This window comes from Convolutriloba macropyga, chromosome 9, assembly GCF_964194025.1.
Source record: "Convolutriloba macropyga chromosome 9, txConMacr16.3, whole genome shotgun sequence".
Classification (NCBI taxonomy): Eukaryota; Metazoa; Xenacoelomorpha; order Acoela; family Convolutidae; genus Convolutriloba; species Convolutriloba macropyga.
The window spans coordinates 12,872,459-12,944,307 of record NC_134476.1 but is presented as its reverse complement, the minus strand read 5'-3'; the positions used below and the strand labels follow the sequence as shown (position 1 = coordinate 12,944,307).

General features: G+C 35.5%; 6 protein-coding genes across 6 annotated transcripts in view; 4 read left to right on the top strand and 2 right to left on the bottom strand.

Moving 5' to 3' along the window:
• The window catches only part of LOC142345620 (uncharacterized), a 149,260-nt gene extending 130,559 nt beyond the window's left edge, over positions 1-18,701 (bottom strand). The window contains exon 1 of the mRNA XM_075397763.1: positions 18,680-18,701. The gene's annotated coding sequence lies outside the window, so the exon portion shown is untranslated. The remainder of the gene's footprint in view (positions 1-18,679) is intronic.
• LOC142345619 (uncharacterized) lies at positions 556-1,260 on the top strand. Its single transcript, XM_075397761.1, has one exon. The coding sequence runs from the start codon at positions 642-644 to the stop codon at positions 1,143-1,145; it is 504 nt and encodes a 167-aa protein (XP_075253876.1). The 5' UTR covers positions 556-641; the 3' UTR covers positions 1,146-1,260.
• Positions 1,315-5,974, top strand: LOC142345618 (VWFA and cache domain-containing protein 1-like). The gene has a single exon (XM_075397760.1). It carries the CDS (start codon positions 1,361-1,363, stop codon positions 5,363-5,365), a length of 4,005 nt encoding a protein of 1,334 aa, XP_075253875.1. The 5' UTR covers positions 1,315-1,360; the 3' UTR covers positions 5,366-5,974.
• A 1,078-nt stretch (positions 18,702-19,779) lies between the features above and the next one.
• Positions 19,780-28,165, top strand: LOC142346048 (nicotinamide/nicotinic acid mononucleotide adenylyltransferase 3-like). Its single transcript, XM_075398534.1, has 4 exons — positions 19,780-20,121; positions 20,330-20,521; positions 21,102-21,289; positions 27,705-28,165. The coding sequence occupies exons 2-4, from the start codon at positions 20,376-20,378 to the stop codon at positions 28,034-28,036; spliced, it is 666 nt and encodes a 221-aa protein (XP_075254649.1). The 5' UTR covers positions 19,780-20,121; positions 20,330-20,375; the 3' UTR covers positions 28,037-28,165.
• Positions 28,166-30,258: 2,093 nt separating this feature from the next.
• Positions 30,259-31,813, top strand: LOC142346047 (rRNA-processing protein UTP23 homolog). The gene is made up of 2 exons (XM_075398533.1): positions 30,259-30,658; positions 31,206-31,813. Exons 1-2 carry the CDS (start codon positions 30,263-30,265, stop codon positions 31,644-31,646), a joined length of 837 nt encoding a protein of 278 aa, XP_075254648.1. The 5' UTR covers positions 30,259-30,262; the 3' UTR covers positions 31,647-31,813.
• Positions 31,814-47,056: 15,243 nt separating this feature from the next.
• Positions 47,057-62,315, bottom strand: LOC142345617 (uncharacterized). The gene is made up of 6 exons (XM_075397758.1): positions 62,097-62,315; positions 58,363-58,425; positions 54,493-54,705; positions 49,482-49,629; positions 47,932-48,049; positions 47,057-47,303 (listed from the first exon to the last, which is right to left on the bottom strand). Exons 1-6 carry the CDS (start codon positions 62,218-62,220, stop codon positions 47,190-47,192), a joined length of 780 nt encoding a protein of 259 aa, XP_075253873.1. The 5' UTR covers positions 62,221-62,315; the 3' UTR covers positions 47,057-47,189.
• Positions 62,316-71,849: the final 9,534 nt, after the last annotated feature.

Genomic DNA, 71,849 nt, shown 5'->3' with positions numbered 1-71,849 from the left:
AAAAGAAGGCGAAACATATTTTTTCCTTTGGTGAAATGTGCATGATCAGATAGTTGTCCTTTTTCCAAATGATTTATTACCTTTTTTTGTGTTTCTCCTTGATTTCAGATGATTTGAACCCTTAAAGAAACATCGCATGGTCAATTAGTATAATTAAGTTCATAGAGTCATAATGGGATTTAAAAAAATTGACTAGTTGGGAAAGATAGCTCAATATTTGTGAACTCTTGAGTTTACAACATCTTTTCTCCTGGCTAGAGTGATTTTTTTGCATACCCTAATTCAAAATTTCCTAATCTAAAGAACATACAACGAAGAAAACAAATGCACATGGAGAATACTCTGCAGATGTTGACATTGCAATATACTGAGCAAAGTTAGACTGATATAAACTTTATTGACTGTGTATAACGGTTGAAAACCCTTGAGCCTAGCCCTAAAGACTTAACTACTACTACTAATCGGAATCTTCTTTGTCAAAGCGATCCATTTAGTTTTTGTCAGCTACGGAGCTTTTCAAATTACTTTTTCTGTTTATAACAAAGAGAAAGGTTTTACATTTTTGGTGGGTATAATAGATAAATCTGACGACTTAAGGTTTTATCATATTTTAAAGGTTTATCGTATCTACTTACAGATAGATGTCCACTTACAAAGTTTACGTCGGCAATTTAACACCAGATGTGAGAGAGCAAGATATACACGATGCTTTTATGAAGTATGGAGACGTTGACAAAATTTTTATGAAGGACAAGTTTGCATTTGTGCATATGCTCGACTCACGAGATGCCGAGGATGCGATAAGAGGCTTAGACGGACGAACAATTGCAGGATGTGATAAGATAAGGGTTGAGAAGCCGCGCGACTCTAGGCGACCGGACACTTCTGGCGTTGCAGCTTGTTATTCCTGCGGTCAACCTGGTCACATTGCACGAGACTGTAGGTCTGCAGGGTCTAGTCGAGATGGAGGTCGACGAAATGACGGGCGCTGCTTCAGCTGTGGAGGTACAGGCCACATTGCACGTGACTGCCCGGATGATCAAAAACAAAATAACCGAAATGGTAGTGAATCTCGAGATCGTAGGTCAGACAATAGATCGAGATCTCGTAATTCAAGGTCACGATCAAGAAGTCCCAGATATTGAAGTTTGATTGTTGCTATAAACAAAAATTTTGTTTTCTTCCGTGATTAGTTTTATTTAATCCGCAACTTATGCTCGTTTTTGTAATATGTTCTTTTTAATTAAAAACAAAAGACTATTTTCAGGTTATCAAATATTTGCCATTAGCTTCAAGCTACTTGTGATAGGTTTTCAACTTGTTTATTTTTTTCAGGCTTGCTTATGAACAATCTTCAAAGATGTTAATATCTTATTTCCTGTGCTTTCTGTATCTCTCTTCCGAATATCAGGCGGAACCGACTTCGCAATTGGAGCTAAAGCTCAAAATTTTTACTAATGAAGCACTCACATTGAAACAGCCGGAGTACAATAGCTCCAATTGGACCAGGACTGACAAACGAATCTCGTTAATTAACGAAACGAGACAGAGCCTGGAAAAGTTATTCCTGTCAATTGAAGACACTATCAATCAGTCGAAGACTCTTATCTCGAGCACACTCAGGAATGGTCTCACTAACGAATCACTTCAACATACGAACCGAGATTGTTGTGATGACTCGCTTTATGCTACTCAAAAATCCCAAGGAGTCTGGATTAACAAGGCTTTAGCATGCCAGAGAACGTTTCCCGTAGAGTACATTCAGTGCAATTCCACAACTCATCTGTCAGAAGATGTCGTGAAAATGTGGAAACGTCACGATATCTGGCATAAAAGTGTGAACGAACAGTGGTATGTGTCGATTCGGAGTAAGTGTGTCAGTTCTTTTGTCTACCCCGCCAAGAAGGATAGCTCGATGTGCGGAGCTGAATTTTCACCAGTGTTGCATAATTTCAAGAAGGAAGCAATCGCCAGTGCAATAGTTCCATCCAAACGTCACTGGGCTTTTCTCTTCGATTCGCAAACTATCTCTGGTAATAGCACTGGAACACTGTTTCTTACCACGGCTGCAAACTTTGCCTTTTCCATCGCGCAGTTCGCTGGACCCGCAGATCGGTTCACCATTTCTGGCTGGCCAGAAAATGTAAGTAGTTCCCAGAAGTTTGTGAATTGTGGAAGTAGAAAAAATGTGCTCGGATTCTTCAGCACTCACAGCCTCTCAGATAATGTGGACAAGTATCTCGATGCTAATAAAACTGAGAATTACCGAAGCCTTGCGGAGGAAATGGAGTCTGTTCTGAAAGTACTTAACAGCTCGGATGCTGATACAGAAAAGGTTCTGGTCGTTTTCAGCGGCATGAAGCCGAGTAACTTTAAAAGTCAGCATGAACAGATAATGAAGTTGAAGCCACTAATGAAGAATTTAAACCTGGCTGTTTTCCGCGTAGGCAATATCATGATGTATTCCAGTTTACTCAGTGACGAATTTTGGTCAACTTCCAAACTCGCCGATTGGCGAGAGGTTGACGCACTTCTGAAAAGCAAAAGCGTGAAAGTGATCACACCAATGTGGCGACCAGACTTGCTCTCGATAGCCCAAGTTTTCCCCAAGAATTCTACCCATTTTGTCAATGCCCGAAATTACAACCTTACCTATTCGTACCCGAAGAACGAAAAGGGAGAAATGGTCATGACAATTTCGGCTCCTGTCAAAAATGCCGAGAATGGCGATGTTGACGGCGTAGTGGGTGTCGATATTAATTTGGAATCAATACTGAACGAGTTGAATTACCATACAGATGAGAATAAAACGCTGTTTATTGTTGATGAAAAGGGATCCGTAATCTATCACAGAGTGACAAATTATAATCGTGATAAAGGTTTTGTCTCAATTACTCTTTGCGAACCTCCTCTTCACTACTACTTCTCGACTGTGCTCAAAAAAGATGCCTCAACATTTTTCCAGAAAATTATCAGGACCAAAAAGACAGCAGAAATTGATGTACAGCTTGATAAGTTGTACCGTTATTCGTGTAGTCGCCTTGCTAACAGTCCATTCGTAGTTTGTACAGTGCTTATTGGAGACCAGTACGAGTATGATGTGAAGTTAGAACTGGCGTTGAAAAACGTTCCCGTAGGCGAAAAAAGTGGACGCGAGGGGGATTCGAACGTCGTTTCGAATGAGTCTGGTCTTAAATTCAAGCCTAACATTATGTACCACGATTCAGTAGATAATCAAGAGCGTGTGTGTAAATATTTCACCACTCTGTCCCTTCCTTATAAGGGCATTATTGGACTGTTCGTATCAAAGCGCGCTCTTCATTTACATTATCGAGGTCTGGAATTAATTGAAAACGAAAGGTTTGAGCAGTTCTTCCTCAATTTGCACGATGTTCGACACAATCCGAGGGAACCCTTGTTCAGAAATCATTCTGTCGTGAGCTTGAAGTATATTTGGTCGTTGGCATTCAAGTGGAGCCCAGAAAGTATAATTAACACTTCATTTATTCGCAGGTATGCGGCTACTAGTGACGGGTTTATGATAATTCAGCCAGCTATTAAGCTGGACAAAAATATGGATATAAATCAGCTGAACTGGTTCAAACAAGCCGCAGAAGGTGGTTTTCACCAGCATTTTTCTTCACCGTGGCTGGACGAATCTCAAGCTGGCTATGTCGTGTCTGTGTCATGGAAGGTTCCGCTAACTAACACGACCTTCGTAGTTGTTGGATTTGACGTCACTGTTGAAAGTTTGTACTCGCATACGTTGTACAATACACAGAAATTCCAAAATCCAGATTGCCAGCCAGAAAATGGGAAGGATTGTTTCCTGTTTAACGAGGAAGGTAACATTGTTGCCTATTCACGAATGTGGAATTCGAGCTTAGACTCAAAGAACAGTGTCGGATACAAATGGCGAGACATAAATATGTTCAGTGTTGCCTATAGAGAATCGGACTTTTTTCTGTATATCAGTCAACTCGACGGTTTCTACAGCAAGGAAGAATGTTATGATTACAGACAAGACAATTTCAGGTTCTCTCAAAAATTTTCTCTTGACTATTCGGGCAAGCGCCAATCCTACCTGTTAAACAACGGAACCGCGTTTAGTGTTCGACGTCTGGCTGGAACCAATCTTTTCCATGGAATCCGGGGAGTAATGGACGAAACAGTAAACTTCCAGTTGTGTTTCTGTCCGCGAACTCATAAGGATCGATGTTATTTGAGACGGCCTTTTGACAATCGTTGCTGGTGTCCCTGTGTTTACCTGGACAGTGCTGACGATAATTGCAGGGCTGAAGAACCGCATTCTGTTGACAATTGGGTTGCTTGCGAACCTCAACCCGAGGTGTTGAAAATCGGAGCTTTGGACAAGCATAAGTTCCACGATGCCAGTAATTGCATTGGGTTCCGATGCTCGTCGCTAACTGAGCAAAGTAAATGTGATCAGAATCGAGAATGTCGCTGGTGCGAGTTCGAACAGGTCTATTTCCGTTCGAACAATTCCAGGGTCATATTTCCAATGCAAAATCACCAGTGTGATCAATTGACGAATTGTTACATGCGAGTTCGGGGATTTTCCCCTTACGCGAAACCAAGATACTACGATAGCCAGAACCAGCGTTTAGCTCATCATAGTGGTGGTTCCTCGACTACTACCCCTATAGGTCCTGTAGCCGGAGGCGTGCTGGCCAGCTCAATAGTTATCGCGCTGGCTGTGTTCTTAATTCGGCACGAACGACAACGTCGACAAATGATTGCAATGTACAATGCCAACTACACGTCTGATGTTAACGTACAAATGGGAGCACATGAAGTTGATGACTACTCCTTAGAGCAGGAAGAGGATGATATAGGGTACATGAACCCGATGCTGCACCCATTGCCTATTATCGCAATTCGGAATGATCGGAGACATCACCACCATACGAGGAGTTACGCTACAGACAGTGACCACGGATATAGCACTATGAGCCCCCACGAGGATAGCGAACCCAATCCAGGCGCCTATTCTGATGCTACGTCAGTTGACCGAAGTGTCATTGAACATAACTCACCAACAGACGAGGAATCTGAAAGATCCTCGACATGCACAGGTGTTTCCGCCTCAACTATTGCCAAAGCTAAAAAGCGGATACAACATCAGCAGCAGAAACAACTACCGCAGAGTTCAAGTACCACTGCTTCTGTAGCTAAGCCCAAAATTACGGGCACGGCAAAAGATCATATTGCCGAAGGATCGTCGTCAAGTCCTGCTAAGAACACAGCAAGTGATTCAAACGTCACTGATGTCGGCAGCGGATCCGAAATTGAGGCAGAAGTTCACGCGATGCCTGCTAATACAGTCGCGCTTGCTTATTGCTAGTCCCCCTCCCTTTAAAATTTCCCCCCTCTGTCATTGGGGAGATAGCAATTGAGCCCGAATATAGCAAGTATAACTTGAATTCTTTGTTGCCAACTATTAACTGCAAACTTCTTACCATTGTGAACTTATTATACATAACTAAGTTATGATTTCACGAATTTGTATTAATCACTATTTTCTTACATTCTTTTCATCTTTATTTTTGTTTTATTTTATAATGTAACTTTTTGATTGTTTTCATCATCTTTTTGTATCGCTGTTTCTCTTTATCTTGCTATGATTGCTGTGTCATTTTAACAGCGTAGTTACATTTGACCTTTAGTGTGTGATCGAGTTTAGTTGTAGCATGACACAATTTGACTTTAAAAGTAGAAATTTCAAGTAAAGCTTTAAAAATTCCTCGTTTAGAAATTTTAAGATTGCATTTCTCATATATAAAGTGAAGTTTTTGAACCGACAACTTTGGGCTGTAATTAGCTGAATTTTGAATTAATGTACTAAAGAGTTGTTTCTTATGATGATTTAACGAAATTAATATTAATCAACGTACTTTACAATAGTAGTAGTAAAATTAGATGCTAAAAGCTTTGTTGCAAACAGTCTTGACTATCGTGCAAAAAAATTAATGACAAATTTGCAAGATCTTAACCCAAACTGTGGAAAAAACCCAAAAATTTTAAATTAATAATGATCTGATTCATAATAGAGGCTGTGCCAGTTCATTGCCGAAGCAACGTTTCCATTTCTATTATTGAATGAGCTGGAGGGGGGGGGGGGGGTGGTGTTGGGAAAATTTCAGGTAAAAAGGAAGAAAGCTGTTTGGATCAAAGTTAATTTTGACTTAAAACCAAATGTTAGTTTTCTAATCATGCTTGCTTTCGTTTCTATTCCATAAATTAATTTGTCGGATTTAACAATAAGTAATAAAACGGTAGTAACTAACGCTAAACTGCAGTTTGATTGATTCGTGTGTGTCTATCTTATCCCACGACCTTGTTTATGTCCTTGTTACGCTCTTTCTTTCTCTCTCTGTATTTCACAGTGGAAGCGAATAAAGCAACAACAACAAAGAGATTACTACTATTACAACTCAAACGGGGAAGATTTGACCCTATTTCTTCTTCTTACGGTACAAGCTTTATGATATCTTCAGGTAGTTTTATTAGAGCATTACTATTAAACACAACAATCGAATTGAGTTGACTTGTTCTGTCTCCTTGATATAATATACTATAATTCAGATTACTACAAACTTCTTTTCTTTTTCCTGCATAAACTTAGTATGAAGTCAGGTGTTAGGAGCGAAATCTCCAAAGAAATAAAGCATTAGATCCGTCGCGTTTTGACTGTCGCTCGAACAAAATTGGTGACAATTTTTTTGATGTTTTATGCGTTGGTTGTGTTGCTGATTTGACCGCTTTTGATAGTTTTGGTCTCGAATTTTTCGCATGATCTCAATTGCTCTTACTCTGAATATCTGATCCTTCATTTCCAAATGAACTACGACTTATGGTACAATAACAGCTGCATAACATAGCGATGGAATGTCATGTAAATGACCAATACACACCAAAAGATCTCGAAAGATGAAATTACACATTTTTAATTAGAATATTAGTTTGTTATTGTTCCAAAAATTTTTTTTTAAAATGCAGGAATATATATGCGAGGCCGGCTTTTTTTCTTCAGTCAAATTTTCAATTTTTGTTTGCGCGTCGTAGTGAAAAAAGAAAGAAACCATTTTATATCCCTCAGGATCTAGTTTCCTTTTTCATAAAAATTATCAAATTTGAAAAAAAGGGGGAACAGTGATCTGATATTTTCGAAGGAAAAATAATAGGAAAAGTAGCGATCGCTCGAGGGTGGGTGGGGGTTAAAGATATCATTGAAATTTAAGATAGAAACAATCAAGAAATATTGTAAGTTTAAGTTGGTTAAATGGGGATTTTTCAATAATTCATTACAGTTTCAAGCCTAAAAATAAACAAATTAAACTATATGACCGAAAGTTTACAAAAAAATGATTTTCGTTTTTTTTTCAAATTTTGTTTTAAAATTATTTTTAACCGTCACTCTGTTTTCTGTTGGTAAATCTATTGTACGAACCCATTTTCGCTGTATCAAAAAAGTTTAGAGAAATTTAAGATTTCAAGCAATTTAGAGCTCTCAACATAGCAAAAGTCAACTTTGAAACTCTAAAACTAAAGCAGAAAAATGTATTTTTTTCTAAATTCTAGAGTTGTGTTTGCCAAAAATTATCTTATTAATCAGAACTAAACATTTTGAAGATTTTCAAAACCATGGAAACTTAAAAAACAGTGTCATGAAATCAACATCAAATCAACCAAATTCATAGTTGAAAAAGAAGGTAATCTTCTTCATTTGTTTTCCTTATGTCCGAGCAGATAGTTCGAACTAAACTTCTCTGGTATAAATAAATACCAACGAAAGTGAAAGTTAAAGGGTTTATTTATTGTCAGATTGAAAAATTTAATACCTGTTCATATTTTTTTTTCGAGAATCAGAAACTTTTTCTCTTTTGTATTTTGAAATTGCTTTTCGAACTGAATTTCAGTTTTTGGGCGTTTTTGTAAATTGAAAAACAATCCTCCATTGATTGCAAATTTCTCTTACAAAAAATAAAAGAAAATTGAGAAATTTTCTTTTTCAGTTATCAATTATGAAATTTTCCCGTTTATTTGAAAATACTCTTTACAGAGTCAAAAGACCAAAACATTAAATTTATTGATAACCAATGGTCCTCAAAGCTACTAAATAAAAAATTTTACGAACGGCTTTCAACATTTTTTTACGTGTTGAAAACACATTTAGGCAGAGTGCAACAATTCTCAGAAGATTGGAATTAATAAAGTTAGAATGTTAAGTTAATACGTACGTATATATTTAGAACCAGAACTGTGATTATTAAATAGATTTTTTAACACGTCTGGGTAACTCTGAAACGAACGAATGGGTGGAAAGAATGGGGGATTAAGCTCATGAAACATCGAAATTTATAAAAAATTTTCTAACTCATCAAAATTTTTTTTACGATTTTAGATTAAGTTAGATTATCAAAATACAAATGCGTCAAGAAGTCCACACCTAGTTTTCCAGAAAATAAAGCCAAGCCATATATAAATTGCGACGAAATTTTGAAAATTTGTGTTGGTGATGTTTTGTGTGTTTGTGTGTGCGCGCTTGTGTGGGTATATTCATGTGTTTTTTTTTATGTGACTTGTATGTGTGTATTGAGAGGGAGAAAGGGATAGTTAGTACGAGAGAGATTGTTTCTTCAAATGTTGGATACAAAGAGAAAAAATGTTGGATACAAAGAGAGTGCAAAAACTCAGAAAAAGTTAGAAAAACTATTTAATGTTTGACCCTATTTGCGGATTTAAATATGTCCAATGCCAAGGCTATGTGTTGTTAAATCTCGCTGATAACACATCTCTGAGATGTAAAAAATTTAATTGTCCGAAAAATTATAATGATTACTTATTGTTTGCCCCACACTGCGGATATAAATATGTCTAATGCCAAAATTATGTGATTTTTATTCTCGCTGATAACACATCTGAGATGTAAAAAATTTAATTGTCCGTCGTGCTCATAAAATATCACAATTGAAACTTTGAAAGGTTATGTTTCAAAGTTTAGTGTCAAAAATTTTGTTACCGATACAATAGCCTCAAAAAGTCCACACCTAGTTTCTGAAAGAAAACAAAGAAGAGGTAAATAAACAGTGACGAACCTTGAATAGTGACCAATTGACCAATAGAAATATAAAAATATCATCTGGTTTTGGGCTTTGTATTTGCGTGCTGCTATATGTTTGTGTAATGTGTGTTTTGGAGCGAAAGTGGAAATAATTTTCTCCAACATATATAAGCTGCTTTCGGAAACTCCCAACAGTTTCTCTTGCTGAATTGGATAATTGTTTTTGCAACCTTCAAAGGTATGCTGGAACATTCTGTGCTAGGCACCGACTCGCGCGAGCCGTCCTGTTAGGTTAAGCCACTGTTTCAGCGCCATTATGGTGATAAAAGTTGGGCATGAAGCCGTACTCTATTCAACAAAACTTCCAATGAGTTGTGTAAATTTGAAATTGTAAAAGTGGGTTGAAAAAATTACCACGTGGGGGTTATCGCCCTCTCAAACCTTTGACGACCCTGCTTTGTCCATGATTTTGAAGTTTCTTGATTAGTGAAAAGTCGTATGGTACTTTCGATATGATCAAGTAGGTCAATAGGCAACCCAAAATACTGTTCTTTTTGGGGTTCTTCATCATCAAAGCTATGATTATTTAATATTTGTCTGAATCCCCGCCTTCGTCTAATTAAATCAATTTTGTCAACGTCACTTTTTTGTACGTGAAGTGTGAGGTTTTGCAGCTGTTTGGTTTATAAGGAAAGTTTTTTTTAATTGCTCTCGAACAAACATGAGTGATTCTCTGTTTCTATCTTAATTACTATAATTCAGATTACTACAAACTTTTTTCCTGCATAAACTTAGCTTGAAATCTGGTGTTAGGAGTGAATTTTCCAAGGAAATAAAGCATTAGATTGTTCGCGTTTTGACTGTCACTCGAACAAAATCTGTGACCATTTTTTTATGTTTTATGGGTTGGTTGTGTTGCTGATTTGACCATTTCTGATAGTTTTGGTCTCGATTTTTTCGCATGATCTCAATTGCTCTTATTCCAAATATCAAATATTTTAAAATGAACTGCGACTTATTGTACGATGGCAGGTGCATAACATAGCGATGGAATGTCATGTTAATGACCAATTCACACCAAACGATCGCGAAAGTTGAAATTACACATTTCTAGATTATTAAGTTTGTCATTGTTCCAACATTTTTTCAAAAATGCAGTGATGTATATATATATATATATATATATATATATATATATATATATATATATATGCGAGGCTGGCTTTTTTCTTCAGTCAAATTTTCATTTTTTTAGCGCATTGTTTAGAAAAAAGGAAGCCTTTATTTTGTAGCCCTCAGGATCTAGTTCTTTAACGATTGCTCGATGTGAGGGGGGGGGGGGGGGGTAACAGATCGCATTGAAGTTTGAGATAGAACTAAACAAGAAATTTTGTAGTAAATTTGATTTAAGTTATGGGGACCTTTCAATATTTCATAACAGTTTAAAGCCTAAAAAATAATAATTTGAACTATATGCCCGAAAAATGTTCAAAAATTGAATTTCGTTTTTTTCCTAAAGTTTTAATTAAAAATTAATTTTATCCGTCTGTTTTCTGTTGGTAAAGCTATTGCACGAACCTTTTTTCGCTGTATCAAAATTTAAGAGTAGTAGAAGATTTCAGGGAATTTAAAGCTTCAACATAGCAAAAGTACACTTTGAAACTGTAGTAAAACTATGATCAGAAAAATGTATTCTTTCCCTAACTCTGGAGCTGTGTTTGCAAAACAATTCTCTTTTAATCGAACTAATTCATTTCATTGATTGCCAAATTCCTCTTATGAAAAACGAAAAATTCTTTTGAAGTAATTGGAGAACTTTTTCAGTTATCAAAACAATTTATTAAATTTTCCTTGGTAAGAAGGCCAAAACATTAAATTTGTTGATAAACAATTTTCCTCAAAGCTACTAAAGTTATTAACGAACAGCTTTCAACTTTTCTTTACATGTTAAAAATGACTTAAGACAGAGTGCAAAAACTCTCAGAAGTATAAAAGTTAGAAAGTTACTTAAGTTAGAAAATTAAGTTAATAACAATGTTTCAAATATTTTGAGACAAAAATGTGTTTATTAAATCTTTTTAACACTTCTGGGCATTTTTGAAAAAAAAGTGGGGTATTAAGTTCATGAAACATCAGAATCGATAATTTTTTTTCTAAATCATCGAAAAAGGTATACCGATTTTACATTAATTTTATCGAAATACACATGCCTCAAGAAGTCCACACCTAGTTTTCCCGAAAAAAAAACTGTCAAGCCATTTATGAACGGTGACAAATTTTGAAAATTTTAAAAAGATTGGTGCTGGTGAGGTTTGTATGTTTGCGTGCGCGCGCTTGTCCGGGTATTTTCATGATTTTATTTTTATGTGACTGGTATGTGTGTATTGAGAGGGAGAAAGGTATAGTTAGTGTGAGAGAGGTTTTTTAAAATGTTAGACACAAATAGAGGCAGAGTGCAAAAACTGTCAGAAAGAAAAATTATAATAATTACTTATTGTTTGCCCCACACTGCGGATATAAATATGTCTAATGCCAAAATTATGTGATTTTTATTCTCGCTGATAACACATCTGAGATGTAAAAAATTTAATTGTACGTCGTGCTCATAAAATATCACAATTGAAACTTTGAAAGGTTATGTTTCAATGTTTAGTGTCAAAAATTTTGTTACCGATACAATAGACTCAAAAAGTCCACACCTAGTTTCTGAAAGAAAACAAAGAAGAGGTAAATAAACAGTGACGAACCTTGAATAGTGACCAATTGACCAATAGAAATATAAAAATATCATCTGGTTTTGGGCTTTGTATTTGCGTGTTGCTATAAGTTTGTGTAATGTGTGTTTTGGAGCGAAAGTGGAAATAATTTTCTCCAACATATATAAGCTGCTTTCGGAAACTCCCAACAGTTTCTCTTGCAGAATTGGATAGTTGTTTTTGCAACCTTCAAAGGTGTGCTGGAACATTCTGTGCTAGGCACCGACTCGCGCGAGCCGTCCTGTTAGGTTAAGCCACTGTTTCAGCGCCATTATGGTGATAAAAGTTGGGCATGAACCCGTAATCTAATCAACACAACTTCCAATGAGTTGTGTAAGTTTGAAATTGTAAAGAAAATGGGTTGAAAAAATTACCACATGGGGGTTATCGCCCTCTCAAACGTTTGACGACCCTGCTTTGTCCATGATTTTGAAGTTTCTTGATTAGTGAAAAGTCGTATGGTACTTTCGATATGATCAAGTAGGTCAATAAGCAACCCAAAATACTGTTCTTTTTTCCCGAAGTCCACACCTAGTTTTCCCGAAAAAAAACTGTCAAGCCATTTATGAACGGTGACAAATTTTGAAAATTTTAAAAAGATTGGTGCTGGTGAGGTTTGTATGTTTGCGTGCGCGCGCTTGTCCGGGTATATTCATGGTTTTGTTTTTTTTTGACTAGTAAGTGTGTATTGAGAGGGAGAAAGGTATAGTTAGTGTGAGAGAGGTTTTTTTAAATGTTAGACACAAATAGAGGCAGAGTGCAAAAACTGTCAGAAAGAAAAATTATAATAATTACTTATTGTTTGCCCCACACTGCGGATATAAATATGTTTAATGCCAAAACTATGTGATTTTTGTTCTCGCTAATTACACATCTCTAAGATATAAAAAATTTAATTGTCCGTCGTGCTCATGAAATATCGAAATTGAAAAGTTACGTTTCAAAGTTTATTGTCAAAATTACTGTTACCGATATAATAGCCTCAAAAAGTCCACACCTAGTTTCTCAGAGAAAACAGAAGACGTTAATGAACAGTGACGATCCTTGAGTAGTGACCAATTGACCAATAAATTTTTTGTCCTCTGGTTCTGGTCTTAGTGTTTGCGTCTTGGTATTTGTTTGTGTATTTTGTGTTTTGGACCAAACGTTCAAGTAGTTTTCTCCAGCGTATATAAGTTGCTTTCGGTTACTCCCAACAGTTTCTCGGGCAGAATTTAAGAGTTGCAACTGATAATACTGTTCTTATTGGTGTTTCACCATTAAAGCTATGAGTATAGAATATTTGTCCGAATCCCCACCTTTGTCTGATTAAATTTTGTCAACTTTGTCAACGCCTCTTGGTTGTACTTGAAGTGTTAGTGGTAAGCTGAAAACGATTTTTGTAAAAAAAAAAATATAAAAATAGGTTTTTGCTCCTCCTTGGGTTATACAAAGTTATTTTTTAATTGCTCTCGAACTAACTTTGAAAACGCGTATCTCTTTTTTCCATCCAAAATTTCTGTTGGCCGTTTTTGCGCTTTTGTTCAGAAACTTTTTCGCTCTCGAAGGACTTTCTCATGCTTCTCTTTTTAATTTTTCTTGATAGACAGTGCTCGCATTGCGATTGTAAGCGGTTCGCTAGCAAAGCCGGGATAGCTTAATGGCTGCGGGCGCAGAATACTATCCCGGAGGCTGCGGCCTTAAACCTCTGGAGTTAGGGTTTTTCGCACCCATAAGTTACCTAGACATCTCTGTTATCTAGACTAGCCCCTCTCAATCAAATTGTCCCGCCTGTCGTTAGAGAGCAACTCGTCCGACGTTGGTCAGTTCATGGTCTCTTGACCAGTAGCTGCGATTCCATAGCGAGGATGTTTTTTACGTGTTCATTGGGAGTACACTTGAACTTATCCCTTGATAGATAATTAGATCCGCTCTTATTGGATGAAGAAGCTGCCTGATCACAATATCAACTAATCTGGTTTAATTGGCACCTTACAATTTCATACACTTTTATGCCTTTTCTTCTTAAGAGTTATGAAATAGATTTGCAAAAAGCAATTCTGAAACCAGGACGGCTACTGGGTGATTGTTTAGTAATAGTTAGGTGACTCTGCTTGAAGTCACTGCAAACTTCTGGCGTTTATCGAGAACCGCGAAGCGTTTCGAGATATTAAATCAGAATTTCAAAGTGACTTCTGCAAAGTCACTTAGCCATGCTTAAAACACTAAAATAGCACGTTTGAAAATGAAGAAAGTCAACGGAAGTCAACTTCTGGCGTTTCAACTTCTGGCACTGCAGACTTTCGGCATTTTAAAATGTGCACGTGAGAGAGAGAGAGTTAATTTATCCTCGCTTGCAAGTATAATTAAATTAAATACAAAATAACAAAAATTAAATAAAATAGCATAATCAGCAGAGTATATTGAACTTAAAGCAAGGACAGGACACGCAACGAGGTCGTTCGACCTACTTCACAGCGTGCCCAGAAGAACGAGAAACATTTTTAATTTCATCATTGACGAAAAACGTAATTAAAAAACTGAATTTTCCAAAACAAAATGTGATTCATTCAAAATTTAAAAATATTATAACAACTCATTTCTGTTTTCCGGCTTCTATGGTATTTAAGAGCTGACTTAAGAGAACACACAAACTTCGTTCAGTAATAAGGAGAGAAAAAAGGGAATTGTTGACAAAATTCCATATTAGAAGACAAAAACTCCTAAAAAAACATCTTTAGAACTTAGAAAAATCAAATTTTGACTGCCGAAATCGAACCGCGGTGCCTTCTACGAAGGCAACGCAACTATTTTTTGTTAAGATCATCTTAATTTGCAAAGCACGCATCAAGGATAACAGGGTTTCCAACAATTAGCCCAAAAACTTTTCGATTAATTATATTTAAGGAAGAAAGGGTCTTAGAAACTATCATAGATAACTGAATACTGGCTAATGATTATTTCTACGACTACAGACCGAAGACTTCCCTTGACAGCTCTTGATTTCCTAAAATATAATTATCTTAAATCCTATGAACAGTCGACGAAATGTTTTGATTTGTAAGGTCTTCACCGTCGATGATGGAATTTTCATGCAAAAGGTTATACAGTTTACTTCCACGATACTTCATAGAGCAGCGCTGTAGTTTGTTTTTTGTCATTGGAACACTTAGATAGTTTTTAGTTGATCTTCTGGTTGAATAAATGCTTGTTTTTTCAAAAGAAAATAAATTATTAAGAAAACTTTCTGCGTGCATCTTGAGGATAGATCGGGAAAAAACCTTAACTAACTCGTAAACATAAAGTTCATGAACTGTCGGTGTGTTAGTTTCCAGCATTGTCTTGGTAACGCTCTCTTTGAAAGATTTAAAATGAATTATACGCATAATTTTTCTTTGCATATCTCCAATAGGAACAAAGGCTGTATAAGATGTACAGCCATATACTAAAGGGCCATATTGAATTATTGGCTTTATATTCATTTGATAGTACTGTAGTAAAAAGCATTTGGGGAACGTAGTGTCTTAACTTACACAGTATTCCACATTGTCTACTGAGTTTATTGATAATGCAATTTACATGCTGCTTGAATGATAGTTTATTGTCAATGATTACGCCTAAATAACGACACGACAAGTTTTTTATTTTCATTTCAACACCGTTCAGAACAAGGGGTGAACTAGAGGCACTTCCTAGTGATATGTTGACCTGTATTGTTTTTTTGATATTTAGTTTAAGCCTGTTGCTATCGAGCCAATTGGACACAGATTTGATGTCTGCCGTTAATTCTTCATGGGAGCACTTGATGGCAGTTACGTTTGTGTCATCAGCAAACTGAAAAACTTCACTGGTCTTACAAACATGCGGTAAATCATTTACGTAGAGCAGAAAAAGAAGAGGACCCAATACTGACCCTTGGTGTATCCCACAATTGGTTTCTGGTCAGAATAAACGCCATTGCAGGAAACAAATTGCATTCTATATTTTAAGTAACTGCTCATCCATTCTTTGCATGGTCCTCTGATACCAATGAAATCTAGCTTCTTCAACAAAATGGCGTGATCGATACAATCGAAGGCTTTTGATAAATCCAAAAATAAAGTAATCATGTGATTTGATTGATAGTTTTCTCTTACTTTTTCCGTGATTTCTGCAATAGCGTCGACTGTCGAATGCTTTTTTCGAAATTCAAACTGCTTTTTATGCAGAAGATCAAAACTTTCGACAAATGAGTGTACTCTGTTGTACATTGCTCTTTCAAACACTTTGCTGAAAACCATTAGAAGAGAAATGGGACAATAATTGTTCAGATCGCTTTTGCAATCACCTTTGTGAAGTGGTATTATAATTGATTGCTTCAACTCTGGTGGGAAAATGCCTGTTTTGAATGAACTGTTGATAACACCAGACAAAACAGGCGCTATTTGCCGGTAACAGCTTTTAACGATTATATTGCTTACGTGATCAGCACCAGATGAGGTTTTGTTATCGAGATCTTGAATGATGTTTTCTATTTCCGAAATAGTTGTGGGTCTCAGCCAAAATGAAAATCCATTACACTCTAACAACTGTGTAGCACTGACATTTGATTCTTTTATAGTGCCATGCAATGTCTGCGCAATATTAGAGAAATGCTCATTGAATTTTTCAGCAATCTGGATGTCTTCATTGATTATACTGCCTGTCTTTAAGCAGGGATGATCAATTCGACGAGCATCAGTACTCTTACCTCTCAAGTCATTCAAGAGTTTATTTATTTGTTTTGTATCACCAATACATTTATTGAATTTAGAGAAATAAAAGTTTTTCTTCGATTTTTTGAGTTCATTTTCTACACGTACTCTGATTTCTTTAAAGGTTTGAAGATACTGTGGGTTTTTGCTATTTTTCCATTTACAATGCACTTGGTTTCGCTTGTTTAATAAATTAATTTTCCTGTTAGTTTAGTATTTTGGTCTTGAGAAAACCTTTGATGGAGCTACGCGTTTTATCGGCGCATATTTGTTTAAATTTTCGATAAAAGTGGAATGAAAAGTCCCAAAACTAGTTATTTCTTTGTTTTTAAGAACATGAACAAGGCACTCGCAAAAGGAATTGATGCTTTCACTTGATTTTAGATAACTGGTGTCTCTGAAAGTAATATATTTACTGGAAGGATGGTTCTTTGATTTGAGATCCGCTTGGAAAAGCACAGGGAAATGATCACTATAATTTTCATGCATTAGAACTTCAACAGAGATCATCCCTAAATCAAAATTTATGCAGATAGCATGATCTAAGCATGACCCTCCGTTTGAGGCAGGACGAGTTATCTTGTTGTTTAAAAAGTTGCATCCATTTGCATCTATAGTTGCTAGATATCTTAGAGTTGCATCGTTTTGCTTTAGTACGTCTATGTTGATGTTTCCCATAATCAAGTTAGGCAAACCCTTCGATAAACTTTCCAAAAATTGATCAAGTTTATCGATAAAAAGCAGTTTATTTATTCTCGGTGGATTATAAACCACAGCTATCAAAAATATATTACCATGGTATTTGACCTTTAGGAAAAGGCATTCTTCAAACGGAGAGTCAAATTCATCAATAAAAGAGACAGAGTTCAAACACTGTATCATAACGCCTCCCCCACGAGTGTCTCTAGCTTTGTTAAACACTTTGTCATTTGGAAGAGTGAAGCAGTTAGGTTCATCATTAGGATTTAACCATGTTTCAGTAAGACTTAAGATTTCTGGAGATTGTTGCTGACTTACTATAAGTGCCTCTTGTTCATTATAGTGTTTTCTGAGAGAACGCGTGTTAATATGTAGCACCTTAACAGATTTCAGCACGAAAAGTATCATTGGATGAGATATGTTCATTATCTACAGCGCAACTTATAGGATTTGGAGAGTTTCCTACCATACCCAGCACAGTCTTTCAATGTTTCGGGGTCTGATACTTTTTCCCTTAGGTCCTGGAGTAGCTGCTCATACCGGTCCTCTGCCGGAGTAGGCTCTCTTGCTCTCTTACTACCGATTATTGGTTGATGATAGTTGGCAATGGGATGGTAGGTCAATGGTGGTAGTTGAAGGCTTGAAGCAGTGAATCTGTTTGACTGCACATTCGGATTGCCGAATGCATTTACTTCCATTGGTTGTGACGGCACAGATTTTACTTGTTTTTGAGTCCTCCTCTTAGTTGCCACGTTTTCAAATCTATCGACGTCATTTTCTGTTCGTACCTCCACAAACTCTCGTCTCCCTTCGTTGTTCGTGACTTCAACTTTCACAGCACAGTTATTAGTAGAAACTTTGAGATGTTTGTCGGTTACAGCATACTGTAGAATTTCCCTGTCTTTTTCAGGGAGGCACTCTTTCATGCTTATAAACTGTTGGTTTCGTCTGTTCTTAACTCCATAGAGAAATGATTGGGATCTCCACAAAAAAAAAATTTGTCAGCGAAATAAACAAATTTAACAATCACCGAGCACTGCCCTTCTACTCCACTCTTGAGGAAATGACAGGCTTTCAGATTTTCCTGCGGGATATTTGAGTTGAAGATGTCGTTGATGAAATTGATGACTTGGTCCTGCAGCGTCTTGTTAGATATCGGCTCATAGGGAAAATTGTTGAATATAAGACAGTCTTTTCTACTGTAGCGCTCTAGTTGTAGCACTCTCTCGGAAAGGTCCTCTATACAGTTGTTGAGATACACGATGTCTTTATCTTTTCTCTGAATGTCTTTCTTGAGAGCAGTCATCTCACTGTTCACAACATACAATATATTTGCCAGGCTGGGGTTGTCAATACTCAGTTGATCAATAGCGCTTTGAAGGTTAACCATGGTGCAGGAGCCCAGGTCTCAAGCAGTATCTGAAGCTATTTAATAAGTTTATCACAACAATTAGGTGAATGTTTTAACACAAAAGATGGCGGCTTTAAACGTGCCGCAACTTTTCAAGCTTTTTACGGCCAAATTGCTATCAGATTATTTTTTTCTATCTATTTTAAAATCAACGTACGGGAACCAAATTTTATCATTTAAGGATTTTTCAAAAAGAGGCTCATTTTATTCGTATATTAAATAGATGCAAAATGTTCAATTTTTACCTCATTAATACCTGATATCTCACTGCTGAAGGTTTTAACAGATCCAATTTTTTATACTTGTTCAAGTAACACCGGAAAATATTCTCACTGCTTGTGGAAACGAGGGAAAATTTGCGAAATTGTGTTTTCTGCCTCACGCCACTACTGAATGTTTGGCATTTATTGAATTTTATTGTCTGTTCAAAAAAACCGTAAAATTTGCCACATTTTTAACTATAAACCTTGTAAAATGAATTGGGTCAAGGTTCTAAAAATACATGTTCAGGGACCTATGTTCATGGATTCTAGCTGCATCCAGCTGTTTTAATTTCATAAGCTAGAGATGAACAGGTGGCATGTAGCAAGCTAAGAAAGCTTTAAAACGTCCTGGAATTATAACAGTGTTGAAGTCACGATTATTTAGCAAACCTTAAAGTCGCAAAACTTTAAGATTCCTATCTTTTTGAAGCAATTAATGTGGTGTGTATTTTATGCAAGTTTTGATGGACCTTTTTAGTCTTTCGTGTCTTTGTCGCCCTTGTCTTTTTTAGCTTTCCGTGATCTAGAGCGCTATCTCATTCCCAAATTTAAGCAATTGATTGAGAGTGATGGTAGTATTTGACTAACAGTTTTCGAACCTCCTTAGACGATCCTCGTTGATTTAAACAAATGGCTTTGTAATGATTTCAACTTCAAGTTTGCAAAAAAAAAGTGCAATTTTTAATTTCTTTTGTAACCAGCTACGAAATCAAATACAATCTTGGCAAACGCATAAATGCAAATACAACATACATTTTGCCAATCAACGCTATCACATTTAAAATGATATTAATATCAGGTTAATTCGTGCGTTGAATTTGCGAAAACTTGCGTAATCGTGCAATGAGCAGCTCCTCCCATTTGTGACTTTAAGATCAAATGGAATGCCATCTAAACAATCGGGCGATTACTCATCAGAAGTTTGTAAGAGGCTAGCCTGTGATATCCAGAAATGTCTGGACCAGAACCGGTTCCAGCACTCCAAATGTGAACGAGAGATTGAAGCTTTAGTTAGATGCTGCCGGAGAACCAACGACAATTTTTCGCCATATTGTAACGGATGGCAGAATTATACCCTCTCAACTGATAAAATCAATTCTTAAACTGACTGGTTAATCAAGAAACAAAATTGAACGCGTTTTATCCGATTTTCGTTTTATAGAAACTCAAGACAATCGACAACTCCAGTTTTTAGGTAATTAGGGCCTATATTTGAGCTGCTGGGTCCATAATGGCCAGAAACCATTTTTATGAAATCGTTTGGTGCAACTTTAAAGTTGTAAAGCAGTGACTTTAAATTTTTTTTTGTAATTTTATTGCTAAAAGTTTTGCGTGAGATTGGGGATACCGAACATCAGGTAGGCGTAGTGAAAACTTCTTATGCAAATTTGAGCTATTTTTAGATATGACATCTGAACCATCATAATTTCCACATTTTGTAAAGAGGAAATGCGAACTGGTGTATCAAGAATGCTAATAGCCTTGATAGAGTTCGGGTGTTTCAACCCTCCGACTAACATGCATCTCCGCCTGTTTGAGACTGCCAAGTTTGCTCTGGAAAAGGCTGGCCACACAGTCAAAGTTGGGATAATGAGGAATTGTTTCCACACCATAAAAAGCTGGTTGTCGATCGGAAATTAGTGTTTATTTTAGTAAGAACTGGAATTGAACCAATTTACAAACAGTATTTATAATTTAGAGCTATCAAGATTAAGCAATCATATGAATATGCTTCCTTTTAATGCGAATAAAATTGTTTTGATTAGCCGGTGTGAACAAGGTAGTGCGCGGAGGCTTTGCATTGGTAATAGCCTTGTGAAAGGTGGGACTCCACAATAAATCGGTAAATACTTTTTAAGGGCACAATGATTAGATTTGAATTTCCAAACGATGTGTAAAAAGTGCAATGGAACGCTGTATAAAAGTACGAAGTATATAAAGTTAAATACCAATTAAGTGGTCATATTTTTTTAGCGGAAACAAGGAATAATTTGTGCAATATTTGTGTTTACTTATGACGCAACTTGAGGAGTTGGATTGAGGAATTTTTTTATATCCGCTTTTGGTTTTGGACTAATTTAAGTGGACAGAATAGTGTGTAACCTTCAGAAATTTACCATTTTTTTGTTTAAGTTTTTACTCAATTTTTAACAATGGAAACAATACTTGACACAGTCCAGCGCACGATAAGTACGGGAAGAAAGGGTTGATTGCAGCCAAGCACAGAGTGGAAATGTGCCAGTTAGCGTGCCAGAGTAGCCGGTGGTTACGATGTGAAGACTGGGAGACTATCCAGGAAGACTGGAGTCGCACCTCGGATGTCCTTGACCACTACTCTGCGCAACTACAGACAGAGTTCCCAGGTAGGAAATGAAACGCTAAAAGATAGTTTGTTCATATCTGTAAAACGATAACAATGAGTACAATGGAAAACATGAGTATCGGGATAGTTAGAAGGGTTCTTGGAAAAATCAACTTTCAGTAGTTTGATTTGCGCAAGATTGATAGTTCAGTGGAATATATACTTAACCTGCTTATTAATTGTTCCAACACGAAGCTGGAACAATGAATTAATCCAACACGAAGGAACAATTAAATTGGAACAATATATTATTAACTCTCGAAGAGAACCAATTGTAAACGTGTGTGTCTTTTTTATGCAAAATTTTTTGCTTGACCGTTTTTTGACGTTTCGAGTGACTTTTACGCCCTTGACATTCTGCGTTTTGCGTGAACTAAAGTTCTCCCTCATTCACAATTTCAAGTAGCTAAACTCATTTGGCGGCAATTTAAAACTAAAAGTTGAATGATAAGTGCGCCGAAATTGCTGTTTTATATTTTCATACCTGCAAAGATATGAAGATCTTCGAAAACATCTGTAACAACTGCGAAGAAACTTGCTACCTTAAAAATTCCAAGCAAGCGTTGGAGACTAAAGGCAAACTTATGAACTCTGAATGATACTAAAAGAAAAACAAAGCAAATAAGTAAATAGCATTGTTAGATTTGTGCAATAATTCATTACCTTCAAATTTGCTCTGTCTGCTCCAAAATAAATATTGAATAAGTTGCCCCACCCCCATTAAGCCTGGTTTTAAATTAATGTTTCTGAGACAAACTTCATTAGATGAAGTTAGTTTGGTTTTAAGTAAGCTACATCAAAAAAAATCCCTAGGCAACGAGAAAATCTAAATGTTATTGTTAAGTTAGCTGCCGCCGTGACTCTGAATGTTCTATTCTCGTAAATCGTTTATGGAAAAGATTTTTCCTAAGCTGCTTAAGCCGGCCAAAAATGCACATTTCAATCACTGTTTGCTCAGTAAAGAATGAACGTTGGTTTGAAAAGCACTTATCACTCCTTTTCCGCTATCAAAATCTGTAATTATTATCTGTTAAATTCATGAGTTACTTCATCAACTGAACTTAATGGTGAGCAGTGGTCACCCGAACAAAATGAGGGGTCAAGATGATAAATATAAGTATTTTGCAGAAAATTCATCCCAGTTGCGCCTACTCACTAACTTTCACGACCTAACTCATAATAGAGCGTAGGGAGTGCACGCGCATCTGTCTCGTGGTTGTTCCGGAGAGGATCAGAATTCAAAAGGTCATAGCTCCTGTTCTAGATCAACAGAACTATCTAATTATTAATAGCCGCCCTCATCTCAGCCGGCTATTATAGCGCTCCTATTTTTTACAATTCAAAGAATTTGAATTGTATTGGGGCGCTGTCTTTTTTTTCTAAGATCTGTTCACACCTTTTCATGATTTTTGAAATCAAATTGGAGTAGTGATTTTGGTCACGCCGAAACGGGAAATGGAGCGAAAAAGCGAGTGGTTTTGCGGCGTGAATTTTTTTCGCTCTAATTTTAAAATAGAGTGCGAAACTGGTGTTTGAACAAAAATTCGGTTTCTCTGTAGTGGTTTTTTGTTCACATGCGGCAATTTCACTCTGATTTTTACTGTTTTTTCGATTTTTTGGATCGGATTTTTTTCGAAATGGTTTTCGCAATCCATTCACAGCTCATTCAAGGCCTAGTTTTTTGTTTGAATGAAATTTTCATTTCTCGCTAGTGGTTTTTTTTGTTCACATGCGGCATTTTGACATTGATATTTTGTTTTTTTTTTCTTATTTTTTATCTGATTTTTTAAAAATGGTTTTCTCAATTCACTCATAGTCCATTCTAGGTCTAGTTTTTCTGTTTAGTCAATGAAAATTCTTTGAATTGTTAGTCAGGACTTGTCCTGCTATGTTTTTTACTTCGTCGAATTAAAAAATGTTTCGCTTTACCTTATTTTGCCGCCTTTTCAACATTTTGCGTGAAATCTTTTTGACTTCTCTAGGCTAGTTTCTCTCTTCTCTCATTCTGCTAAAAGTGATTTTGAACATCAGTTGCTCAGCAGAGCAATTCAAAATGAACAGAATCAGTATAAAAAATTGAAGTCAGAAATAGAAGCGGGATAAACCCATAAAGCCCAATTTTAGATGCCCGCTATTTGAACGTCGTTCCTATAAGTCTTATTTACCATCTCTAATGCTTATTGTTATTGATAGTAGCCCCTGTAGCCTCTCTCTATGAAACAGAAGTGTGTTCAACTACGAAATGCCATCAAAATAAATCGGACTTAAAAAAATGTTTTTGTACAAAAATCTTTTTTTTTCAATATCTTCTGTTATTTCAATCCCAATCATGCTTATTGGAATCAACGGCGGCTATTTTCCGGCAATCTGCCGGGTATGTTTTTTTAATTGCCCTCAAAAGAAGTTAAGCCATTATATTAGTCCTATTGGTCTCTTTTATGCGATTTTTCTCCTCACCGATTATTCGCTTGACCCATTTGACTTTTCATCCTCAAAAACAGAGTAAACAGGTAGCGCCCAGCGGGCATTAAGTTCTCTTAGAGCCTTTCAGCTCACTCGTCTCCAAGTATGCGAGCAGAAACTGTTTTGAAGACATCTACTTATGGTGTTAAGGGCGATTTCTGTAGGTTAACCCCCCCCCCCCCTCCCACAGCAAGCCCCTCCCCCTTATTTCAACCCCCCCCCCATCCCCACCTGTGCACATCGTTTAGGCCGCAGGGGCCCCGTGCAGCCAAAGACCCCCCTCCCACCGGTGCCCCCCCCCCCCAACTGTTGCCCCCCGTTGCGATCACCTCACGCCCCTTCCTCTAAGCTAAAGCTAGTCTCAATAAACCGTGGCTAGCTGCTGACGAAGCCAACAGCTAGCTCGTCAATTGTTTGCGAGCTATTCGCCCGACGTTAGTCGGTTGTTTTCTATTTTTTGGAATATTCGAAAAGGCTATCCATGTTCAGTCTAGTTTACAGTTGACTGGATAAACTTCACCTCCTTCAATCCAATAAGACTTCAGAAAGCGCCACGGTACCATTGATGTTCTTGTTTTTTTAAACAAGATTCGTCTAAAATTTATTGGAAATGACTAGTTTTTCCTGTCCTTAAGGAAGCATTTGGTACAATTTAATTCGAGATTGTTCTTGAAAATTTATGTGACCTATGCGGAAAGGCATGAGGGTGGTTTGAATCATACTTAGATGAGAGAAAAGAACGGTTTAATATAAATGGTTTATCCTTATGGGTGAAAATGAACGTTGGGTCACAAAAGGTTCAATTCCGAGTCCATTATTGGTGCTCGTACCTAACTGACTTCCGCTGATATAGCGTCTGGAGGATTACATCGTCCTCGTTGATGGCTCTAATGTAACTGTCATTGGAAAAACTACCAATGCAAAAGGATTCCGATTCGATAGGAAACTTGCTAACTCTCAATAAATTTGTGCTCAATCACAGAAAACTGTACGACTTAATTAAGTGCCTTATTTCAACTTTCTCATCGTTGTTCAAGTTTTGAAACAGCCTGTTTGCAAGTATTTGGTTGTCTCTTTTAGATTTTGAGACAGAAATATAGACGTCGTGATTGAAATAAATAGAATAAATTTAATAAAATTGAAATTAATTCAAAGCTAATCGGACTATTTGGGATCGTTGCAAAAAAGACGTTGCTGCGGTGCCCGACAATGACCCATTCAATATTATATAACCAATATTGAATTTCAGCTGGTGTTTCGGTGAATGGATGCTCTTCTGTTTATGCGTTAAGCCTTATCGATCTTCTCCAAAAATATAAAATTTATATTTTTAGCAAAAGAACGCATCTCGGCGATGACATTTATCAACAACAATCTGCTCACCGTCTTTTTGTTACATATTACTGAGCTTGTTCGATCTCTAAAAAGGTGCTTTGTGAACCGTTCTTAAATACTTATTAGATTGTTCCAAAAATACTAAAGGTCAATCCTGAATCTACTTTGTGAGCCAATTTTGAAACGAAAAATTGAAAGGCCGTATATTACATTCAGATGCTTTAATTTGTAATGTCCTCAGACGTAACTCTGTTCCGGTGGAAGAGCGAATTGTTGCGTCGATTTTGCGAGTTTCTATTTTTTATCACCATGTCATGGAATCGTATTTTGCGCAAAATTTAAGTTACTGGAATATATTTTTAATTGCCATCAAACGAAGTTTATAGCAATTCTATTAGTCCTGTCGGTCTTTTTATGCGATTTTTTGCTTGACGGATTTTTCATCTGACGCTTTTGACTTTTCCTCCTCAAAAACGGGATAAACAGGTAGCGCCCAGTGGGCATTAAGTGCTCTTAGAACTTTTCAGCTGTGTTTCCACTCAAACTGTTTTGGAGACTTCTACTTATGGTGTGAAGGGCGGTTCTTAAAGGTTGAAGACCCCTCCGCTGTTGACCCCCCACCACTATTACTCCCCCCCCCCCCCCCGCCCGCCCTGTTACCCCCGCCCCACTGTTGCCCCCACAATTTCTTTTAAAAAAGCTTGCAATTTTTGTCTTTTTTAAGTTTCTCTGGCCTCAAAAGCCACGGAATTTTCTCTAGGGTTTGATAATATGTTACTGCATACTTAATAGATAATGGAATGTTTTTCAAGATTTCGTTATTACAAATTTAAGCAATTTTTTAAGCTTTTTGCATTTTCATGTTTTCGATTTTTTCCGTCACCAGGGGCCCTGGGACCTCCTCCAAGGTTTGATAATAAGCTTCTGCATTGTTTGTAGAGTTTATGAGCCAGTGAAACTATTTCAGGCTTGAAACAGAGATACTCGATAGTCTCTTGAGACAATGAAATGTTTCTGAAGATATTAATATCACGAATTTTGGCAAGATTTTGTTAAATTTTGCTTTTGTTTTTAAATTTTTTTCAATATTTCGTGTCCTTTTCTGAGTTTAACGATCATTACTGGCCAACAAATCTTTCTAAGTCTCGGAGATGGGTTCCCTAACGGAACTTTCGAGGCAAAAAATGACTTCGAAGTTTTTATGTACTGCGAAGTTGAAAACTTTTTTAATTTTGCCTTGTTAGTTTTTTTTCTATGTGATTTATTTACTAAAAAGGCTAGAAAACTAGAAGTTGTAGAGCCGTATCTCATCATGGAAAATATTTATCTCTTTCTGTATCTGTCGTTTAGGGTTTCTTTTCTTCTGTTTGTCGTTCACGCTCTCTCTCTCTCTTTTCTCTCTCTCTCTCTCTCTCTCTCTCTCTCTCTCTCTCTCTCTCTCTCTCTCTCTCTCTCTCTCTCTCTCTGACTCTATCTCTCTCTCTCTCTCTCTCTCTCTCTCTCTCTTTGTTGATGCCGCACTTCAGCTGCTGTTATGTGGCGTGATGTCATCATCTCTGATCCTCAATAACAATGAGTTAAAGTAAAAATGTTCTTATCATAATTGACTTAACAGGCACTTTTTAAATCATTGTTGAAATCATTGTGAATTGCTCTCAGAAGCAGTTTGTAGCAAATGTTAATCCTGTTTGTCTCTTATGCAATTTTCGGCTCGGCCGATTTTTCGTCGGACAAATTTGACTTTCGTCTTCAGAAACGGAATAAAGAGGTAGCGCCCAGTTTGCATTAAGTTCTCTTAGAGCCGTTCAGCCCACTAGTCTTCAAGTATGCGGGTAACAGAAACAGTTTTGGAGACTTATACTTATGGTATGAAGGGCGGTTCTTAGAAATTGCTCCCACACACCACCCACGCACCGCCCCCGCATCAGTCCCCCCAATCCGCTTTTGCACCCCCGCTGCGCTCACCTTACGCCCCTTCGATTAATCTAAAGCTAGCCTCACTAAACCGTGGCCAGCTACTGACGAAGCCAATCGGTCGTCTGAGAGCAATTCGGCCGACGTTTGTCGGTTATGTTTGAATTTTGGTGTCGAGAAAAAGTGGACACCTTAGTTGTCCTTGGCTCAAGTTAAAACTTTTAGCCCTCTGGCATTTTTAGTTGATTTGAAATTATTTTTTTACTTTTCAAATTTTCAGAAAGTTAGTGTTGCTCTAACATCGTTCTGTCATGTTTGCGTCATTGATTAAATGCTACTGTTTGTCTGTTAAGCATGTAGTTTGTAGTTAGAATTTATTTTCTTCAGGGTTGGAAGAAAATGCATGGGAAAGTTAATTTTGTTTTCCTATTTGATTTTCATTCTACAAAGAATAATCTTCGTTATGGGGTAGATACTATGTGGGTCCTCTTGACACCTTTTATTTGCGTTCATAACTTCCGCTTAAATGTGTAATAAATCTAATTCAATTTGGAGAAATTTGTTCTTCAGATTTGGGTCGAACTTTGCCATTTATTTTCCGTTCTATTCTTTGTTTCCTATTATCTTTTGAAAGTCGATGTAACCGACTTCGCTCTGTTTCTCTGTTCTTTTTATTTACAAATTGATCAGGGCTCCTCTTTCAGGCATCAACTGTCGGCTGCTCTGTGGCACTGACCTCCTGCTGTCCTTCAACACTCCAGATCTCTGGTCACATCAGCATTTGGACAACATCTTGGGAACCCACGGTATAGTCTGTATCCAGAGAAAGGGTTACGATGCCACCTCCCTCCTATCCCAGCACCCTGTAGTTTCCAAGCACAAGGACAACATTCTATTCGTCCAGGCAGATTCAGTCAATGATGTCAGCTCGACCTTAGTTAGAGATTTGATTTCCAAAGGGAGCACTGCTAAGTACCTAGTACCGGATCAAGTTAATGACTACATTTGTCAAAATGATTTATATCTTACACAATGAAGTTAAAAGTTGCAAATATTAATAGAAATAATGCTTCTCATCTGTTTGAATGTATTAAATACTGTTATGATATCCAATATGCACTCTGAGAGTTTGTTCTGTCATAAGATTGCAGAACTTTGTTTGAAATTTCCGTTTTTAAGCAGAAAATGACCGTTTAAGTAGAAAATTAAATTGTTGACAGGAATAGTCGTAGCATGAATAAAAGGCTGGTTTTAAAATAAAAACTACTGACGAATCAGCTTAGCTGAAATTAACAATCGATTTGTAAAAAAAAATTGCTTTCTGTTTGTAAACTTATCGCTTAACGCATTAAGTCTGCAAGATATGTACCAATTGTTGTTCGACACAACTAGGGGAGAAATATAAGCCCAACAAGTTCCTTCTGCTCATTCAGTTTTGGCCTATCGATCTGTCTACAACAGAAAGTTGTCACTGGTATTGTTAAAAAGCATGGAAAGCGTATAATGTTTAATTAGGATTTTTGAATTAAGTTTTTTTTGCTGCCATGAAATTTGACGGTAATATTCTTTGATTTGATTTTTCCTTAATAGTTTTTTGTGAGCGTTCTTTCGATTTCACTTTTCGGGTTATTTATTCACGCTTGACTTCTTGATTTTTATTTGCGTGATCTATTTTACTTTTATTCACATTTGTTTGATTGTATAACAAAAGCTACTGTAGGATAAGAAATGCCGAGACACGGATAGCCGAGTGGTAAATATTTTAGACTAGCATACCTTAAAAGTTTAAAGCAATTATTGTAAACGTGTTTTTATGCAAATTTTTTGCTGGACCTATTTTAAGCGTTTGTTCTGGATCATTATTCGCGCCCAAGTGATTTTTTCACGCTTGACTTGTTAATGTTGACGTGATTTGCGTAGATAATTGCCGTTATTCTGAGATTAAGTCTTGCTAAAATTAAAGCGATTTTAATCCAGAAAGTGGCAAAGCTGGTTTAACTTAGTGGTTATTTAGTAAACTGTAAACAGGTTTTGAGTTTGAGACCCCTAAGTGTAATCTTTTTGCAGTCATAAAAAATTTCTCAACTTCACCCTCTAAAAGAAAGTGCCCGACCTGGCGTCCGAGAGCAATTCATTCGATGATTGTTGGTTTATTTTTTGTATTGCTGAACAAAAGTGTTGAAGATGTGCTGTTTGATTTTTAAAAAATATTTGAAATTCAGGCCAATTTTCTCTACCTTGAACATGTCCCATATTTTGACGAGGAATCAGCCAGCTGCGTGAAGTTTTGTTTTCAAAAGGTACCAAAAATTATTGTAAACGTGTGTCTATGCAAATTGCTTGACCGTTTGACTTTCCGAGTGACTTTTAAGCCCTTGACTTTTGTGTTTTGCGTGATCTAAATTTTTCGCGGTTTCGAGCAGTTCATCTTGATTGGCGGCAATTTAATACTAAAAGTCAACTGAAAAAAGCGACGAAATTGTGTTATTTTGAATTTAAATCTTAATAGTGGTATATAATGACCTCCAATGACGTCATAGAAAGCCTCACAGTGAACTTCTTAGTCCCACTCAGGCTGCAACCGCACCCCCGACTGAAAGAAGTAGCCATGATTACAGCTCCCACTGGTCGTTCGAGAGCAATTCTTCAGACGTTATTCGGTTGTTTAGATTCTATTTTTTTTGCAAACATTTTGATATATTGGAATTCGAAGTCATTCTTTTTTAGTTTCTAAGTACTGTTTATATTTAAACATAGCGTAATTGTTTTGGTGCCATTGGACACTCAATTTCAAATTGCTCAATTTCAGTACACATTTCAAATTGCGCGATCTTAACCCTGATTCAAAATATTTCAATTTTTGTTCAATGTTCCAATTAGCAAAATACCTAATACCCTCAATTTTTTCCACGCAGACCAGTGCTTAGTCATGAGAAAGTCAAAAAGCCTGCGTGAGGTAATGTCTAGACCTCATCGTTGGATATGCACCAGAATATAATCTGTAGACTGAAAATTTTGTGCTCAGTGCGACCATCACGTGCATACATTTTGACATGAGCGCGATTATTTCAGTGACTTCAAATTTTGCAGTATTTAACAAGCAACACATGAGAAAAATAGTGATTACTGGGCAAACTTCTCGGTTTATAGCTGAAAAAGTTTCTAGAACAAATTAGCAATACGACCAAGTAAAAGTTTTGCATGTTCTTAATTAGTTTAATCTTAAATCCTCCATTTCTGCCTTTTCGTTTCAGATTAAATCATGAAATACAAGAGGCAGAAAAAGGTCAAGGGCATTTTGAAAGCCTTCAAACAAATTGGCATCGAACCACCTTACAAAGTTGTTTTGGACGGAACCCTAACTATGGCTGCGCTCAACCACAAAGTAAATTTGTCTGAACAAATTCCTTCCTATTTTGGAGTAACCCCTGAGGCCTCCTACAATACGAGTGGTGCAATGGAGTTGTGTACAACAAAATGTGTGATCAAAGAATTAGAAAAATTGGGCTCTTACTTTTTCGGAGCTCTTCATATTTTGAAGCAGTTCTCAGTGGTCAAATGCGCTCATAGTAGGAAGAAGCTAAAAGGAGCTGTAACATGCTTGAAGAATTTGGCGGAAGACGAAGAGACGAAATACATTTATGCAACTCAAGACAAAGTAGGAAACGGTGTTCTCTCCGTAGCAAAAGTGGTATTGATTAGTTGCCTCTCTCGATTAGTTGGCTCATCTTTACTGTCATGTCTTTTTTAGTCAGAATTTGTTCAAGAACCTTCTGGAATGCTCTTTCAATTGGCGGCAGTTTGCTACTGAAAGTCAAATGTAAAGTGCTGATTATAGGTTTCAATTTTCAATGTTAGCAGTGAACGTGAGACTAAATGCTTACATATTCACAAATATAATAATATATATGTACAAGCTTCTGGTGTGAAAATTACATGAAATCAATATAACCGTGAAGTGAATTTAGATAAATTATGTGCTCTTTCAACTGGGTTCATCTTCTAATCCGAACGACGGTGTTTGAAAATCCGAAAAATGAACATTGTGTACCGTATATTATGAAAATGCATTTTGCATAAATTGAGCATTCAGTAGGCTTGGTTAAGCAAAAAAGTGCTGGCTAGTTTGAAAATTAGCTAATGCTACATTTATTGCTGAACTATCCAATAGTACGTTACAAATTATTAACAATTCATTTTTTCAGGTATTACAAGATATTATTGAGAAATGTCATCTCCCCTTGTTGTATTTACACAACGCAACATTGGTCCTAAAGAAACCCACCTTTCTTACAGAATCTAATCAACCCCAAAATCATTCAGAAGATCCCGGAAAGGCAGATCTCGATAAACTGGCAGCCCTGAAATCCAAAGAAGGTCTGCTTGATGTACCTGTCTCGAATCCTGCGTTTGAGAAACGAAAAGAGAAGCTGCTCAAAAAAATTGAGAGGCGTAAGCAAGAAAGATTGCAGGCAAGAGAAAACAAGAAAATGAAGTTCTTGCAGCCTCGGCATTCTATGAATTCAGTTCTTAAGCAAACGCGAGATGAACAGGAAAACAGTTCAGTAAAATCTAGATGTCGGAACAGAAAGAAACGTCACACACCTAAACTTGAGTCAAACAATCAAATTACTGAATTATCTTGATTCCTTTTGTTTCATTTCAAGGTTTGTTTGAAGGTTGTTTTTGTAGTATCAACTGTTTTAGTGAGGTAATTAGATTGAACTTCTCACGATCGAGACGAGTATTAATTCCATTTGACATATATCAAATGTTCCTTCAGTTCATCAAAAATTTATGGTTATGAAACTTTGTTCTCTTATGTACAATCAAGTCCAATTGCAGGTGGCGGAAACAAAGAAAATGAATTTAACTGCTACCTTGCCATTTATATTAAAAAAGTAAGAATTCTTGAATTTCCTGAAGTGTTGGTAATGATACTACGTTAGAGGCAGTGTGAGAACTTCGTTTTTTAATCTATATAAAGCCCCGTAAAATAGTTAATTAATTGCTCTTGAACGAAGTTCATAGCAATTATTGTAAAAGTGTTGGTCTTTTTTATGCGAATTTTTTGCTTGACCATTTTGCGCCTTTCTTCTAGAACATTCTTTGACTTTTCAAGTGACTTTTTCACGCTTTCGTTCTTCATTTTTGAGTGATCTCTATTGCTCTTACTCCGAAGTAAAGCTTTTTGCTAATATAAAATCGGTTGCAGCATATTAAAAAGTAGGGCCTGGTAGTCGAGTAGGCAGTGCATCTGGTTAAAGATCGGAGTTCAGTGGTTCGAACCGCGGCGGGGTCAAATATTTTTCCACCCGCCTGTCGTTCAAGAGCAATTCTTTTGACGCTAACAAAAGTTAAATTTTCATATAGCTGGTTTCTGTTGCCATTGGTAGTGTACGATGAAGAAAGAACGTGAGAGCTATGTTGTACTGCTGAATTCTATCTTTGGTCAGTTGTGCCACGATTGATAACTACTTAGCAAATTGGGCAATTGCGCTGCGATTGCCACTTTATTAAGTTTGATTTTGAAATTGGCTTTCAAGATTGGGAGTTCGCAACGCGAATGGCTAGTTTACTTTCTGAGATTACTTTTGAAAAGCAATTTGCTAATTTTAAGTTGCACTGATTTTGAGGAACACAAATGAGATAATTTGTACATTTTCATTTGATAGTCTCATTTGTGTCTCAAAATCAGTTGCAATTTAAAATTAGCAACTTGCATTTCAAAAGTAATCTCAGAAAGTAAACTAGCCATTCGCGTCGCGAATTCCCAAACTTGGAAGCCAATTTCAAAATCTCAAAATCTAACTTAATAAAGTGGCAATCGCACCGCAATTGCCCAATTTGCTAAGTAGTAATGAATCGTGGCATTTCATAAATTCAGAAAGGAAGTGAAAGAAATCATAAAGTGATCACGCAGAATCTAAAGTAGTTAGATGCCCTTGAAGATAAAGAAAATAGGTTTAAACGAAATACGGTAATGTATGATTTCAGAACAAATATCCAGTCCGTATGGCATTTCCCTTTGTGAACAGAAATAATGAAGATTATAATGAATAAAATCAGAAAGGTGATACTTATTCACCGGTTAAATAGTAGTAAAATAGTAATTTTTTAAATAGTTATATGAAGTTTGCTGAGCTTTGATACAGAGTTTTATTCTAAATTGTCTGATAGTTTTTGTTCGGCTTCCAGTATGGTCATTTCCCTTTCTATGGGAATAGTGGGATTTGGATGAACTTTCCAAAGTTCGCATTGATTTCTTGGTGATGATGATCCAATGAATGTCGTTTCAGTGATAGGTAATTCGGCCGACTAACCGTGTGTTTGTTGAATGTCCTGGATTATCGTCTGTGTTTGGTGATTGGTATCTTTTTGTTGCTTTTTTAGTTTTCGAGTCAGATGTGTCACTATTTTGTAGTGTGCGTTTCTCTTTTCTAAGGTTGGGGGTTCATTGCGTTGCGGATTTTCCTGACGAGGATGGATGATTTGGTGGAGCTGCAATTGGTTGAATTGGACTAAAATGCAATATTTGTGAGATAAGGTCTGCTCTTGAATGTTTCATCGTGTTTTAGGTTTCGCCTTGGAATACGCATTTTGAGAGCTCTTGCCACGATACTCGCCGCTGAAATGCAAGAAAGATCCGAGGAGATTACACTAACATCGTCGGATTGTTTCTTAGAGCACTTAATTTTCTTACTTCCGAAATCTTTTCTGAAGAGGTCCCTTTTGTGATTTTGATTCCGAAATCTTTTCAACCAGGTATTTCGTTCATGCTTTTTTCCGAATTTCGCAATATCTGAGTTGCGCACTCGCACTTCTGGCTTATTCGGTTCTTTTATTACACTTGTTGCTGAGCTCACTTTGCTCATGGTTTTGCCATGTCTCAACATCTCATACAGCCCATCTAGATTTTTCTTTTTTCTATGTCCAGCGTGGATTTTGCGAGCTAATGTAACCCGAATACCTCTTTCCGTACGTGGGATGGGCCGCGACATCCCGACTGACCACATTAGTCTGTTTTCTTCGTCTTGTAGCTCTTGTTTGTGAGCTCGACCGTTCGCGCCACGAATAACTTTTTCGATTTCCACTTTTGAACACATTCCGGTGTCTGCCCACTGTTCGTCAATTAAATATGCGTGGCCTGGGATTGTATCTGTCTAATTTTTTAATTTTTTGTTTTAATTATAATTTTTACTATTTGATTTGTTGTATTAGATTTGCTGTATTGGATGCTGGTGTATTATACTTTCTGCCAAAATGTGCTTCAAATGGTGTAATATTAGTTGATTTCTGTTTAGTAATTCTCAATTTGTGATTGATTGCATGCATGTTTTAGCATTGTTGTAAGTTGAATTTTTTAAATTTAAATGTGTTTTTATACATGATAATTGTCGTTTCGTAGTTCAAATGAGACGTTCAACAAGACCTTTTGCTCTCTGATCATGTACAGGAGCGTATATATGGGTTCTATTTTTTTTCGGGACAAAATTCTTAAATTTTACCCATTAAACATCTAGTTTGATCTATTCTAATTGTTCTTGGTACAAGGTGATATATATATATATATATATATATATATATAAATATATATATATATATATATATATATATATAATCACCTTGTACCAAGAATAATTAGTTTTTATATATATTTATATATATATATATGTATATATATATATATACATATATATATATATATATGTATATATATATATATATATATATATATTCATATGTATATATATATATAATATTATATATATATATATATAATATTATATATATATATATATATATATATATTATATATATATATATATTTATATATATATATATATATATAAATAATAATGTCTTTATAACTTTAATTAGATTTGCATTTGAAGCATTATTAAGTGTTTCTATTGTAGGATATTTGAAATATCTACCAATGCCTGTTAAGCAATATTGTTCTATTCCCCTCTCGTTAATAATAGGACCGCCAAAGTCTATTGTAATTCGTCATTCGGTTCAATGCAATTAGGTGATGGTGACCATTTGCTATGCGGAATCACTGGTTTTAATTTCTTACCTGTTACTTTGCAAGCTTTGCACTGAGTAGCTTTTGCTAGTATGTCTCCATGAATATTTGGCCGCCATATATTTTGTGCGAGCGAACGCATTGCAAATCTCCCCGGATAGGTGGAGTGGATATCTTCTAACACACTGTGCTTTATTGCTTTGGGGATTGCTATCCGCTCATCGAGACACAGGCACCCATACTTGACACTTATATCCCGACAATATAACAATATAAATGTACATAAGGACTGATGTCCTTCAATTTCCCCTCGTCATTTCGTAGGACACTCGTATTTCCTTTAGGATGGCGTCCTTCCCCGTTATAATGGCTAGTTCTTTTGCTGAAGATTCTGTTGATCGTCTCTGATAGTCTGCGGTCGTCGGCTGTGTCTATTGCACTGGTAGAAGGGGTCGTTTCTCTTGTGGTAGAATTGCTGGTGCCTGGTGTCGTATTTGTAGGGGAATTAACCGAGAAGGTTACTCGGGCTTTTGTTGGTATTGTCTCCAAAGATTTTCCTCGAGGCATTTTTGAAGTAGAGGCAATTGAGTTGATATCAGTGAACTTGTTTGCAAGAGAATTTTGGGCAGAAAGCGAGTTAATTTTCGGTGCTTGGTTTTTATAGATGGAATTTTTGAGTTTCGCGCCTAATTTAGAGAATTTATGGTGATTAGTTGATTTGTTATCAAAATTGGGGCTTAATTGTTCAGGTTGTTCTTATTCTTTACTGTCTAACTTTTGCGCAGTATTTGCAGCGATTTTGTTAATGGAATTTGATTTTTTAGTAGAAAGATATATAGTGCAAATTGTAACTTTGAATATGAGGGGGGCATTTTCGACGCGATTCGCGTGTTAAAGTTGGGATTTTTGAGCTTATGTGAGAGTGTAAATTGCGAAGCATTTCACGGTGAAATATTAGAATGTGGTGAATCCGATGAAATTAGCTTATTCTTTAGTTGTAAGTTTCTGCTTTTTGATATAGGTGTTTGCGGTGCAAACGGTTTGATTAATTTTGAATTCGGTGAATTCTTTTTAGACTGCTGTGTATTTTCTGTAATGCTAATGGTCTATGTTCAATAAGTTGTTGGAAAGAGTCTCGAATTTTAGAAAATGTTGGCACCACCAAGTGTTCTATGTATGATAAATTTTTCTTTGCTTTTGCAAAAAGGACTGCTAGAGATGTAGTCTACAAGACCCATTTTTGATCCTGGCGTGTGTTATATGGCAAAATTGTAAGGGAGTAGTCGATCAATCAATCGGGAAATTCCACTGCTGTAAGATTTACTCGAACGATGTTCTTTAAGTATTTATTGTAGGGCTCTGTGGTCTGTAATTACTGTAAAATCCTTACCATAAAGGTAATATTTGAAATAGTCTATTGACCCTACAACTCCCAATAATTCCAATTCATATATGCTTTATCGTTTTTCTGTAGGATTGAGAAAACACGATGCAAATGCAATAGGTTGTCACCCCTCTGGGGTGTTTTGTTCTAGTGCTGCGTCAAGTCTGGAACGCAAAGCGTCACATTTTACTCTAAAATCTAATTTGGGATTTTAATGGCAATTTTTAGTACTGTGCTGTTTTTTCTTTAATTATATTGAAGCGTTTGGTATGTAACTCAGTCCAAACGTATTTTGCAGTCTTTTTTTAATAATAGTCTGAGAGGGTGACAATGATGCGCTAGATGTTGTATAAATTTGCGAATGTAGTGTACTGATCCAAGAAATGACCTTAAACGTTTAAGTGTAGTTGGTGGTGGTATTGCTCGAATAAATGCAGTTTTGCTTTCGAGCGGTGAAATTACTGTTTGAGTAATTTTATAACCAAGACATTCATATTCCGTTTAAGCAAATTGACACTTTGGAGATTGATGCGCAAATTATCTTCATTTAAGTTTTTTAAAAAAACATTTGATAACGTAATTAATGTGGTCGTATTTTAACCCGTACTATTATGATGTCGTCTAAAAACCAGTATGAGTTTTGAAGACCAATACGTGCGTAGTCTATTGTTTTTTGAAATTCAGCTGGCATGTGAGGCCGTAAAATCCAGTTTTATAGTACTTGTACCCGTAGATTCGCCTTATATGGTTTTAAAATTACAGTGTTTTGCAGTGTCTTTAAATAATCGTAATTCAATCTGTGCATATTTAAGATCTACTTTTGAAAATTATGCTTGTTGGCCGTTTTGTGTGTTTGTTAAGTGTTGTGAAATGGAGTCTATTAACATTTCTATGTTCGGCATTTGATATTTGTTTTATGAATTGATTTGTTGAGGACTGGAATCTTGTGCTAATTTTATAAATCGATCTTTCCTTCTTGCAGGCAAAATGAATTTTCTATAGGCGAAATAAAATTTTGGTAAGAACATCAAGACAGTTTTTCAATGTTCTTTTTTACTCGGTCTAATTCAGCAGTAACTAGAGGTTGTAGATTAATGGAAACACGACGACCTTTTTGAAGCTTTGCTGTAAACTTCTGATAAAACCTTGATGTAACGACATGCGTCTTTGAAAGGCCAATTCTTGAGACAAGATCTGGAAATTGTGAGGCGATAAGCTGTTTTACTTTGCATGTAGAGTTATCAATACTGTTAACACATACCCCTTTATGCTTGTTTTTGAACCACTGGCCAAGACAAGACTACTCAAAAGGTCACTTCCAATGATGTTTTTGTGGACATCCTCTACTACTGTAAGGCATGCATCCCCACGCATACAATCGTTGTAGACAACCGTCGTTGTAATGTTGACGAGGACCTTGATCGGTTCGTTTAAAAATGTTTTGAGATCTTTCTCACATGCTGAAGCAATCCATCGTGCTGTTGGGGTAGTTTTTAGGATGTCATTTGTCAAAGTTTTGGTTATGATATTACACAGTACCAGAATCAATCATTCAACTTGCGGTGATTTTTCCAACTTTATCAATGAGGAAATGCAGTTGTTTGCTTTTTAATATTCTGCGGCCTTCTGTTCCGCAGAGATATAGAAAGGAAGTTGCTTTTGGTTGCAGAAGTCCCAAGTATTGTTACCACACAGAATGGCAATTTTGTCGATCTTTTTACATTTGTTTTGCCACGTTACCTTTAGTTGTTGATTGCGAATATTTCTATTGCTTTCGGTTGCTGTGTCTAGCTTTCCATTGGTTCCTCATACACACGTTCGTGTAGGTATCTGACTTCTGGAGGTGGTTCGTTGAGAAGAGTTTCTAGTTGTATCCCCTCTTTTGCCAACAATGCGAGTTTCCATTGTTGCGTCCATTTCTCCCACGAAAGGGGTGGAGTGATAGTTGCTTTCGCCCAGAAAGCTTCGATATGGAGTGTAGATTTTCTTAAGTCAAGTGCTGTCTCTGCCATGTGGTACTGCTGAAGTCTATCTTTGGTCAGTTGTGCCACGATTGATTTCTACTTAGCAAATTAGGCAATTGCAGTGCGATTGCCACTTTATCAATTTTGATTTTGAAACTTGCCTTCAAGATTGGGACTTCGCGACGCGAATGGTTAGTTTACTCTCTGAGGTTACTTTTGGAAAGCAAATTGCTAATTTTAAATTTAAACTGATTTTGAGGAGCACAAATGAGATTATGAAATGAAAATGTACAAAGTAAGTCAGAAAGGAATTTAAAGAAATCATAAGGTGATCACGCTGAATAAAAGCAAGCTAGATTTGTTTACAACGTGAATAGACAGTTTCGTGTCTAGAACAAGAATAACCTGGATGTTGCAACAATGATGAATGAATGAACTAAGATTAAGGAAATTGAACTAGTTTACTGCGCTTGAAGTTGAAGAAAATAGTCTCGAACTAAATACGGTAATTTTCAGAACAAATATCCAGTCCGTAGGACAAGCTAACTCAACATACTTTGTAGCTCATTTTTGTATTCTGGGAAATTTTACAGAATTTGGTTGAACAACAAAACTGTAATAACGATAGCGATTATTTAGGTGTTATAGTTGCATGCTGGAGAACACCAAAAATTAGCTATTTTCAAAGAATACATCAACAGGAAAATTAAGCCTACATCGAATTGAGGTCGAAGCTTCCTTTTTTGAATTCACACTTTACAATTTTCTGAGAATTTTTGGAACCGAGTGGTCGTGAGCAGAAAGTACGGACATCCCATTTAATTTGTAAAACAAGTGTCCAGTGACTCATGATAAGGTGAATACAACCCAAAAAAAGTTAAGTGCCACAATTGACGTCTTGGAGGCAGCAACTTTCTCAGGCAGCGAACAATTGAAGCGCAAAATTAAAGCGCGTAACAAGAGCAAATGTAAAGCGGAACTCAACACACCTTAAAAAACTTGCAAAAGCTTTTCTTGCATAAGTTCTACAAAAGAAAATGTGTGCAGCCAGCAAATAAAACGATTAAGGACCAGTAGAAATTTCACAACAATTTCTCTAGCAATTTTTCAGATGCTCGTCTTGTTCCGAAATTAATTAATTATTAGTCGTGACCGTACTGGTAAATAGCATTACATAAATTTTTGTAAAGCAGCTAACACATGCGAAGATTTTGGTATTGTAAAGAAGGAGTGCACCTGATTTAAAATTTGACACATCATGTCTTTTCCCTGCTCCTGTTTAGGAACAAGAATCGAAAGCTACTCATCACCTTTCTAGAAGCACTTCGCTTTCTAGCTCTCCGAGATAAAATTTTAATGAAACCCATTTGCAAAAAATTGTTTTTCGAACATCCAATTTCCTTAATTCAAACGTAAATTTGAGGTTATAGCTGAACGTTGAACATTTACATGCGTGGAGCTATATCATTGAAATCAGTTGGTATTATTGGAAAACTTAAGCATAATTCATGTTTTGCTTTTCAATTTTATTCTTAAAAGTAAGAACTAAGTGGTCTTACGATTCCGTTCAATGGAACATTTTCATGCTGCTTTATCAAAAAATCTGGGAATCTATGTTTATAACTGACTGCTGATATCGTTGACCTTATATGCAATGGTAGTTTATTCCCTTTTGGGACGCTTTGCAAACAGAGCAATTTGTCCCGTTTGCTTTGTATGGAATTTGAATTGAAATTTAGTAATTAATGCCTGAATTGAATTGAATTGAATTTCATTTACCAGCTACATAACATTAATTAAACAAAAACAAAATTTAATTAAAAGAGGTTACGTCGGGACGGACTCTTGGAGAGACTACAGCCTCATCTAGCAAGAACCCGGTATCTTATTTACGAAAACGAAGTGAAATTACAGGAAGTCAAAAAAATAAATTGAACACTTCATAGCTATCCTGAATATATAGGTAAGTAAAGGATCTTAAGAAAGTTTTGAGCTGACCTGGAGTCAGTTCTCTTATGCTTTCAGGAATTAAATTATTTTCTTGCGCAAAATTGTACGCTACGATAACTTTGATCCGCAAAGAATTTTTAATGTTTTTTGAATTGGGTACAGGTAAAAGTTTCTACGAGACTCTTCTTGTTTCACGATGGTTGCTGAGCGAATCTAATTTTAAATAAGTTGACTCAGGTTTTCTGAGTTCGTCAAACATAAATTTGAAAATATTAGCAAAAAGTTCATAAACGGTAAGATGATGATATTTTGTCATGATATTCCTAATCGCATCAGTTTTTCGTTTAAAGAAAATGGCCCTACATATTCTTTTTTGCATCTTAAAAAATTTCGTCAAGATGTGTCTTTTAGGTGTTTCCGTATATTAAAAGACCATATTCTATGGTGGATTTCTCATAGGCATTGTAAAAGATTAACAATTGATTTTTAGTGAAAAAGTTTCTTGCCCGATAGGCAACAGCCGAAAAGGTTGCTAACTTTTTTGCAACTTTTTTACAGTGGTACGTAAATTTCATCGATTTGTCAAAAGTAATACCCAAATATATACATTGATCTTTGATTTGAACGTCTTTGAAAACACCGTCTAGGTGTTTAGCCTTTTTGTTGTGGCCAAAAGGCATAAGCATGCATTTGTTTTCATTGATCGTTAAACAGTTCTGATCAAACCATTTCTTAACGTTTTTTACATCAGAGGAAAATTTAGTATTTTCATTCACTGAGCACGATGTTATGGTAGTATCGTCTGCATACAAAACTACTTCCGAGTTCGAGCAGCATTGGGGCATGTCATTAATGTATATTAGAAAGAAAGTTGGGCCTAATATTGATCCCTGTGGTACACCGTAATCAACATCAATGGATTTTGACGTCTTACTGTTCAAAAAAACATATTGAGATCTGTCAGAGAAATAATTTTTAATTAAATCTAGTCTTTTTCCTCTGAAACCGTATCTTTCTAGCTTTGAAAGCAAAATATGGTGGTTGACTGTGTCAAAAGCTTTTTTAAATCGATGAATAATGACACCCCGGATAGTTTTTGTTCTAGTGCCTCAGAGAGGAATTCAGTGAATTTTATTATTGCATTGATGCAAGATTTTTTTGGTTGGAATCCAAACTGCTTTGGGGTTAAAATTCTATGTCTGCCTACAAAACTCATAATTCTCTTATTGATCAAACTTTCAAAAACTTTAGAAAATGATGTCAACAGACTAATGGGTTTGTAGTTCGCAGGGTTGCTTTTACTGCCTTCCTTATGCAAAGGAATAACTTTTGCTTTTTTAAATGGTACAGGGAAATATCCATTTTCAAAACAGGTGTTAAAAACGTTGCATAAGTAATCACATATTACCGGTAAAGAAATCTTAACAATTTCGCAGTTTAACCCATCATGACCAGCAGACTTTTTGTTTTTCAGAGACCTAATGATTTTGCTTAGTTCACTCGGTGATGTTGGAAAGAAAACGCAGCTCTGTTCAACTCTTTTGATTTTACTGTTGTCTATAGAAGAAGGTTTAAATGACCGAGACAGATTTTCGCCAATTTTTGCAAAAAAAATTGTTCAGAATATTTGGCTCAACGTTACATATGTTACTTCTTTTCGTGTTGCAAATTGTTTGATATGCCTGAAACAAACTTTTTTTCGTTTTATCAGCCTCAACCAAGGCATCATAAAATTTCCTTTTCTCATGTTCAATAGTTTTCGTAACTATATTTCTCTGCTTTTTGTAACTCTCACGGTTTTCATCAGTTTTTTCTTGCAACCAATTTTTAAAAAGCTTGTTTTGCTTATTTATCTGGGATTTAATATTCTTATTGTACCATGTCGCTGTTTTTCGCGATTTCTTCCAAGGTGCAAATCGATCCAATAATGTATTCATTACATTAACCAAAGTAGATACCCTGTTGTCAACATTCATGTCTGAATTTTTTTCAAGTTTTTGCAATTTTAGTGTATAAGCAAAACAAATAATTTAAACAAGTTTGTTCATTCTTCAATTTCCTAAGATCACGAAATTTATGTGTGAAACAGCTTTTCGTCTCAATTTCGTCATTCAATAACAATAAAAATGGAAAAAGATCACTAAGAGAAGTTTTGATTGTAATAGTTTTATGATGCTCTTTCACAAGGAAATGTCCGAGACAACTTTCTCTAGTTTCAGCAACGCGAGTTGGTATTCCATTAAGCAACTTAAAGCTGAAACTTTTTATCAAAAGTTTATGTTCGAAAACAGTATTACATTTTGACAAAATATCTATGTTGAATTCGCCACAAATGTACTGATTCTTGAGATTGGAGGTATATTGTAAAAACTCTTCAAACTCTGCAAAGAATTTTTCTAAACTCTTGTTTGGTGGTCTATAAATAACTGTAAAAAAACTTGTTTTGTTGTCTTTTTCCGTTTTAATTTTAGTTTTTTCAGAAGATGTAGTTCTTGGCGTTTGAATTTTTTCAAAGCTTTTTCAAAGCTGATTTCAGATTGCACCAGAAAAGCCACACCGCCTCCTTTTGTTCAGTTCTTGACTCATTTTCGTTAAGCCATGTTTCACTTAGAGCAATTAGCCTAGGTTGTTTTTGAAAATTTTAAGAAAACAATTGAGCTGGTCATGATGGGATTTTAAGGACTGTATGTTAAGGGATAGTATACAAGGAATACCTATTGCCTGTAATTCGTTTTCGTAGACGTACACCCCCATAATTTATCAAAAATTATAAGTTAGATTACAGTTTGCAGATGCTTGTTCCCTCGCTGCCCCATCCACAATTTCAATAACATCCTCCGCACATAGAGCCATGTTACTGCTTGTCGGCGTAGCTGATAGATCCAACTGTCCTTTTTTGCAATTTACTGGGTCGTCAGGTGAATCCCGCTTATGTTTTCTGGAGTGACTATAGTTTGTAGTTTTTTTTCTCAAAAGGGTTCAAATTTTGTTTCCAAGTTTTGTCTATATGATTAGATGGATCAACTCGAAGTTTACCGTCGTTTCTTACAAAACCCCTCGCAACTGAAGTTTCACGTTTCCTTATTGCACAATGTTTGAGCTCGTCCACCGCCTTTATACTATTTACAGCGCAGGAGTAGTAGTTACCATTTAGATTTTTTCGAAAAACTTTCACTTTGCAGTTCCATGTTGTTGAAATGAGCCCAATTTCGTTGCATTTGTTCATAATTTCAGCATCTTTGGGGGGGGGGGGCTTCTCATGGATAACTAATTTTTTACCCCCGTTTATTTTATCCGATAACTTTTTCCGCCGGCTGAAGATAAAATCCTTATCGTCGAAATAAATAAATTTTACAATTATTGGGGTTATTCCGTTTTTAAAATGCTTCCAGGAATGGCATGCCTTGATTCTATCAGGCGTAACTTGATAATTGAAGTAATGATAAATTGCTTTGCAAACATCATTATATAAGTTTTTGCTGAATGGGTTAATTGGGAAGTTTTTGAAAATCAAGCAGTCTTTGCTTGAGTACTTTTCTTGGGCCGACATACGATTTTGAAGCTCATCAGCGTTTTTGTTCAGTATAAGAATGGTATGTTCTTGGCATTTAACTGTTTGCTCAAGTGATGTAATTCTGATCATAAGTTCTTTAACTATTTTAGTCATTTCGCAGTTTTCGGTTGACCCATTTGCATTAACAGGATCTGAATTAGCCATTTTGCATGCAGAAAGTGTAGTTGAAGACAAAAGTATGGCCTTGAATTCGAACGCTGACAAAGAAAAGCGAATTTGAAAGCAGCGAGAAAGAACCGACTGATCGCTAGCTGCTCATTTGTTTGTCTGGCAAAACTTATGCAGCAGGCAAAACTTACGCTTCGTGCAAAATGTTTGCCTGCTAAAAGATTTTCTCTGATAAACAAACTTAAATGCCCCAGTTTATTCTTCGATTTATACACTGTTAATGCTTAGACAAGAAAAGTCAGAGAAATTCCACTGAAAAAAGCTATGACAACGATTGATGCAGTTACTTTCAACCTCGTCTCTAGCGTTATGCGATGTCTTACAAAGTATAGAGAGCAAATGGCTCTGGCTATAATCCGCATTTTGGTATTTGAAAGTTTCAAAATTCAACTTTTAATCACGCTGAATTCCCATATACGCAGTTCTGGTGAAGTCTTTTTGTTTTGTTTAAAATGTCCTCCGTTGGGTTTTTTCTTTTTGCTTGTTAGATGGAGCAATTTTGTCTCAAAAAGCAAATTTTAGGTGATTTTCATGCAGATAACTCTGAAGTTTTGCAGAAATGTTAATCTTGAGACAATACTGAAACCAAAAACTGGTGTCATTCACAAATTGGAAACTGCCTCGACGAGTACCATAGTTGACAGTATACATGGAACCCATTTAAGTAGTTTTTCAAAAACATGGAACCCATTAAATACACTGTGATATGTATGTCAGAACAAAACTTGTAAACAGCTAAATATATTGGAAAAAATTGATAAAACACCAGACGATCTTTTTCTCAAGAAATGTTTGTTTCCTTTTAGACGAAATAGCTTCCGAGTACCACGGAAAGTGCTTGCTGATATTGCACAATTTAATGATCTTTTCTTCACTTTTGATCTCATGAAATTATTTTATGACAATTATGCATTAAACTCTATTCCCTTCAATCCATTTTCACTTCCCGACTACAATCAAGAATTGAAGATCAGAGCCGCAAAAAACATTATCCAATACGAAAACGTCAAACGATGTAAAAAAAAAACAAAAAAAAATGCTTTTTTGAAAACATTCTTCTTGTTATTAAAGCCTGAAATTATTAATCTGCTTTTAAAAATGTAACAAACGAAAATAAAAAATCTTCACCGAATTCTGAAAACATACTAGAGAAGCTTTTTAAAGTTGATTTTTCCAAGTTCTTTTGAATCTTAATTCTTTACAACTCATGAACAGCCTGGGCTTCTTGGTTTTTTTTGAATTTTTTATTTAAAAAATGACTGATTGCAGCGCTTAGTTACTAGCGAACTTTCATTTGAGGTAAACTTGATACCAGAGACAAAGATTCAAAGCATCGCAGCACGATCACGAAAAACTGGGCGAAAAAATTGAGTACGCATATTTTTTGATGCTATTCTAATGAATTGAAGCCATAAAGTAATTTTATAACTCTTTATGCCAATGGCTAAGATTTGATGCGGATTAATGAAAACTTCAAATTGGAACCGAGTCAGAAGTTAACCGAAATAAAATTGTAAGATAATTACTTAACGACTCTTTGTGGCCTTCATAAACATATAGAGATCTAGTCGATCAAACGAATGGAAAGTTCAAAGAATTCCTGGTCTGATAAGGCAAAGAATATAGTCGAGGTAGCTCTAATTTGTATATCTCTTAGAAAAGCAGAAACTGTTTAAACTCAGAACTTAAATCATTACAATATTTGATCAGGCATAATTAGAAAGCCTTGACTTTTCTACATTTTAGGAATTTCATTTATTCATTTTACAACTGTTTCCTTAGTCTGAACACCCTCAATGGAAAACATATAGAGGAAGATGAGCATACTTGAATTGACGTACAGCGCCTGCTGTGAACAGATGTTAAAAAAATTTCTGCGGTACCTCATTTTGACAAAATTCAAGACTTTTTTAGCCAAGGATGCTGTTCACACTAAAAAAAATTGAAATTGCTTTGCCAGCTTATTTCTTGAAATATCTTCAGACAAAAGTTTCTGTGTTGAATTTTTACCAACTAATTAAACTTTTCTTGGGTGTTGCATTGGAGTTGCCGGACCAAGTTGGGGCGCACACTGGGTGAGCCAGACCTAACAGGATAACGCACTGGGAGTACTAAGACTAATATATTTAATCATTTAGGAAGCAGTGAACACTTGTACGTATTCTCTCAAACTTTCTGGACGATAGGTTTTGCGCTGATCAGACCGCGCAGAGTTTTAATTCTGCCCTGAAGTTTTTGACCATAAACTTGCTGCCAGTCTGTCTCCGGGTCGCGCTTTATTCCCCCCCCCCCCCCCCCCCGCCATGAGAAATACCGACAAAAACGACGTACTAAGCCTCGGTTTTTGTCGGTTTTGCTTGTAAGAAGCATATTTGTAATCGACGAAAACCGACGCTTCTCAGTTTTTGAAACCGACGATTCTTACGTTTAAATACCGAAGAAAACCAATCAAAACTACGAAAAAACGTAAGAGCTTTGATCGGTTTTGGCGAAGTAAAACCGACGAAATCTGACGATTTCTTAGGTTTGAATCCGGCGAAATTCTCAACACGGGCTGCGTCCGACCCAAGTTGGTCTAATCAGAGCTGGCTTGAATAGTGCACCTCAAACGGGGTGGGTAAGTCTAATCTACGCGAAGAAATAAGCAAAAATCTTTTGCTATTATTTCAGCATGTACAAAGAGCCCTGTTAGAGTCCATCTTAATAGTCTATTTGAACAACTATTTTAAAAGTTTATTATTATTATTATGCAATTCAATTATCCTGTAAACTGATCTCTCCGGTTATTAACCGGCACAATTAACATCAAAGGCTGGTTCATTATTAAAATTTAGAGTGCAGAGGAAAGGTGTCTTTTCTGTCTATTCATTCAACTTTCAACTTTGCATATATTTTACTTGTAATTGATGGACAAATTATCATGCAATGCGAACCATTAGCAGTTAAATTTGTTCACATATTTTAAGAAAACAACACGGAACTTTGCGCGCTGGAGGGGGTTCAGATCGCTACCTTGAATATAATTATGAATGAATGCAGCATGCAGTTCAACTTAGTTTTTTACTTGACTTTAAATTTGAGTTTACTATTGTTTTCAAGGCTGATTCTTATTGATTGTTTTTATTTGTAGTAGTGGTCGAATGTCTCCTGTGGTCCATAATTCTTTCCATCGTAGCTATCAACCCACCGGTTGTTGTAGTAGGTCTGCTTGATATTGTTCACTTCAACCACAATCTTAACAAAGACAAGAAGAATAAAGAATTAATTTAATTGCTGTCCCCGTCCCCTTCGCCTCCCTAACATTATTAGGCTTCTCTTAGCCCAATGACAGATTGGTTTGATTGAACTTTGTAATAATGATGTAGCGTTTAATAATGGGCCGTGGCAATTGTTAGAATTTTTTGTTTGAATTTCTTTAACTTCTAATATTTGGACAATTTCTTCTAAAAATGTGTTTTTTTTATACAAAAATTATGTTTAAATAAAAAAGGGGAAATTTAATACTTTGCAGTTCGAAAACGTGAGGATTAGTTCTCTCGAGAAGTTTTGTTACCAAACTTACTTTTATCGTCAAAGACTGATGCATGTTCCAAATTGAAAACTCAGGCTTTAAATCTGCTACAAAACGACAATGACGTCACAAAAGAGGAGCCATGTCGTTATTTTTGCCAATAAACATTTGGGTTAATTAATGCTCAATCAACTTCATATGGTAACTAAGCTGTGCGTGTTTGTGTGTGTATGTATTTGTTTGTGCGTGTTTGTGTGGGTTTTGTGTGTGTGTGTGTGTGGGGGGGGGGGGGGGGGGGGTAATTGGACAGAATAGATCCAGTTGAAAATTGTTAAAATGAGAAAAGTTTACCCAGGTAGCCATCCATCCGTCACTGCCATCGACAATAGTGACGTTGATCTTGTCGAACACTTCAGTTGGGCTCTTCATGCAAACATCGCATGGCATGGATAAAGGATAAACGTCGATACTAGAACAAGTAATTATCATTACCCTAGAGATTACTCAGTTATAGGTGTCTTGACCGTAGTGAAATCTGATCAGACCATGCTTCGAGTGCACTCCTAACTAAAACTGATGGATCAAGGAAAGAAACCCCCGCCGTAACACTGAAAAAACACCTTATTTTTTATAGGAAATAAACACCTAAATAATTAAGCCCTCATGGAACCAAGCCCGAATTTTAAAATATGCAGCTCTCAAACTATCAAAAGGGGGTTTATTTCCGTGTTGGAACTTTTCCTTAAGAGTTTATTTGCTAAAATTAAGCGGTTTTTTTACGAAAACGACAAATTGAGTATCAACAAAACTATTAATTTTTCTAACCAATAACCGAGAACCTATTAACAACTGGCACCGCGATGGAAACTCATAAGCATATCGCACCCGCCTGAATACAGTCTGACTCTAAATTGTTACTCAAAAATTTTTATTCAGAATCAAAAAATGAAGCAAACTTCTAAGGCTGACCTCTGACAATCAGGTGGTATGTTATTAATAGCTGTAACCAAGCCAAAAAAATTAGGCGATAACTGAGCCTAAATTTTTTTGGCTTGGTCTTGTTTCTTTGTTCATTCGTTGATATATCTATTCAATTTAGTCATGTGTATGACGTGATTTTTTCACAATTTTTCACAATCCCATGTTGGCCAAATGCACTAACTAGATATTATGCTAAATAATCGTTCTGGTAGTTGCAACGTTAGAACAAAATATTGGGTATATTTTGAGTAATTTGTCAGATCGGGACACCCATTTTCAGATCTGTTCATATTTTTTATTAGTTTTAAAGATATATTGGAGGTGGTTTCTGTCACACCGAAGCAAGAAGCGGCGCAAAAGAATTGCTTTCCCGATAGTGATGTTTTGTTCACCTGTGGTAGTTTGACCTGTTGATTTTTTCTAGTGTTTTTTATCAGGTTTCTTCTAAATAGTTTTGCAAACCAGTTCATAGACGTTTCTAGGTCTAGTTATTTGATTACTCAGTAAAAAATTCTTTGAATTGTTGCTCAAGGTTTTTCTGCTATGTTTTTTGTTGACGAGAAAAATTGTTTGAGCATGCTTGCCTTTCTCAACTTTCTCAAAAATTTTTGAATAGATATTTGTTAGAAAGTTGAGATAGAACAACCTATTGTAAATTGTGCATAAGATAAGCTTGACAAGAAGCTCTACTTGTTCAACGTATACTTGACTAGAGAAATGAAGCGTTGAGGAACAAGAAAGAACATGAGAATGGTTTATGAGAGATTCCCAAGTTCGAGAACTTAAGACCAGTTGGTGTAATTGTTATCGCACTAGGCTTGCATGTAAGAGATGATGGTTCGAATCCAGTATTGGTCCATTTTCACAGTAATTACACCTGCTTAGACCCCCCAAACAATATTATAATTGGTACTACATACTTTCGCCTTTCTCTGTCATCGTAGTTAGGAAGATCCAACACCCCAACATCACAGACGTCTCCTCCTTTCGTAATAGCAGTGTAATAGAAGTCAGAGTTCGTGTTCGCATCCTGAATGTCCGCAGTTTGTTGTATCACCGTGTTGATCACTGCCAACATCAATCATCAAATTGTTTACCTTTTAAGCTCATTAGTGGTGTGAATTTTTTGTAATAATCCTTTCTCCAGCCAGTTAGACTGAGGATATTAGCTATAGTTTCGAATTCCTCTCCTATATCTCATTTTACCTCTTTTTAAATTAATTTGCGGTTAATTGTTTTTCATGCCACAAAGAATCTCAGACCCAGTTTTACAAACAAATGTATCACAATTTGAGGTTCTTTAATGGTGTGATTTTTTTTATCTTGACCTTTATTCGAGCTTGCATTACAAAATGAAGTACGAAATTGGGAAAATTGGGTAAAAAAACAAATTGTCGCTTAAATCTTGTATATTAAGCTTTGAAGCGGTGAACTTATAATTTAAATCTATTTTAAAAGATTGCCCCACTGTAAGCAGACTTCGAGGGGTTTGAACTACGCCGCAAAATGGCAGGAATTTGAGACCTTTCGTGGACATAACTGACAATAAATTGTCACATTTACTCCCTTTGTATCAGTATTTATCACCTCGAAAAAAGTTGATAAACTTATTAACTTTTAGTTACTTAGTTTATTAACGGAAATTTAGTTATGAAAATGGATTGTGCGATTCGCGAATATGAATGACCATATTACATCACTATTGTCCACTTCAAATGTTGACAACAGTGACGTCACTCATATTTACGAATAGCGCAACAGGTTTCCATTTCTAAATTGCTGACAAAGATTGAACACTTCAATTGAACTCGAAGTTTATTAATCAGTTTTAAAAAAAACTTTTCGAGAGAGCCATAGTCCGGGAATCTTAAGAATGTCTTTCTAATCTCCTAGTTTACTGAACGGCAAAAGTAAGTTAGCACCCCCTACTTTCACCAAGTAAAAGTTCGATTTTTGAGGCCAAGTTACACTAACTTAAAATCTCATTTTCAATACAATTTTTGCTCCGTTGATCCCCTACACTAGTTCTCTCGCCGAACTATGAAATTCAAATAAAACACAACTATCATTTACCGAGAATCCCAATGTAAAATGATGAATCTCATCCAAGTGTCAAAGTAATTTTGTCGATATAATTGTGCTTTTGAGGCAAACTGTTCTCAAAAAGTGGTCTTTTTGGTTTAGTTGTAAAATTTTAGTTTTTGGTCTCCAGAAGATTAGTAAAAGTACAATTCAAAGTAAAAAAAACAATCCTAAATAAACTGAACGGCAAAAAATAAATTAGCACCCCTATTTTCACAAAGAAAAAATAAAGCTTTGAGGCATTATTACTCCACATCAAAAACATTTTCTGCAAACGATTTTTCAATCATTCATCCCGTACACTAGTCCTGTCTCCTGTATACAAAATTTATATAAAACTCAACGTTCACTTACCAGATAACTCAATGCAAATTTGATGAATTTTATCGGAGTATTGCAGTAAAGCGAAATCGAGACATGTTTTCAGGTTAGTTCAATTATGGTTAAATTTGCAATTGTGTTAAACATTAGAAAGAGCAAGTATGTGACAAAATTGAAATCACATGACAATTTTGTGATTGTAAAACTCAATGGAGTTCATCAAAATCACATTTTGTTAAGTTAACGTTAATTTTATCTAAATTTTATAAGCTGGCTTGAGGGCTAGTGGAAGTGATCAACGATCTTTTTCAAAATTGTAGCTGCCCTGAATAACCAAAGAGGAGTTAAAACGAGCATCTTGTTCACTGTAAAAAAAGAAGTTATGGTGATTTTCTTTTTGCAATTGGTAATATGCTAGTATAGCAAGATATAAAATTAAAAACCGCACTTGAAAACGTGTATAGGAAAGTCTGCAAAACAACAGTAAAAAGAAAAGACAATGAGACAATGAAGTTTTCATGCTTTAACCGGGCAAAGAGACAGAAGACAAGGCGAGAGGAGACAGAGAGGGCAAGCATTCGAAAAAATCTGCAATAAATTTTTAATAGGTGTGAAAAAATCGTTAGTTCACGTGCGGAACTTTCAAACCATTTTCTTTCTTTTCTTACCCACTAACTTAATATAACTTGTTAGTTTATTTTTGTACAAAACGGTTCTTTTGCTTTTATCGAAGTTTAATTTTACGTTGATTAAGTTGTGCTCCCTTTTACGCATTTGTCTGACATTGAGTTGAAGCGTTCTCTTATTTTTGGTCAGTTTGACCTTTGACACATTTTAGAAATTATTCTGGAAATTCTTTCAAACCTTTGCACCTACAAAAATTCAGAAACTGTAGCTTGTTTTTTTTAGCGTGTTTTGATTTAATAATTAAAAGTACAATATCGAAAATTTTTTATAAGAACAACGATTAAGTTTTGCAGCATTTTTGACTTTTTTTATCTAAGTTTGGCCTATGTTCTTTCCTTGATGCGTTTGTTTTTTGAAATCCTCTCTCAAAACACCTTTTTATCTATAAAATTTTGTTTTTCATTGTTAAGGGGTGATAGTTGAATTTTTATTGGGCTTCATTTTAACGCAATCAGCAGTTTTTTTCAAAATCCTTACTGCTTTTTGTCACTTAGTTTTTCTGACGTTGAATGAATCATGTTTTTAAATGCTCCTAAGAGTCACTGACCAAAACGGTCTCTTATAGTGTCTGGAAAGCAATTAATCGGAAATCGCAGTTTTAGAGACTTGCTATGCATACTGCTAACACATATTTGAATCTTGCTCTTTGTTACTCTCTTGAGTCTGTTTCGTGGCGTTTTTTTTGCGATCGGACCTTTTTGATAGTTGTGACTATTTATTTCTTAATTTGTGATTAAAGATCAAAAGTTTTGCAATTAATGCGGAATGAACTCTTTGCTGCTGGAAGCACTTGACGGGATTTCTCAAAACATAAACGGTTGCTAATTTTTGCTGTTTTTCGCCTTTTTGCTATTCTTTTAGAAATATTAGTGGCTACTTTAACGATTTAAACGTTTATTCTCGTTGATACTCAGATACAGTTGGAATCAGGAATTGCTGGAAGTCTTTTCCGGATCCCGTTTGTCTTTTTTTCCTGTACGCTTTCCTTCTGGCTGACTTTAGTCACTGTTTCAGACTATTGGTTTTTGTACACCAAGTTTTTCTTATATAGTCTTGCTTTCGAGTTCAAGATTTGAACGTCAAAACATACGTTGTTATCAGAGGATGCCTATTCACGAAATCATTGTCCTTTATCATCGCTTATCATTAGGGCCATTTTTTGGAATTAGTGCTTATCAGAACAATTTTAGGAAAACTTCTTTAAGTTTTCTGCATCTTATTTTAAGCTATCGATCCTACGAGAAATAGGTATAAAATTTTCAGTGTTTGTGGGAAAATTTATTTTTCTAAAACTATTTTAAATTGAGCAACCTTTGTGTAACACAAAATATCAAATTTACAGCCTATTTAGCCTATTTAGGCCTATTTATTTTAGTTTGTTGCGTTTTTTAGAAAGCATTTATTAAAAGTCATGTAATTTAGGTTACAACTGGAGCTACAACTGGATATAGTTGAAAAATTGATGGAGTCAATTGTAATAAGAAAAGGGCGTTTTTTTGTTATTTTAGGGTTTGCTTAGTGTTTTGCTTAGAATACCGTTAACAGATTCCGATTATCAAGTTTTTTCATAAATTGATGGGTTTTTTGTGTTGTTCTTTCTTGGTTCCCAAATTGTGAACTTAATTAGCGAAATCAGTGATTTATTTGCGTTGAAACTCAGATGTGGTTTGATTCAGGGTTTCGTCATGTTGTTTCTGGCGCCTTTCATCCGTTTTTTTATGCATAACCTTCCCGTCACTATTTCCGTTATACATCACCCTTGACTTCTGAATAATGTTACTCACTTTTTCAGCTACGGGGAATTAAAATCCAGTTAGCGAACTGTTCCTTATTTTGTGATTTTGAATTTGGTCTGATTTACTGATGAAGCACGGTCAAGAAGGAATCAAAATTCTCAGATAGATTAAGGGTTCAGTGAAGCAAAGAAATGAAAAAGTTTACTAAATGAAAAAGATTTGCTTTTTTTAATTTAAATTGTTCAACATTTTTGTTCTTGCATTTTTATTTTTATTTATATAAAAAGCCTGCATTTTATATAACGTCTTCATCGCTATTTCAGACAATTGATCACATAAATCAATAATAAATCTGACGTATGACAACTTATGTAACTAAGCGTATACAGTGCGTGAAAGTTCCGATATGTGAAATTTTTTGAATCATAGACTCATTTTTTACTCAAGAATTTAAAAAAATTGAATAAATCTTTTAAGGATGGCTTTAGTATTTCAAGAACGTTTTAATGATACCACTTTTTTATCTCTCCACAAAAGATATTGATCGGTTTAAAATTCACTCATCGAAAAAAGCCAGGCCAGCATAAAGTTGCTAACCCCCAAATAAAACTGAAAGTTGGAACTTAAATTAATGAAAAAATTTGAATAACAAATATTAGCAATAAAACCAATCCGTTTTTGTAATCAAAAAGTGTAAAAATTTTTTCTGCTTGATTGGCGACCGCGTATGTTTTGCTTTCTGGTAATCCAACTAAGGAACCTAAAGACCCAAAAGACCTAAAGACCTAACCGGATCTTTGTTATTTTCCGTTTGTGCTCTTTGATATTTTCCGATATTTTCGGGGTCCCATAAGCGTTCAGTTTGAACTAAATTAGCCTAATATCACTCGTATCCATACGTGTACACCAGTGTGCGACCCAAATGGTCTGATCAGAGCGGTCTAGCGTCGCGCACCTAAACCAGGGTATCGCTTACAACTCTAAAACAAGTGTTGTGAAAAAGCCCGGCAAAATTGATTATGCATACTCGATCTTTCGGACATTGGCCACGTAATGTAAAACGCATCAGGGGCCCAAGGGTCCAGACAGAGAAGCTGATACTAACAGCAAGGCCCGTGGAAGCAATCTCGTTGAGCTGTCAGAGCACCGGTACAAGGATGCTTGGCTTTCTCATCGTTGGTCCTCTTCTCGACACACCCCCCGTCAATTTTGTCATCCTCTTCATACCACACACAGTATCTTCTGGATGTTGTTTTTCCACTGCCACAGTGGCATGGGCAGGGGTCTTTATACCAACCTGTTATGTAGGGCCCGATACCTGAAAAACAAACAAATGTGAAAACTTTTTCTCCACCTCAAAACTAAAACCCGGGTTGACATATCTTGGGAACCATATCCAAGAACCATGTATGGTTCCATACAGGCCATACAAATATTTCTTATACAATCTTGCCATGTGTGCCAAGATTGGTTTCCATATATGATTCTTATATGGTGTCCAAGAATCCGGTATACACATTTGTTCATTCTTTCAACACCTATGCTAAGCTTATACAGCGGTCTCAGCTTTCAGCACCTTACACGACTTATAGATTATTAGTACCATATATGATTCTTACCTGGTCCATATATGGCTCTTATATGTTTCTCACATGGCCCATACATGATTCTTACATGATACATATATGGTTCCTACATGGTTCTAATATGACTGCATGGTTCATTCAACATTCAGGTACAGTATATTGGCATGGTTCTTGTATGGTTTCTTATGAGAGTTTCCATAAGTCATGGATTTCTTGACAATCATGAGCCAGACCATAAATCTTTATGGTCTTGGATATGGTTGGGAAAAAACAAAAAATTGAACTAGCTGAATTTGCTTTTTTTGAAGTCTTCATGCATTCACAAGTTGTTATTTTAATTGTTTTCCGTTTTTGTTTTTTTCCCTTTAACTTTTAGTGTCTTATACGGCACCTTGATTATGTATGGTCTTGGGTATGGTTTCAAAGATACCATGAACTTTTTTTTTCAAGTGTCTTGATGAGTTTGTTTACACAGAGTAGACTGCATGATTGTTTGAGGAGTCTTTCGAGCAATGTTTACTTTTCATAGTCAGCTATGTGGTCGCCAAGTTGCCATAATCTCCATATATGGCTTTGATATGGTTGCCAAGAAAGGTTTGTAGTGGGCAACCCGGGTAGAGACCTAATTGGTTTTCTTGATACTCAGATTTGACAGCAACGGGACTTGTGTTTTTAATTGCTCTTTTGTTTTTATTAATATTTGTCTTGTGGTCGTTTTTATGTAATTTTTCCCTTGACAGATTTATTGTCTGACCCATTTGACATATCATCCTCAAAAACGGAATAAGCAGGTAGCGCTCGGAGGGCGTTAAGTTCTTTTAGACCCCTAAGCCCTACCATATTCTAAGAGTGCGATTCACCAAAACTGTTTTGAGGAGACAATTTCATGGTGTGAAGGGCGGTTCTTAGCCTTAAAAGTTGGACCCCGTCAGTCCCCCACATCCTACTACCATCACCCCCCCCCCCCTCCTATTACCCCCAACACTCCCCTTGTCCACCCTACTCCCCCTATTGATTTGAACCCCCTCTCATCTAGCCTTCGCAACCCTACCCCCAATAGCTTGACACACCCCCCCCCCCAACGCTTACCCTTGCCCCCCCTCACACACAAACACTGTGTACCCCACCCCTAATGCTAGCATTCCTAAGCACCAACTTGCTACTACCGAAGCCAACCACTCGCCGTTAGAGGGTGATTCGTCCAACGTTAGTCGGTTATGGTTTTAAATATTTTATCTAAAATTTTTGCTTTTTTTTCCTTTTTTTCTTTTATACGAAAATTTTAAAAATGATCAGTGAATTGCTACTATTCTTCTGAGATTTCCATGATATTTACGAATTTTTATGTACAAATCTCACAATTCTAAACTTAACATAATTTGGTTTTAATTTGCGCAAAAATACAGAAATTTGCCGCTAATGTTTGCAATTTCATTTCACTCAATACATAAAAATGCCGTTAGTACGTTCATCTGCTGTTTTGAAACCTTTTAATTTTAAATTTGAACAGCCAACTTTATAAAATGTGCATTAATTTGATATTATGTGTCTATATATAATAACTATATGTATTATGTATAAGTCTATGTATTATAAGTTTGTAAATAGTTGCTTTTTATTTTACGCATAAGAGTTGCCAATGTTTGTGCAAAATTTTGATATGTCCTTGTTTGTTTCATGTCTCAAATTTTAGCGAAGTTTACAATACATTTAGCATAACTTGAAATAGTTTATGATAACTGGTTGTTTTCATTGGTAGTTTCAAGATATTTTCGTTTTTGAAATGGTCTGTGGGCCGAGGCTCCAATTTTTGTCTCAAATTTGATATTTGTAGAATAGCCTATACTTTTTGGTTTGCTAAGGCGTTTGACACTGCTTCAGTTAATCAATTTTCTAGCTGTTTTGTGCACTCAATTTTTTTTTGTAAGAAAATTTAAATATCAAATTTGAATGATTTTTTTTACATTCGATAGAGCCGTTTTTGTTTGGAATGATCTGTATATGGAACGCTGACAGCCATTGGAATCCACTGCTATGTATATATTAAAATCTGTAGGTATAAGGATTCTACTGAAACTTGTTGACTTTAACTTTTAACAGCCACGTTTACGCAATTTGTATTAATTTGATATTATGTGTCTATATTTATAATAACTATATGTATTATGTATAAAATATGTATTATGAGTTCTTAAATAGTTGCTTTTTATTTTACGCATAAACGTTGCCAATGTTTGTGTATAATTTTGATATGTCCTTGTTTGTTTCATGTCTCAAATTTTAGCGAAGTTTACAATACATTTAGCATAACTTCAAATAGTTTATGATAACTGGTTGCTTTCAATGGTATTTTCAGGAAATTTTGTTGGTCTGTGGGTCGAGGTTCTAATTAATGTATCAAATTTGATATTTGTAGAATAGCCTATACTTTTTGGTTTGCTAAGGCGTTTGACAGTGCTCCAGTTATTCAAAATTTGCAGCTGTATTGCGCTCTCATTTTTTTTATGAGAAACATTTAAATACCGAATTTTAATGATTTTTTACATTGGATAGAGCACTTTTGTTTGGAATGGTTGGTAGATGGAACGCTAAAAGTCATTGCATTCCACTGCTATGTACATATTGAAATCTTCAGGTATAAGGGTTCTACTTAGCAAAATGGCTTGTTTTTATCTTTTAATTGCTTTAATCATCATATCCGTAAAATTTTTTCTTTCATATCTAAAACGGGAAAAATTCTCATTTCTCTTGTATGGTATTAAATGATGAAACGGCAGAAATAGAAACGCAATTAAAATCCGTTGTGAAATGCTCTCGCATATGATATCGTTTCCAAAAATCGTTAAAAGTTTGAGGAAGTGTACGTCTATATTTTAAAGATACAATATTTGTACCACTTCTTGTCTTTTTTTTTCTAACAATATGCATGACAGAGTCCTTAACATTTTTTTTTTAAATTTGAATGCAAGTAAAGCAGGTGTTTGCACCAAAATGGTGCTGCTGAAAAGTATACATCTGTCTCTGGGACAGTTGTTAGGAGACTTCTCACAATTTTCAAAAGATACAATAAAATTTGCAAAAATAATACATGATCTTTTCCAAAAACTTGAGACTCCTACATGGATTAGAAGGTGTGCGTTGTAGTAACAGGTGTTTATTTGGTTCTTGAAAACGTGTCCAATTTTTCTGTTCTCTGTTACATTGGAATTCACTTTGAATTTTTTGGCGAGAGTCACTCTAAGGCTCGATTCAAATCTAGACTTATGACCAGATAATAGGACAGAGCTTTAAGTACTTCAGCTTGAGAAAGTGGAGAGTATTTTTCTATGCAGCAAGTTGTCGTTTTCTGATGAATGATTCGTTAAATTCTTTGCAAAATTCTAACTAACCTGAACAATTTGGTGCTGATCCATATGATCCAACGGTTTCAGAATGACTAACCGGATCCTTGTCTAAAACAAACCATTGAACATCCATAGAAAAAAAATAAAAGATGATTCATGGTCACTAATTCCAGAAAAATAATCATTTTCTCGACCATACGGCCATATATAAGTGTCTTGGTTTTTATTGGGCTGAGAGAAAAATTCTCTAACTATTTCATTTCTGGTGTCGGACAGAAAATAGTGCTTATGAAATAATATTAAACAGCTTAGACACTCAAATAGAATATATTGTACCCTATTTTTTGTGTACCTCCGGTTTGTGTGGTGGAGGCTTATGGTGGAAAAAATGTTTGAAAAAATGCATAGTGCAGATTTTAGCACGCCCATGACGCAGTTATTGGGGTTGTCTGTGGGGCAGAATGTATTTCGTATGTGTGGCATAACTGGTTTGTCTTCAGTGTAGACTTTGGCTCGACCGTAAACACCTCGTGCGTTTATGTTGATCGTTAAAAAAGTACTCGACTGTTATGTTTTGGACACAACGTACCGTTGGCTATCTATTCACCCTGAGTGCTATAATGCCCGCAGTTAAAATTTACGACTTGTTATACAGAACGCTACTATTTAAGAAAACAGCACGTGGGGAAAAATTGTACGCCCACTGGGCAAAAATTATACACCCCCTGAGGGGTGGAACAGAATAGATCGTCATTTTGTCTGCCATCAGCTCGCTTTGCATCTAATCAATTTTCGACTGAGCATGCTGTTTTTTTTCTATAACAGTTAAGTTTTCTTAATTACTGTTTAATTGATTACGGCAACTAGACAAATAATATTAACATGCTTTTGCAAGATGCTAGAAAAACTTTTGGATCAAAACTATGAATCATAATTCAAAAAACCAAATAAGGTTCAATTGAGCGTCTAAGAAAATGCTCCCCAGAATAAATGTTTTCTTTAAAATTGGGCTCACGAACGTTGAATGCTTTTGTAATAAAAACCAGTCAGCCAGAACTGATTCAAAGTTTTGTGCTTATCTTTTTCTTTTCATAAGTAGTGTTTTGTGAGATTCCTCCCGCAATTGCAACAAAAGGCATCGTAAAACATGTTATTTCATATCATTGAGCATAATCTGTACTCAATAATTGTGAATAGATCTTGGGTGAGTAAAAAGCGTGAAATTTCGAAGTCTCAAAGAAATATCGTTCTTTTTTCGCATTAACAGAAAATAGTTACACGACTCCGTTTGGTTAATCTTTGACAACCTTTTAAACTAATATAGAATAGATTTTCTCCGACAAAAAGGAAGAGAAACCATCCAACTTACAATCATTATCTAGCTGTAAAATGCAACTTTGCAGACAAAAACACTCGGAAGACCTCAATGCTAAAAAATCAGAAAATCTCTGTAGTTCATCAAACTGACTCATTACTCTTTTTCCATAATTAGTAAAATTTGTAACTAAGCTAAGTCAAAAACCACACTTTAATTAGCAGTAAATTAAGTTACAGACAATTAAAATATGAAGCGTTTTGTCTGCGGTCAACCAATATGCTGTAACAAACTCTCTATTTCTAGCAGAATTTTATTTTTACAGACGCCACTTTAAGCCTCTTTGAATCTCGGCCGAGGTTAATTGAGTTTTTCTGAAGAAAAAATTGAACTGGGAACAATTTTAAAAAAAGAATTAAGGCCAGCGATCCCTTGTTTTGGTGAATTAAAATCAGCAGGGCCAAAGTGATTTTTAAATGTACAGACAAACAAAACACTCTAAGTGAATTAGAATTGTCATGAATTTGATGTCTCAAAACAACTTTTTAAACAACCAAATTCATCAACCATTACTTTACTGCTCAAAGCAAACACTGAAAAATTGCGAAATTTTTTGACCTAGGACACATTTTTTTCGGACCACAAAAAGACAAATAAACCAAAATTTAGAATCAAACTTAGGCATAATCTAAAACTCACTTTAAATTGTTTTGGTTTAGCATCCTCAAAATGAGCAATTATATAATCATACAAATAATTTCACTTTTTTGCACAAATTTATTGCGTTTGAATTCTACAGACGTACAATTCTAAAACCCACTTATTCCACAATAAAAAAACTTAGCGGAAACAAAAAATTTTCCCTTATTTAAAAAAAACTTTCAGTTTTAGCGTTTTTTTTGACAAGCATACAACCTAGTAACATTGAGTCCCCCCCTTGAGCTGTTTACAATAGGGGAAGAGAGTGGACAAATGGATTTTTGACAACTTCTTTTCAAGTTTGCCATTTCCCATTTTATTCCGCTTTTTTGCCATTGAAGTCAGTAATCCTAGCACGATAAAAAAAAACTGCAACATTATTTCTACCATATTTCAACACGCGATTCGTCTGGCATTTAGGTTTTACTTTGCATCCATCGTTTTCCTTTTTTTTGTTTTTTTTAAGATATCACTTTATTTCTCATAAGCGTGGATTAAAGTTAAAAAAGTAAGTTAAATCCTCTGTTAATCTATTTTCTAGAAGACAAAACAAATGCAACCAAATAATTCAGTAAGAATTGTTTTTTATGGTTGCTCAAAACATGGGGAAAGTTTCCAAATGTTTGCAATTAAAATTGAAAAAGTAAACAAAATCCTCTGTTAATCTACTTTACCCTCATCCAGAAGACCAAACAAATGCGACAAAATAATTCAGTAAGAATTTCTTTTTATGGTTGCTCAAAACATAGGGAAAGTTTCCAAATGTTTGCAATTAAAATTAAAAAGTAAACTAAATCCTCTGTTAATCTACTTTACCCTCATCCAGAAGACCAAACAAATGCGACAAAATAATTCAGTAAGATTTGCTTTTCATGGTTGGTCAAAACATGGGGAACGTTTCCAAATGTTTGCTTGTATCGTTTTCATAGTTTTTCACACAGGACATTTTCAAACGTAAGAAACTTTTTGAAACGTAAGAAAGCTTCTGTATGTTCAACTGAAAATCGTAAAAATAGTTGGTTTGTGTGTTCAATTTAAAACTTAGGAAATTGTTGGTATGTTTGATTTGAAGTCGAAAATTCTGGTAGCCTTCTATTCGAAAAACGTCAAACGCAATTCTTGGGGAAAATTTGTTGAACAAATGAGCAAATTGATTGAAACTCCTTCTTTAGTTCGTTGATAGAACTAGTTGAACGAAAATGGATTTTAATTTTAAAAATATAACAGACTTGGTGAACAGTGATTGGATTCAGTTCATTAATTCACATCCTCGGAGTTTTGATATAATCGAGTAAATACGAGTTGATTAGTCGTTTTCTTGCAATTTTTTGTAGTTTGAAACAGAACATCCCGATGTTTTCCTACGTTTGAAAACAAACACGCAGGCGCTACTGAAGAAAAACTTAAGGCCGTTCTTCGCTTTTGTCTAACTCGAACCGAACATACCGACGATTTCCTACGTTTAAAATTGATTATTCATTGAGTAGGGTAATTCTTCACACTTTAAATCTTCTTTTTTCAGTTGAAATAAGTAGTAGAGCTAATTATTTAAGAATAAATTTAATTAATAATAATGGGGTGAAAATGTGATTGATTGCTGTATAAAAATTTGAGAGTTCGTGTGTGTGTGTGTGTAGGTGCAAAATTGTAAAAAGTGACATGATCATAGCTCTGAATCAGTACTGGTATAAGACTTGCAGCTGGACGTGCCCTGTACTGATATTGACTTGCCGTTAGGTCCGGGTGCGTCATCCCGATATCATACCTTTTATTCTCCGGTGAACATTGTCCCTCACCAAATCCCAATTATTCTCAGACTGAGATTTGAGTGCGTCCAGTGCTGCAATAGCAAAACAGAAGAAAACGAGGGAACAAAACCAATTGCTCATTTTCAGGTCCAATTTTGAGATGTTTTTATCACCGCAAAGTTACTTGAGCAAAATAAAATCGAAGTTCGGATTTTCATCTTTTATAGTCCAGGATGTTGAACTTACTCTAATCTTTGTAAAGATGTAATGAGTAACGACCACTACATAGATTTGTAGATAACATTTTGTTTGTTTTCCAGGATTTATTAATTTTATGGACATATTCGTATGATTGTAAATGAGTATGTGTGTGATTTTTACGCCCCCTGGCTCGAACGCTGTTTGTGCATATATATCTATGTATTTCAAAGAGGGGGTATAAACAGCCGTAACGGTAAAAACATAGCAGAAAGCATAACAGTTATACAGCAGAAGAGTGTGTGACTCCATAAATTACAAAACCGATAAATATCAAAACTGTATTGACAAGAAACCAAATTTGATAACTTTGATACTTTGAGTTATAATCAACTTAGATTATAAACTATGCTGATAAATGTTGCTTGCTTATCAGTTTGAAGTGCTCGTTATCTAATTCCTGGCAAACATTTGTGAACAAAAACTGAGGTACAGAGGAGAAAACTTCGGAACAATCAGAAAGTTGATAACAAATAGTTAAAACAGAGTTTCAAACCCTAAAATCAGTAATTGCTGATTTAATTGCAAACATTTATCGTATAAATTTCAACCATGATAAGCACACCCCCTATCTTTATCCGCAGAAAATGTTGGAACTCTAATATTGCCAGCGGACTATAATTTGAAGTTTATCAGGATACCCTTGCAAAGACGAACGAATCAGCCTTAAGAAGCTGTCCATGCCGACTAACTTCACAAAACTTCAAACATTTTTATCCATTTAGTAAATATATATTACACTAATTATCTACAAGGAAGAAGATATGTAATAAATAATTAAAATAAATATAATTAAGTATCAAAGTTGGCACTATAGATAAAAACTAAATAAGAAGCAAAATATCGGCCTTAGCATCAAAGTTTTACCACCCTGGGCAAATTTTCAATGGAAAAACGTGGGAAAATATATTCAAAAAATTATACTCCAAACAATTGTTTCCAACAACGCCTAAAATTTATATTACAACCGATAAAACCGATATGCAAAAAGATCTTGGAAAATCAAGACATCTAAAATCTTCATTGCAAGTAAAAGTTTTCTGGAGATAAGTCACAATCACTTAGACAAAAAATAGTCAAATCAAAAATCTCTCCTAATTGAAAAACCAAGATCATTTTAGAATGTTCCAATAACTATGCATATTTAATATTAAATGTAAAAATTAAAATAGTTTTGTATCTCAGATCGAAACAAGAACTTAGACTGTTCCAGATGGAAAGGGTCTGTCCAGATTTTTGATCGTTCTTGTCCAGACTCGTGCGTTCAGTAGACTTTCTTGCATTAAATTTCAGACTTCCGTTGGTTTTTCGATGTTTCAAGGCTATGCAATTTTGAACGCACAACTCCTCCTCGTGCGTTTATCTTCGGTTTGCACATAATTGCTTTTGTCTGGAAACTCAACCTGGGTAGCATTAGGCAAGAGTGGGTCTTTCACACTGCTTAAGTATTTAACAAGAGCAAAAGCAATAAAATCGCAAGATTTATTTTTTTTAAACATGGTTTTTAAAATGGCCAATCTAGCCCGTGATCATTTCTCAGCGACCATAGTGTAGACCTGGAATTAATTAACAAAACCGTCCTCGGCCAATATAAGGAAAAGACTATACTGGATAAGTTTTCGGTCTTAAAGTAATTTGTCTGGAGTTTGCGTGAGATTCTCGACTTTGGCTGGAGCTGAAACAACCGTCATCGAATTTGACTGGACAATAAAACGTGTCATTGATTTTGGCTGGACAATAAAAATTGTCCCCGACTTGCAGATTGTACGCGTAGCGATATGTCTTGTTTTAAATTTCCTAAAAATTTAAAGGCATTTAGTGGAACTGATCAACAATTAGGGACGGTTTGTAAAGGCCACCAGATCGGACACAAGTGATGGTGGGACTTTTCAAATTGGCTCATTTTTTCTAGGAAATGGATCTGGCTGGACTTATGATCAGAATTAGCCTCGACTTTAACAAGGGTTCTCGGCCGAGTTTTTAATTCTAATTTTATCCCACACCTGGAAATATTTGAACTTTTTATAAATTCAACGTCTACGGTAAAGTATACTGGCACGTCTGAACTGTCTGGCCCCTTCTCAGTTTTGAGAGCGGAGACTGTAAAAATTTCCAAAAGTATGGAAAAATTTTTATGCCTTTAATTCAATGGAAACGAAGGTTTTTGCTCTGAAAAGCAAACTCAATCTGCGTTTGCTTAGTCTTAGATTTTTTCTTTGAAATTATCAGTTTTTCGGTTCTTAAGCTAAACAAATCAATGCTAAGCTAAACAATTCGGTTTTTAAGCTAAACAATTTTTAAGATAAACAAATCAGTTTTTAAGCTAAGCAAATTTTAAGCAAAACAAAACATGTGTTCGGCTTTCTAGATTTGGTATGTTTGGTTTTGATCCTCATATAGTCGTTCGTAAATATTTTTGACCTCTTAAGTTCGATGACTTCGGTTGCTCGATTTTAAACATGAGAAATCTTTGGTACGTTCAGTTTAAAACGTTAGAAATTGTTGGTATGTTTGGGGTACTTGCTGGGGTATATTCGGCACGAAATATAGGAAATCATTGATGTGTTAGTTCTCAAACGTAGGAAATTGTTTATATGTTTGGTTTAAAAGCAAATGGAAACGTCGCTATATTCGATTTTGAACGTAAAAATCTCTGTGAAGAGCGGGATATGGCATTCGAAAATAAAAAAAACTTAAAAAATTCAAATTGAAATGAACTCATTTCCGAAATAGCTGAACGGAATAAAAAGAAGCTAGAGGAGAACTGAGTTCAAGCAAACGATGAAAACCAAGTGCTAAATTTTTTTTGAAACAAAACAAAACAAAACCAGCAGAAAAATTATCAAGTAATATGTAAACCTAAGAACAGACAAAAGTCTATTTTTTCTAGAGAAACTACAACAGGAATTATCACGATTTTGGGCTTCCCATACAAACGAGAACATCCACACCATATTTGATATAAGTTGAAAAACATTTTGAACTTATGTGCAACTAAGAGCAGATAAGACTCTAAATTTTGTCATCAAATTTCAACTTCTCAGTTGCAAAAACAACCTTTTGATAACAGCTGGCGTAAATTTTCAAGATCTCATGTGCAGAAAATCGCGTTTACGAACCAGAAACATTTGTTTTTATCACAGCCTAATCCTAACAATTTTCTGAAACTTCAAAAACTAATTGAATTTAAGAAATTTTTGATAGCCATATTTCTTTTGGCTCTAAGCGAGTTAAAAAAGTCATGCATCTGGCAACTAAAAAACTCAAAAATCACGGAATGAAATCATCTATTCTTAGAAAACAAGGAGCAAATAGTGTTTTTCGACAAGAAAAGTTTGAAGAGGTTGTTGGGGAGTTGCACTTGTTGAGGAGGTTATCAGAATTGCACTAAAAGAGCCAAACTCTACCGGAAAAGCCTCTGAATGTCTGCAACCAGCCATGAACATAGATACAAAAACTAGATACAACGGGTGTTCATTTTAAAAGTAATGACACATGTCACACGCATTTGAGATGCTAGGCCATTTGGGTTTTTTTGAGGTCGCGTCAACTTCATAGCTTGAAAAAGTCTGAATTTTCCAGAGGGTTGTTAAAAAATAAATTTGATTTTGTTTAAAATTATCGAGTTTTTAAAGGACGTATAGTTGTAATTATACTTTTTTAAATTGAATATTTAGTCAAATTTAGATATATTTAGTCAAAACATTTTTAACTACCTCTGCCATCAGTTTATTTAGTTAATGAGTTTCAACTTAAATTGACAATCAATGAACGCATCGTTTGAAGACGTTTGTTTTATTTTGAAAATTTCATTTGTTTTCATCAACAAAATTCATTTATAACTAAAACTTAACCAATTTTAATTTTTTTTCTATGTAAGAGGGGCTATTAGAATATTTTAGAATATTCAGACACTTTTCTGAGGGAAAATGAGAAAAATAAATCATCGGTTTTGGATCACTTAAGTATTTATGGTGTAAACGCAAATATCTAAGCAAATATAAATTAAAAATATATTTTTGGGTTCAAAAAATGTACAACCTGAAGTCTTGGAGAGAAAAATAACTTTCAATCTCTTTCTACAAATTTTTTAGTCCATTGTAGATAATAGTATTTTGGTTTGTCTTTAATGGACAATTTGTTAAAGAGCGGTTCTTCAACCGTCAATAATTTATAAACGTAACTACAACTTTAATATCTCTGTTTTTTATTGTATTTAATTTGGAAAACAATATTATAATATGGGCAGTTTTATTATGGTTTCTAAATCATTTTGTGAATTTTATATTATGGTTTTCAAATAAAAAAAATTTTTTGTGATGGCTGATCAATGAATGGATTTTTTTTCTTTTAGCATATATATTGATATTCACCACCTAGAACATTATCCTGCAAAATAATTTAAAAAATAATGAACAATGGATTAGGGAAGAACACCTGTTTTAGTCTATCTAGACTATCCAAGTCTTACAAAACTTTTTCACAGAAAAATTTTTACAAAACATTCATCAAACAATACTCTAAAAGTAGATACCAAACAAAAAAAATCATTTCTTGATTGAAAAAAACCGTCACACGAACAAGAATGAGACTTCAAGGCCCATACCAATCATTGAGGAATTTTGAACAGTTTGATAAACAATTTTCTCATTGAAAATTTAAATGAAATCTGCAAGGACTTTACATATTGAACTTTGTTGTTCAAAAATAAATTCTAAAAATATCTGCTTCTTCGTATCTTGCTATTGGCACCCAGAAAACCGCAGAATGATAAAACCTGAAACTTTCAACCGTATTGATTAATATAGAACAAAAATGTAATTTAAAAATTTGTTTTAGATCTTTTCTCAATTGAAGATAACAAATTGCACCACTTGGCGTTTCATTCGTGGTTTAAGAAAATCTCTTTGTCAATGACGTACCCTTATCACCAGCCAACCTTTTTATCAAGTTTCCAGCTATTTACACGGAAGCAGATGCAAACCAATGGTGCCATGAACCCAAAAGAATCGATTTCTTTTAAAAGGACCAAATAGTGTAAACCAACCCGGGTCAACGATCATACAACTTTCTTTGATTTCGTACTAGGTCATATATGATTCTTAGTAATCATATTAGGTCATATATGATTTGTATGAAATCTTGGTAGCCATACAAGGACCATATATGATTTCTTAGAAATCATACAGGGATCATACAAAAAATTTCGAAGACTAAAACTGTATAATTTTGATTTTCTATTGAAGTTGAAAAAAATTCTTGGAAATCATACAAGGTCATATATGACACATAAAACATTGACTGGTGCCACAGTTTCTCTTATAATGTAGTCAGAGGACTTATTAAAATATTATATCACATTTGAAATCCACATTTGATTTTTTGTGTGCGCTAAAAGAATAACTTTGTGGTTTAAACATATTCGGAAAACGAATTTGAGGTTATATACAAAATTTTTTTTTGATTATTTTTTATAAATGAGCATGCATAAGTATAATCTGGCTTCAGAGTATGTCCAAAATTTTGCTATCTATTTGAACTGACTCTTTTATTTAGTGCCCAACTTTGGAAATGACCTGTGCGTTAGAGTCTTATGGCGGATCACAATGAGATGCCGGGGTATCATATAGGTGATGCCCTACCGAATAAAAACATAAAATGTTATATGGTAAAACATTTTCGAAAAATAGATGTTTGATTCTTGGTATTCGTACTAGGATCATATATGATTTCTTGGTAATCATACAAGGATCATATATGATTTCTTTGGTTTCATACAAGGATCGTACTAAGAAATCAAGTATGGACAGTATGAAATCATATATGATCCCTGTATGAAATAAAAGAAACTTCAACCCGGGAATATACCAGTGGAGGAGGCTATTGAAAATTAAACGAAAAAATTAAAGTTTTCTTAAGAGAATCGCGGAGGTTCTGCAGTCAGCTATCAACAAATTTTTTATAGCTAGCTGCAACGAAGAGCCGCATTAATAGTAGTAACACTTGGTACACGCAATTAAACCGCTTCGAGAAAGGTGCATCGTTAGCTGCAATACTGGCAAATGTGAGTAAAATAATTTAAAATAGCGTTGCAAAATTTATTTGAAACTTTTGTACGATTTGTATTAAGAAGCAACAGATACAGAAGTATTCTTTGAATTTCGCAGCTGTGCAACACTTCATGAGAAAAAATGGTCGATCATGCAGGGTAGTAAAAAAAATGCACTTCAACAGATAATTGGCCTGGCTTTGAACAAGGTCCTTTCAAGAGTCAAAAATTTGGGTAATTAATCAATACCCATTTGAGTGGTTATGAAAAATTGTGAATGAGATTTTCTTGAATTATTACACGCAGCAAATTTTTACAGCACTGCCCGGGCTGAGAGATCAAGCGCGGGAGATTGTTGGCAAGACCAACTTTTGTTTTCAACACATGGGAGAACTTGGTCAGAAATTTTGCAGCAGACTCAAAAAAATTCAGTGATACATATAAATAATCTTTTCGGCCAAGAAACTAAAATATTGCTTGCTCAAGTTTATTAAAACAACCTTGATCAAAATTTGAAAGGGGTTGCCAGATTACGGGAAAAGGATGCAATTTCATCTATTTTGATCAGACAAGTCGGCATCATTCCACTTGGAATCAGGAACATCAAAATTAGTTTTCTCCCGTGCGGCAGCACGCCTCATTGAATGTTGACGAATGGCATGGTGGTGAATGAGATCTTCGTGGGGAAGAATGAAAAAATTGACAACTATTGAAACCATTTACACCAGCAAGCTAAAAAGAACAAATAAATTAAACGATCAATATCGGGGGAGGGAGTTGACATTCAAGGTTTAATTTAAACAAAAAATTTTCGGCTATATATGACTTAAAACTTGTGAATATCAATAACTTCGAAAAATTAGGGAACTTTGGGTTGAGAAGTAATGGATTTAATTTGTAAATAATGGCCTTTTGAAAGATGCATAATCGAAAAACGATTCAGTTATGGCAATTTATGGCGATTCAGTTTGGAATATAAAAGTAAATTCTTTCGAAAACAGATGGTTTTTTAAGATCACGCTGTTGAATTGTACATCATTTTTTAACATAACAATGATGGCAGAAATAAAAAAAACTTTTGTTCTATCTAAATGAAATATGTAATTGAGAAACCGCTCTCTCCGTCTCACCTTTAAATGGTTCCTCGCTACATGATGAATTGGAACCAATTGTGTTCTGCCATCTTAAGGCACGGATCTAACATTGAAAAAGTTTAACCAACTAAGAAATGTTATCTATTAAGAAAAAGAACGTTTTGAAACATTGAGAAGGTGTTTATGATGGAAAGCAAAAATGAAAAAACATTGAGTCATTATTATTTAAACATAATGGTTTATTGGACAACCAGATCTAACTTAAATTGAAGCAAAATTGAAGTATCTTTTTAGATCTAATGCAGTAAAGTTTTCTGGAACAGAAAAAAATTCAACCTAAAGCCCTGAAGAGAACGAAAATACAACTTTAATTATCACTCTGCTCTGACTTCTTGATCCGCAGTAAATCATTGTAGTGTCGAGTCTAAGTACGCAGTTTAACGATTTTGTTCTGAGGAGACAATTTTCACGCTGTGAATTGCAGTTATTAATCTTTAGCGCCCCTGTCTCTCCCACTCCCTCTCCCCCCCCCCCCCCCCCTCTCCCACCTTCCCGCCAAAACGTCCGTCCTTCTCCATTTGGCGAATTGCGGCCTCTTGTTCAGCCCGCCCAACCCTAACCCCCCCCCCATACACACATACCTCAAACCCCATCCTTTGACCCCCCCCCCCCCCAGCCACACAAGCATATCCCTTGACCCCGCCCCCACCCACCCCCAACGCTTGACACCCACCCCTCCCCCCTCCCTATTGCTGGCTATCTCGATCGAAGCCCCAGCTGGCTATTACCGAAACCAACCGGTCGCCCGTCGTTGTTCGTTTGAGAGCAATACGACTCAGGTTAGTTGGTTATGATTTGTGGCTGTATTCAGTTGGAAAAAAACTTAATACATTGTGGGTAATAAGAGGGGAGACCTGTTGTTTGGTTGATGTTTTTGTTGTTGAATGTTTCTTATTTATAAAGTTTTTCTGTTGTTCTATTGCACTTCTAAATGCAATGCTAAGGGAATTCAGAATTTGATGCAAACCAAATTTAATGCAAACGAATACCAGCAAACACAATTTGATAATTTGAATACCAACAAACTGGATTAATAAATGCATCAAACTTATATACCAAAAAGCAACAAGAGCATTCGATCTACTTTACAAACTTCTCTGCCATTTAATACTGGATAAACAAATTGCATTTGTCTAACAAAGCACATTGTACGCCTCTGAACATGAAAATGTTGATCTCAGACGTGTCGTCCTAACAAAATTGGTCACTTTTCAAAAAAGCCATTGGATGGCTAAAAAAGGATTCTTAGTTCCCTTTGTGATTACCAGAGAAGAATTAGGTCTATGTTTGTTTTTTTCTAGCCAGTAGGAAAAGTCCACTTTTACCCAGGCGCCACCGTGACCAAAATCTATAGAATGTCGTACAGTAAAAGCCGCATTTGACTTTGCGTTCAGTGACCATCTCAGCAGAAATTATTGACTATTGAATCCACTCACTGCGCTTTGCAGCTGCTACCAAGCACTCCTTAAACTAATTCAAAAAAAAATTATTCAACCCACCTTCATAATTGCAAAAGTATAGACTCAACATATAATATTATCAAACATTTCTACATTCTTAGCTTGGGCCTTTATAATTTCTTTCGTCGATACTCTCCCAGTGAAACGAAATTTGATACACCTTGCCATGTCATGCAAGGTCTTGTCAACTCGTGCAAAACTTGACACATCTTGCCAAGATCTTGATAGACAAAATTGCTTGGAACACCTTGATAAGATCTTGGCAAGATCTTATCAAGACATGTCAAGAAATTTTCTTGGCGTAACTTGATAAGATCTTGATAATTCTTGACAATAAGAAAATTTTTTTTCTAAGCAACCCGAAGTGAGGGGGGTGGAAATATGAACCGGGAATCCAGAGAAAAATCGGCCATGACCAGACAAACCAGACAAAAAATTAGCTATGACTCGAAGTAGTGAGAATTAGCACTGCGTGACAATTAGCAATTAGTGGTGAAACTTAACAAAAAATCACAAGTCACGTCCATTTCAATGACAAAACACGAAATTGAATTATAATGTAGAACAGCACAATTGTTACTTTAATATCAGGCGATTACTTTTATTATTATTTAGAAAAAAATTTTAAAGTCGTTTGTTCTCTGCTCTTGATAACTGCTCTTAATTGACCTAGAGCATTGCTAAGGTTGATATCTGATTTGATTGAGGGGAGTAATTACCGATCAGAATTTAGTGATTACTCTTTTCCTCAACATTATGTTTTTAAACCGCTGTCTTCAAGATTTTTCCTATTTAAGCAAACTTTTTTGTCCTCGGATTCTCGAATCCGTTTCTGTTGGTCAAATATCA

Bases quoted from the DNA above. Each gene is read 5' to 3' on its own strand.
- LOC142345619 (XM_075397761.1), top strand. From the start codon at position 642: ATGTCCACTTACAAAGTTTACGTCGGCAATTTAACACCAGATGTGAGA.
- LOC142345618 (XM_075397760.1), top strand. From the start codon at position 1,361: ATGTTAATATCTTATTTCCTGTGCTTTCTGTATCTCTCTTCCGAATAT.
- LOC142346048 (XM_075398534.1), top strand. From the start codon at position 20,376: ATGCGAACTGGTGTATCAAGAATGCTAATAGCCTTGATAGAGTTCGGG. The intron at 20,522-21,101 runs GAATTGTTTCCA...TACTTGACACAG, and splicing joins GTCAAAGTTGGGATAATGAG to TCCAGCGCACGATAAGTACG. The intron at 21,290-27,704 runs GTAGGAAATGAA...CTCCTCTTTCAG, and splicing joins ACTACAGACAGAGTTCCCAG to GCATCAACTGTCGGCTGCTC.
- LOC142346047 (XM_075398533.1), top strand. From the start codon at position 30,263: ATGAAATACAAGAGGCAGAAAAAGGTCAAGGGCATTTTGAAAGCCTTC. The intron at 30,659-31,205 runs GTAGGAAACGGT...TCATTTTTTCAG, and splicing joins TTTATGCAACTCAAGACAAA to GTATTACAAGATATTATTGA.
- LOC142345617 (XM_075397758.1), bottom strand. From the start codon at position 62,220: ATGAGCAATTGGTTTTGTTCCCTCGTTTTCTTCTGTTTTGCTATTGCA. The intron at 49,630-54,492 runs GTTAGTATCAGC...TGATGTTGGCAG, and splicing joins TTGCTTCCACGGGCCTTGCT to TGATCAACACGGTGATACAA. The intron at 47,304-47,931 runs GTAAACTTTTCT...GTCTTTGTTAAG, and splicing joins ACGGATGGATGGCTACCTGG to ATTGTGGTTGAAGTGAACAA.